Source organism: Zingiber officinale, chromosome 1A, assembly GCF_018446385.1.
Source record: "Zingiber officinale cultivar Zhangliang chromosome 1A, Zo_v1.1, whole genome shotgun sequence".
In the NCBI taxonomy this organism is placed as follows: Eukaryota; Viridiplantae; Streptophyta; class Magnoliopsida; order Zingiberales; family Zingiberaceae; genus Zingiber; species Zingiber officinale.
Window position 1 is genome coordinate 184,125,102 of NC_055987.1, and position 72,089 is coordinate 184,197,190.

At 38.0% G+C, this 72,089-nt stretch overlaps 4 protein-coding genes across 4 annotated transcripts; 3 read left to right on the forward strand and 1 right to left on the reverse strand.

Moving 5' to 3' along the window:
- Positions 1 to 7,671: 7,671 nt before the first annotated feature.
- LOC122038629 (WD repeat-containing protein 53-like) lies at positions 7,672 to 23,319 on the forward strand. The gene is made up of 11 exons (XM_042598460.1): positions 7,672 to 7,878; positions 17,195 to 17,291; positions 17,420 to 17,481; positions 18,245 to 18,301; positions 18,568 to 18,627; positions 19,353 to 19,409; positions 19,543 to 19,585; positions 20,334 to 20,411; positions 20,719 to 21,049; positions 21,114 to 21,264; positions 22,926 to 23,319. The coding sequence occupies exons 1-11, from the start codon at positions 7,771 to 7,773 to the stop codon at positions 23,013 to 23,015; spliced, it is 1,134 nt and encodes a 377-aa protein (XP_042454394.1). The 5' UTR covers positions 7,672 to 7,770; the 3' UTR covers positions 23,016 to 23,319.
- A 3,386-nt stretch (positions 23,320 to 26,705) lies between these two features.
- On the reverse strand, positions 26,706 to 28,466 carry LOC122038630 (peroxidase P7-like). Its single transcript, XM_042598461.1, has 3 exons — positions 27,726 to 28,466; positions 27,451 to 27,642; positions 26,706 to 27,382 (listed from the first exon to the last, which is right to left on the reverse strand). Exons 1-3 carry the CDS (start codon positions 27,942 to 27,944, stop codon positions 26,828 to 26,830), a joined length of 966 nt encoding a protein of 321 aa, XP_042454395.1. The 5' UTR covers positions 27,945 to 28,466; the 3' UTR covers positions 26,706 to 26,827.
- Positions 28,467 to 43,774: 15,308 nt separating this feature from the next.
- On the forward strand, positions 43,775 to 45,064 carry LOC122013234 (peroxidase P7-like). Its single transcript, XM_042569588.1, has 3 exons — positions 43,775 to 44,035; positions 44,114 to 44,305; positions 44,430 to 45,064. The coding sequence occupies exons 1-3, from the start codon at positions 43,814 to 43,816 to the stop codon at positions 44,985 to 44,987; spliced, it is 972 nt and encodes a 323-aa protein (XP_042425522.1). The 5' UTR covers positions 43,775 to 43,813; the 3' UTR covers positions 44,988 to 45,064.
- An 11,123-nt stretch (positions 45,065 to 56,187) lies between these two features.
- Positions 56,188 to 64,557, forward strand: LOC122007850. Its single transcript, XM_042563380.1, has 6 exons — positions 56,188 to 56,225; positions 57,042 to 57,332; positions 61,986 to 62,195; positions 63,189 to 63,277; positions 63,790 to 63,840; positions 64,169 to 64,557. Exons 1-6 carry the CDS (start codon positions 56,188 to 56,190, stop codon positions 64,186 to 64,188), a joined length of 699 nt encoding a protein of 232 aa, XP_042419314.1. The 3' UTR covers positions 64,189 to 64,557.
- Positions 64,558 to 72,089: the final 7,532 nt, after the last annotated feature.

Here is a 72,089-nt window from a genome sequence, read left to right on the forward strand (position 1 = left end):
TCAACATATTAATATTTCCTTTATATATTAATGTTTGACTAGAAATAGTTAAAAGTAGTATTATATATATATATATATCAATAACCTCCCACTATCAATTTGACCAATTGATATGTTGTAGACTAGAACCTACTACCTTAGGATATTATTATACTTATTCATCTGACACAGATCTGAAGTAATATAATAACCATAAACTTTGTCTTTTATTAATAAAATATGATACAAAAGTTCCCTTGTCAATCATCTCATAATTGGCTCTAAGGGCTAATACTAACATATTTAAACATCTGTTTAGTTGTTGTTAGGTAGTTTTGAATCAATAATATATTTGACTGTTGTTCATTCTTTCCCCAAAGCTTTGAGTTCTGGATGTCTATTTCCAGGTATAAAGATTGCTTTCTATATTCGTACGTGAATCAACTAAATCGATAGCTTCTGCTACATTAAACATGCAAGAAGAGGTTAGAATGGGGGCCAAGGTGGGCCTTGGCGTGACCACTCTGACGTTCAAGTTAGCACTGTGTCGATTGGAGGAAAAAATCGTGAAGAGTCGAAGTTGGAATGCTTATGTGTGCATCCCTATGGCCGTGGAAGCGGGCTCCCTTTTATACCCTCTCCAAGGAAAGAGGCATGAACCCTACGGTAATGTCATGGGGCTGCCATGTAGGCCCACGTGCACCCCAGCCGCTCCACGCCCTTCGCTTATTACGGTATCCACATTCACCATGATGGGGGGAGGGCGGCTAGTGTTGGTGCGGTTAGCACTAATGATTTAATCCAGGTTTTGATGAATGACAAATCAGGTTAAGTTAGTCTGTTGTTGTCTAACACTCTGATCGAGTGTGCAGGAGAAGTCCAGCTAGGTCGACGGACTGACCGGATAGCTGGCGAGAAGTCCAAGCGGGTCAACGGGCTGACCGGACGCTTGGCACGAAGTCCAGCTAGGTCGACGGGCTGACCGGATAGCTGGCGAGAAGTCCAAGCGGGTCGACGGGCTGACCGGACGCTTGGCACGAAGTCCAGCTAGGTCGACGGGCTGACCGGATAGCTGGCGAGAAGTCCAAGCGGGTCGACGGGCTGACCGGACGCTTGGCGAGAAGTCCAGACGGTCAAGCTGACCGGACGTCTGGCGGGTAAGTGAGGTAAGTCAACGGAGGGAGGATCTGCGAGGACGCGTTCGAAGGGAACATTAGGTGTCGATCCGCTTAGATCCATTTCGGATATCTAAGTCGAGATCGTGACTAGATTCCGGCCCGAAAGACGGAATCTAAGTCATACTTGCTTATCTATAAACCTGTGCTAATTGTTGCAGGGTAAATTTGCCTCCGGACTAACGCTTTGTCTTGCGGGGCTGATTCAAAAGGAGTCCGCGCCCGAAGGAATCCGGCGCCGGGAGGGAAATTTCATCCGATTGCGCGTCGCGGTGGAGCTCACTGGTTGGACTTGTCACGTCTCACCGGGGCACCGGAAGGCGCCCCGAGCTTTATATAAAAGAAGGGTCAGAGGGGAGCTTCAGTACAACAACGGAAAAAGAAAAGTCTTCCACTGCTCTGCGCTTCTGTGACGCCAACAAAGCTCCGACACTACGCTCCTTTCTTTTCCTTTCTTGTCGGTACTTGTTTTCATTTTTCATTAGCATTCACTGTACAGTCCTTTTGTAATTATATTCGAATTGCTAGTGATTGCCCAACGAAAGTGGTCAAGGACCACGGGCCTTCGAGTAGGAGTCGTCACAGGCTCCGAACAAAGTAAAAAACAATTGTGTTCATTTACTTTTCCGCTGCGCTTATACTCTTGTTTTTCGAATCGATATTCACCCCCACCTCTATCGAATCTAACGGTCCTACAGCTAGTAACAACCTTCCAAGGCATCCGGAGGTATCTAGAGTGGATCGAGTTGAAGGAGGTCGGGCATGTCCGAGCTGAAGGAGGTCGGACGTGACTGAACTGAAGGGGTTGAACCTGACCCAGCTAAGGAGGTCTAGGAATTTCTTGACCTACCCGTCGGGGCTCTACCGCTCCATTGGATCGGACTTGCTTTAGGCCCTCCTCGACCAAAGTCGATCTCCTTTTCTCCTTAACTTATAACTCAACTTGACTTTTGATCGGTCTTGGTCTAAGTGTGATCATCCCCTCCCTTTGACTTAAGTGACAACTTTGCACGACCGTAGACTTCACGAGCCCACGTGGATGTAGCTGATATCCACAACAACATATAGTTTTATATATTTACTCTCTAAGTAATTTTATTTATGCTTCATGATATTTAAATGAAGTGATATTGATTAAAATGTCCATAATAGTATATATTGAAAGGTAATACATTAATTCATGAATTGTATTATTTAAAATATTTCAATTAAATTGTTGGATCTTATTCTTAGATCCTATGCTTTGATTCTTTGGTGTGAATCTATAGGCCTTTTCCCATTCTTAGGTAGGCCACCATCCTAACAACCTTGACTTGGGTTAGAAACACCTCGAGGGCATAACCGAATTGGTTATCACATAGCAGATTTGCAGAATTGACTTGGGTTAGAAATCAGGTGCAAAACGTGCTCTATATCAGTTAGATGCATACTACACATATCATAACTTAGATTAGTTGTTTTGAGGTTCTTCTATGGCTTGCTTCACTTATTATTTTACGTGGGCTGTGCAGCAGATGAAGACCTCTCCAATGATTACAGATGAGAAAGTTTGCATCTATGAGGTGATTTAATTAAATAATTATAACCTTTGACCGCCATATGAAGTACAATTATTGTGCATTCTCATGTTGTTGGTTGTTTGTTTAAACCAGGGACACAGGCTCTTTAAACAAGACTGGTCGTCAGTCTGGAAATTTTTTGCTCCATGTAGAGATCCTTCTTTGCTACCACGGCAGTGTAGAATTGCTACTGGAACACAGAGGTCTTACAGAAAAAGTGAAGCCATTAAGGATAAAAGGAGATCATATGATGCAAGACAAAGAAAGTTGAAAGCTTCAATGAATGATAAGAATGCTGTAGCTTCCTCTTTCTGTTCGTGTCATATCTCAGTCAGCGCTCCAAGATCATCCTAATGGTTCTCCACATTCTCATATAAGGAAGAATGGCAGTGAAAAATGCAGCTAAGTCTCCTGAAGCTGTGAAAGGAGAAATGTAACATTACTAAGAGAAAAATCAAATCTGATGCTAAGAGATTGTTTAGAAGTTAGCCATCAGCAAGATGGATCTGCTTCAGATCAACCTTGTCATTGAAGAAAATTCTTCTCAAGCGGATCTCCAGATGCATCCATTGCTATTTCAATCTAAAGATCAGTGATCATATTACTCGTTTAACAGATGCCCTACTACTTCTAGTACTTATCGCATGGGATAGTTTTATTCTTTTTTCTGCTCTGTTATGGGATAGTTTTATTCTTATATGTTATAGATCATACTGAAGAAAAAATGATTTTGACTTGGATCCACTGCTCTTGCGTTATGAGTAATGAGCTAAAGCAATTGCCATCATAAACTCTATAACTAATTCACATCGTTTCTGAGAAATTTTAAGATCCATGTTCTTGGTGTTGAATATGAATTGACAATCTCCCTGCTGCACATTCATTTTTCTGTCCTATTATGGGATTGTTTTATTCTTATGCGTTATGGTTACCTTGCTTATTGTTGATCAATCTGAAGAAAAAATGAATTTGGCTTGGATTCACTGCTCGTGTTATGAGTAATGAGTTAAAGAAATTACCAGTATGAAGTCGTATAAGTATTCACATTTTCTGCGAATTATAATTCCCAAAAATTGGGCTTTCGTGATGTGTGTTTCTTTCTACAGGAACTTCCAGCTTCTGCTCCAGTGTGGGATAATAACCAAGACAGTTGTAACTTGAATCATTCATATCCATTAATGTCAACAAGACAAGAACCAGTTAATCAGGAGAAGAAACAGCCTAGCTTAGGATGGTCATCCCTAAAGTCATCCATTTTGATAATGAAAGCGAGACTATTTCATCAAGAAAACCTAGACAACTTTTAGTTTGTAAATAATTCTTCATTGATCTCTAGTTATGGATGTCATCTCTTTCAATTCTCGGTCTCCGAAATGGCAATCAATGGTGCAAACGACTGGTTGTCTACCTCTGGATAATGGCCGTGCAGTTTGATATTGTTCCATATTTATTGCTAATCTCTGCAAGAATTTCCCTTCTCCAGTGCTTTATGACCACCGGAAAAAAATTCTTGTAAGATTACACGGGAGGAATGCACTATCATCTTGTTTGTTCCAGGCTTGAGAAGCTCCGCCACAGCTCCAGGTGCGCACCAACAGACAAGAAGAAAAGGTGCTGCACCACATTGCTCGAGCTCGAGCCTTTTCCTTTCATCTTGATGGTGACAATTAGAGTTCTACAGAACCGGAGAAAAGTGAGGTAAATAAATCCTTGTGCTCCACTTTGAGTTGTATGTGTTTATGTAGCATTAATTGCCGACAACAATGGTGCTTGAAACTGAACTAGTTGATCCTCCTGTTGCGTAGGAGCAGGTTTCCATAAACATTTTGGGTTCCATCTAATCCTCTCCCGACACGGCCTCAAGAATCATCAGCTAGGGTCAGCGCTTTGCTCGACAGGCAGTGCTTGCACCTTAATTAATTCCTTTCCGTGCTTCGTTTTCAGAAACCAGGGAGAGCAAAGTGGCAGTCCAATTCAACGGCACCATATGCGCCCGCCCCAAATCAAATGCCCATACAGTTAGAAATCTTAAGGTAATTAGAATATGAAAGGGAAGTATTACCTTATTAAATTGTATTAATGAATTGGTACCGTACCATAAGTAGGATGATTATTAAAATTGAACAAATCAAATCAATATATGGAGTAACATCGACTTCCATATTTACAATTAACTGTATTAATTGATTTTTAAATTTATTATGCTCGAATTGTAGACCAAGAAGGCAATAATCGATGATTGACAGTTAGGTTTAATTGAATTTTATAATCGAGACTAAATTGAAATAATTATTTTTTAAAAAAATAATAAATATTTTGAACTAATCAAATTGAATTTTTAAAATATATCAGTTCTGTTAATTACTGAAAATAATAATGAAATTAATTAGAAATCTTAAGGTTATGTGTGATAAGAGAAAATGAAATGAAAGTATTATGTTATTTTAAATAAGTATTAATGAATTGATTCATTGTACATATATTGATTATTTGAGTCAACTCGCACTACTTATGTTGTTTTCGTGAGTGTAGTCTGAGTTGGTACTCATGCATGACTTGTCATCAGAGAAACATGATTCAATTTTTGACAGGTACAAATATTGCTTCAGATTATCTTGTACCCTTATATCTAGTTAGAAAAACCGGTCGGCTAAAATTGAATAAGCTCATGTGATTTGCGCCCTTTTAAAGTGTGTGGGGCGGCACTATGACGGAATAAATCCTCTTCCATAATATGTGATGTCGCTATGGAAGGACCGTTTGATGACGATTTCCTCTTTTACCACCACAGACATGTCTGCCTTTAATCCAACCTAGTTTGTCTGTCAAACGACCTGCTCGTCATGCACAATTCACTGCAACTCGGTTCGAACATGCATGCTTGCTCCCTTAGATTCGTTCCTCCTCGTAAAGGAATTTAACCTTCCTTACGATTCCACACCCATCCACTCAGGCATGCATTTGTCTATAAGTAATTAACCGCAATCAACAGTTTGACAGTGACGAATCGAGCTTTCTCATTCACGCAAAAACTCTCCAGAGCCTGTTTTAGGAACGACGTATATATAGTCTTCTAATGCGTCCAGCACAATGACGACACCCGCGCACCCAGCCGACACCACTCAGACTCATCCGGCCGGATTCATCTTTAATTAATTTTGTTCTTGGATTTACGGTATTAATATATATATAATTATCCACCATCAATTTTTTGGCCAACCCTAGATTAATATTACAAACGGCCAATCGAAAACAAGTGTAGCTAGCTGGACACATTATATATATATATATGTATATATATAATAAACTTACAACAGCGTATTGTATATATATCAAAACAAAAAAAAATTCACATTAATTAATTATCACAATCTAATTCTGGATGGAGTGGCGTAGAGAACTAATTAATGGCCCATCCCGGGGCTGGGAACAGATCCGAGCATCCGGTCGGCATGCTCTAAGCCCGGGGATGGCAGTGACGACGACGGCAAGGTACTGATCGTTTGGAGAAGAGAAACTTGTAAGCCATCATGGTCGTCCGATCGCAAGAGGGCAGTGAAGTGGAGTAACTTCCTGGCTTGTAGAGGTGGCGAGGCGATGAAGAGGAGGAGGAAAAGGAGAAGTGGCAGAGGTGTCTTGCCGTTACGTGAGGCCATGGTGGGGAGCTAGCTAGGAGGGACTCGAGGGGGCGTGGGTTTATATTTAGTTTGAAGGTGGCATGATGCCGTCACCATAACAAATTTATTGGTGCTTAACCATAGACCAACCACTAGGGATCGAACGATAATTTTATCCCAATCTGATGGATAATTTAACATCCGATCTGATATGGAGGACGATGTGAAATGAATTATTATATTTGATTATAGTAAATAGGTATTCGGGTATGTGTACATTTTTATTGAGAAAGAAAAAAATTTTAACCTGCTTTCTGTTTTTAAAAAAAACTTAGTTTCTCTTTATCCAGTTATCAACACGTATCTTATCTTCTTTTCCACGAGAAATGTTCATCCGATCGAAGGAGCGCGAGATGAGGAAGAGCAGACAAGTGCATTGAAATATTTTTTTTTCAAAAAAAGGAAAATGGTAAAGAGTAATAGAATGATGGGTAAGATATGGATACCAGAAACTTGACGAGTATGAGAATGAGTATAAAAGTTAAATACATGATGAGTATGAGAATAAATATGAAGATTGATATAATAAATGAGGATGAATAAAAAGGATATAAAATTTTATCCAAATCCTATCATTTTCTCTCCCTACAACGAACTAGCTAGGATCTAGATCTTCACATCTTGCATCAATTTAGTTTAATTTGCCTTGTTTACTTAAGATTATAATTGGATCTACTCTATTTGTATAATTTGTCCATCATGTTTACTTCATTAACCGGCCTATTTGATCTACTTGACGTTCTATAGGCCATTTAATAATTTATCAACTATAATATTATATCTAATAGAGTTATGGATAACCAAAGAGAGGAAGTTGATCACCATATGTGAGTATGTGACATGTGGAGAGGATATGGAAAAAAAAGTGCACATTTATATTTATTTTTTGATATTGACAATATATATATTTTTTTACTTTCTTCACTAGCTTAGGATAATACTAAACTCTTCTAATAGTGATATATTTATTATTACTATTTTTTTAGAAACAAATAGTTAGAGCTAAATGAGTTGCCAAATTTTTTATTTTGAATTTTAAAATATATGTTCTACAAAATATTGTTTTTATCAGTTTCAAATATCATATTCTTAATTTAAATTATTTTTTTTTTCTATCTTATAAGATCGTTTCACTTATTATTTTACCTGTTATAAGTCCAACTTGTTAATGGGCTGAAGTTCTTAATGGATCGAATCATGCTTCTAGAATTTGAGCCGGGCCCAAGTGACCGTCTGACACGGTAGAAATCGTTTCCGCGAGGGGCTCCTTCTTTTACACGATTGGGTTCTCGTGCTTAGAGCCGGAGTTACTTCAGCCACCGTAAACTCCAGGAGCTCGCGCCGGAGGCGAAAGGCGGGGGCTGCTTGAATTACGGAGCCATGGCGACGCCGCCGGTGAAGCCGAGGCGATTGAAGGGCCACAACGGCACAGTCACCTGTTGTATTGCATCTCGTTTCCGTCCAGGTGTCATCGCTTCATCCGGCGAGGTTCTCTCTCTTTCATTTAGGGCTTTCTCCTGCGATTATTTTAGCCCTTGATGAGTTAGCAATGAAGTTCCTATAAATTTTGAGAAGCTTGTGATTTAGTTAATTGGCCAAGCATTCCTTTGCATAATATCCGAAAATGTTTTTTTTTTTTTTGTAAGAATTTATGGCGTTTGTTTCAGCTTCATGCTGTGACTTTACAAATTTCAGGCGTCCAGTTTCTCATCTTTCAATTAACTGAGTAGGCTCATGTTTATTGGACGCTGGTGGGCAATAATTAAAGGGATGAGTGATGTTACTTGATAGAGGAGAAGATAAGGGCATCTCTAATGTATGATTTATGAGAGGTTTGTAAAATTTTAAAAGCTGAATACAAAACCTCGAACCGTTGTAGAGGTGAGGTTTGAGGTTTGTAGTTTAAGAGCAATAGTGAAAATTCAAACATGCTCTTTTGTCTCGAAATTGACGTAATATGCATGGAGCCATGCAATTGCATGCTATGAATTGGATCACAAAAAAACTCATTTAGAGCTCTAATCATTGGAGATGCTTCGATAAGTTTTCATATTGTTGATGTGGCATATTGGGATCATAAAAAAAATAACTCATTTGGAGCTTTAACTACTGGAGATGCCCTAACAGTTGTAACTAGCTTCTATGATGGTCATGTGCAAGTTAGATACATTCTCAGTATGAACATAATGATCTACAAGCAACAAGCGGATTGAATCAGGAAATGACAACTGAAGCAAAGACACATTCTCCTCATAGACTCAAATTGAGGGAATTTGCCTTCCCTAGGTTAAGCCACCTCGGATGAAGTGATGCCCTCACCTAAGACACATTCATATCGACCTGATTGCCTCTCATCTAGGCTGAACTCAACAACCTCACAAGTTGTTGTGTTTTAATTCAAATTATTTCATTGCTTATTGTAATGCATAGAAGTATGCATTTAGTCCCACATTGTTAAGCAAAGAAAGGTTGGAAGGCCTTATATATGGAGCCCTTCCATCCTTGCTTAGCAAAGTTAAGGGGGCCTACACGCATGCGCGGGCCGAGCCCAAATCAGGTGGTTTCGGGGGGTTCGAGCCGGAAATCCATAAACCGGGCGCGACGCACGTGACCATCGCGCGCAGGGGGGGGGTGCAAATCCCCAGCTCGTGGGCCTCGCGCTTGCAGGCGGACTGGTTTGTTTTTACCGGGCGCGGACTGGGTTTGGTCCGCGCGTGAGGAAGCAGCGCACCTGCTCGCGCGTGAAGAGGCGACGCACCTACCCTGTTCGCTGCCAAAGCAATGCTTCGGCGTGAATAAATGCAGCACCTCTGTTCATCATTCCACACATCGAAAAAATAAAGCAGTCTGCTTTCTCCTCCTTCTCTGCGCTCGCTGAGAGTTTAATTTTTCCCTGTTCTGAGGCTTGGTTCTGCGATTTGAGGTTGAGTCCGAGTGCGACGTTCATTTTGGAGTGCACCTACGGACGACGCGAGTGGTTGTCGGATCTTGGGAGAATTTTGCCGGAGAGCCTCTGTACCGTGGGCGGCAATAAATTCTCTAAAGAAAGTCGGCACGCCGGTGCTTCAACCAGAGATACACGATTTCTCAACCTTATTCTTTTCATTACAAGTTTATTGTATGCTTGCTATTTTGGTGCCAATAGATTACTGTATTTGCGTAATCAGTATTACAACAATTTTAGAGAATTTACTGTAAGCATCAGTAGACATGATAAATGATAGGGTAACGGGGTTTGATGAGGCTAGTGCTAGACCCGAAAGATTTTCGGGCAAAACTTCAGACGTTGGCAACAATGGATGAAATTTTGGCTTACTACACTAGGGTTATTCTCCGTTATAGAAACAGATCCTCCTTCACCTGATGAAGAGGAACCTGCCTATAGTGCTGCCTTATAGAGGTTTAAGCAAAGGGATTACCTCTGCCATGGGAGGATCCTGTCTGCTCTCAGACGCACTATTTGATGTATACTGCTCAACATCTTCGGCTAAAGAGCTGTGGAAATCTTTGGATAAAAAATACAACTCCGAAGATTTTGGTTTAGAAAAGTATACTGTGGCAAAATTCCTAAACTTCAAAATGGTAGAAGGCAAATCTGTGATTGAGCAGACACATGAATTCCAAGTTCAAATTCATGGTCTTGCTGAAGGAGATATGTCATTACCTGAAAAATTTCAGGTTTTATCTATCATCGAAAAATTGCCTCCGAGTTGGGAAGATTTTTGCATGACTCTTAAACATCGGAGAAGTAAAATCTCTCTAGAAGATTTGATGATTGCCTTAAATATCGAAGAAGAACATCGGAAGCAACATAAAGATGATGATAAAAGAATACCTATGGATTTTATTCCAAAGGCAAACGTAGTAGTCTCATCTGACAAGAAGAAATTCAAAAATCAGAAAATGAAGAACAAGATGAAACCCAAACCAAAGATTCAAAAGAAAAATGGAACCAAGCCGTGCTGGGCATGTGGACAAGTTGGATATTATGCCAAATTCTGCCCCAAGAAGAAAAACCAGAGCAATATGTCCAACACCAAGGCACAAGCAAATGTTGTAACTGCTAGTGACGACACCAGCGATAGGTTTGTTACCTTCAAACCCGAACTAAATTTGATCTATCAACCCAATGAATGGTTAGTTGATACAGGTGCTAATGTGCACTGTTGTGTTGATCGCTCTGTCTTCCTTACTTATCAGGTATTGAAGGCACTTCCGTGGCCATGGGGAACCATTCTGCAGCCAGGGTGTTTGGGATAGGACAAGTTAATCTGAGGTTCACCTCTGGAAAAGTCCTATCACTGCATGAGGTGCATCATGTTCCAGCGATTCGTCGGAATCTGATTAGCGGGTCAAAGTTAGTCCGTGCTGGTTATGAGTTGAACTTTAAATGTAATAAAGTTGTAATATTACATTTAGGAACTTTTATTGGAAAAGGTTACCTTAATGAAGGTTTATTTAAACTCAATGTAGAAAATGCTACCTTAAATAAATCTACTGATATTGGTTGTTCATATAACATTGAGTCTTATGATATATGGCATGACATATTAGGACATGTCAATTTTAATACCGTAAAAAGGATGATGAATCTAGACATGATTCCTAAGCATGCTATAAATGATAAGAAAAAATGTGAAGTTTGTGTGCAATATAAACAACCCCGTAAACCCTTCAAATCAGTTGATAGAAATTCTGATATTTTAGAATTGATTCATACTAACTGTTGTGAGTTTAACGGTGTAATAACGAGAGACCATAAACGGTATTTCATTACCTTCATTGATGATCATTCTCGTTATTGTTATATTTATTTGCTGAAAACTAAGGATGAAGCTTTAGATAAATTTATGGTTTTTAAATCTGAAGCTGAGAATCAAACAAATAAAACTATTAAGAGGTTAAGGTCTGATAGGGGTGGAGAGTTTACCTCGAACCTGTTTCAAAAAGTTTGTCAGGATGCAGGTATAATTCACGAGGTAACTACTCCATATAGTCCTCAATCCAACGGTATAGCAGAATGAAAAAATCGAACCCTTGAAGATATGATTAATTCCATGTTAGGCAGTTCTGAGTTACCCAACTATATGTGGGGGGAAGCTCTATACACTGCATGCCATGTGTTAAATAGAGTCCCCATGAGGTCAAGGGATAAAAGCCCATATGAGCTTTGAAAAGGCCGGAGGACAAGTTTGAAATACCTTAAAGTGTGGGGGTGCCTTGCAAAGGTACTAGTACCTGAACACAGAAGGAAAAAACTTGGTCCAAAGACCGTAGATGGTATCTTCTTGGGTTATGCTCAAAATAATATTGCATATAGGTTTCTGATTATTAAATCTGAAATTTCTGGAATAGATGCAAATACTATTATAGAACTTCGTGATGCTACATTTTTTGAGGATATATTTCCTATGAAAACGATAACACCTCAGTCTATATCTAATATTCCTACTAGAGATATGCCTGCTTCCATAGAGGCCCCATTATCTGTAGAAGGTACACCTTCCTCAAGTCACTCTAGACTAGATGAATCTAGTGAGCATACAGAACTGAGAAGAAGCAAGAGACAACGTGTGTCTACGGATCTAGGCCAGGACTTTATCACCTATAATATAGAAGGTGACCCTGTAACATATAGAGATGCTATGACTTCTCCTGAAACTAAGCACTGGAAAGAGGCCATTAAAAGTGAAATGGACTCTATTATCTCTAATGCCACTTGGGAGTTGGTAGATTTACCTCCTGGGTGTACCACTATAGGATGTAAATGGGTGTTTAAGAAAAAACTAAAACTTAATGGGTCAGTAGATAAATTCAAAGCCCGCCTAGGGATTGACTATTTTGACACTTATTCTCCTGTTACCAGAATTACTACAATCCGAGTGTTAATAGCATTGACATCCATATATCATCTTGAGGTCCATCAAATGGATGTCAAAACGACATTCCTAAATGGAGATCTTGAAGAAGAGATATATATGGATCAGCCTGAGGGACATGTAGTTTCTGGAAATGAAAATAAAGTCTATAGGTTAGTCAAATCTCTTTATGGTTTGAAGCAAGCCCTAAAGCAGTGGCACGAAAAATTTGATAGTGCTATGTTATCGTTTGACATTGAAATGAATGACTTTGATAAATGTGTGTATGCTAAAATGAAAGGTGATAATTGTATTTTCTTATGTTTATATGTAGATAATATTCTACTTTTTGGTTTTAACCTTTCTATTATTAATGAGACTAAGGCCCTCTTAAGTGGTAAGTTTGATATGAAGGATATGAGTTGTGCTGATATGATTTTAGGGCTAAAGTTGACTCGTTCAACTGATGGAATAGCAATTTCTCAGCCACTCTATATTGAGAGAGTATTAGAGAAATATAGCTATAGCCAAGTTAAATCTGTCGTCACACCCTATGATCCTTCAAAAACTCTCCACAAGAATAAGAGTGGTGTGGCAGTGTCTCAATTAAGATACTCACAAATAATAGGTAGTCTAATGTATTTAGCAAATTGTTCTAGACCTGATATTTCTTTTGCTATATCGAAATTGAGCAGGTTTACCAATTGTCCGGACAGAACGCATTGGGATGAATTAGACAGAGTACTCAGATACCTAAAAGGTACTATATCCTTGGGCTTGTGGTATGGGAGATTCCCTGCAGTCCTGGAGGGATATAGTGATGCTAGTTGGATAGCTGACACTGCTGAGTGTAAAGGCGTTACTGTTTATGTCTTTACACTTGGAGGTCTGTTAAACAGATGATTATAACCCGTTCTATATCTGAGGCAGAATTGTGTGCTTTGGATACCACAGTAACTGAAGTTGATTGGCTTAAGGGTCTTCTTTCTGAAATTCCCTTGATGATAAAGCCAATACCTTCTATTTCAGTACACTGTGATAATCAAACAACAATAGCTCAGATTAGAAGCTCCAAGTATAACCAGAAACAGAAGAGACATGTACGAATAAGATTAAAGTCTATTCGTGAGTTAGTGTCTCTTGGAGTGGTGTCATTGGACTTTGTAAGTTCAAAAGACAATATTGCTGATCCACTTGTCCTGGAGGGATATAGTGATGCTAGTTGGATAGCTGACACTGCTGAGTGTAAAGGCGTTACTGGTTATGTCTTTACACTTGGAGGTGGTGCAGTTGCTTGGAGGTCTGTTAAACAGACGATTATAACCCGTTCTACATCTGAGGCAGAATTGTGTGCTTTGGATACCACAGTAACTGAAGCTGATTGGCTTAAGGGTCTTCTTTCTGAAATTCCCTTGATGATAAAGCCAATACCTTCTATTTCAGTACACTGTGATAATCAAACAACAATAGCTCAGATTAGAAGCTCCAAGTATAACCAGAAACAGAAGAGACATGTACGAATAAGATTAAAGTCTATTCGTGAGTTAGTGTCTCTTGGAGTGGTGTCATTGGACTTTGTAAGTTCAAAAGACAATATTGCTGATCCACTTGTCCTGGAGGGATATAGTGATGCTAGTTGGATAGCTGACACTGCTGAGTGTAAAGGCGTTACTGGTTATGTCTTTACACTTGGAGGTGGTGCAGTTGCTTGGAGGTCTGTTAAACAGACGATTATAACCCGTTCTACATCTGAGGCAGAATTGTATAGTAACTGAAGCTGATTGGCTTAAGGGTCTTCTTTCTGAAATTCCCTTGATGATAAAGCCAATACCTTCTATTTCAGTACACTGTGATAATCAAACAACAATAGCTCAGATTAGAAGCTCCAAGTATAACCAGAAACAGAAGAGACATGTACGAATAAGATTAAAGTCTATTCGTGAGTTAGTGTCTCTTGGAGTGGTGTCATTGGACTTTGTAAGTTCAAAAGACAATATTGCTGATCCACTAGTCCTGGAGGGATATAGTGATGCTAGTTGGATAGCTGACACTGTTGAGTGTAAAGGCGTTACTAGTTATGTCTTTACACTTGGAGGCGGTGCAGTTGCTTGGAGGTCTGTTAAACAGACGATTATAACCCGTTCTACATCTAAAGCAGAATTGTGTGCTTTGGATACGACAGTAACTGAAGCTGATTGGCTTAAGGGTCTTCTTTCTGAAATTCCCTTGATGATAAATCCAATACCTTCTATTTCAGTACACTGTGATAATCAAACAACAATAGCTCAGATTAGAAGCTCCAAGTATAACCAGAAACAGAAGAGACATGTACGAATAAGATTAAAGTCTATTCGTGAGTTAGTGTCTCTTGGAGTGGTGTTATTGGACTTTGTAAGTTCAAAAGACAATATTGTTGATCCACTCACTAAAGGACTTGATTCTGAGAAAATCAAGAGATCCAGTAAGGGAATGGAAGGCCTATCCTGGTTTCACCTATAACGGCAACCCAACCTATCTAATTGGAGATCCCAAGAAGTAGGTTCAACGTGGTACAAACAAGTTATAAGGGTGAACCGTAAACATCAAATTGATTGAGATGTAATCTCATAGTCTCTTCCCTGGATAGATGCTTGACTGCTAGTAAGGATGAGCTTAGGAGCTCTTAATGAGTTCAAGGTCTTAATGACAGGATGCTTGCAGTACATCCTTGGAGAACTCACCTATGTAAGTGTAACTGTGTGGCCGCAGTGTGGGGGGTTTAGGCAACTCCCCTTAGCACTTATGAAACAAGATTCGGTGCCATGACCGTAATGCACCAACCCAGAAGGATTCAACCGTCGCCCGTGATGAGTTGTTACCAATTGATTTTCACATATAAAAGGTTTAAGTTCAAGACTGAGTTCACTTCAAACCTATGTGAATAAGATTGGTGTACTTAGGTGAAAATTCAAACCAGAAGGTATTTTCACTAAAAGCTCATTGCAACCAAGCCTCAGAACATATCTTTGTTTTCAACCAAAATAATTTAAATTAGTGGGGGATTGTTGTGTTTTAATTCAAATTATTTCATTGCTTATTGTAATGCATAGAAGTATGCATTTAGTCCCACATTGCTAAGCAAAGAAAGGTTGGAAGGCCTTATATATGGAGCACTTCCATCCTTGCTTAGCAAAGTTAAGGGGGCCTACACGCATACGCGGGCCGAGCCCAAATCAGGTGGTTTCGGGGGGTTCGAGCCGGAAATCCATAAATCGGGCGCGACGCACGCGATCATCGCGCGCAGGGGGGGTGCAAATCCCCAGCTCGTGAGCCTCGCGCTTGCAGGCGGACTTGTTTGTTTTTGCCAGTCTCTGGTTTGGTCTGGTTCTTGGTTCTGTCCCGAGCCGTGCACACTCTTGGGTTTGGTCAGCGCGTGAGGAAGCAGAAGCAACGCATCCGTGCGTGAGGAAGCGGAGCGGCGCACCTGCCCGCGCGTAAGGAAGCAGCGCACCTGCTCACGCGTGAAGAGGCGACGCACTTGCCCGGTTCGCTGCCAAAGCAATGCTTCGGCGTGAATAAATGCAGCACCTCTGTTCATCATTCCACACACCGAAAAACAAAGCAGTCTGCTTTCTCCTCCTTCTCTGCGCTCGCTGAGAGTTTAATTTTTCCCTGTTCTGAGGCTTGGTTCTACGATCTGAGGTAGAGTCCGAGTGCGACGTTCGTTTTGAAGTGCACCTACGGACAACACGAGTGGTTGTCGGATCTTGGGAGAATTTTTCCGGAGAGCCTCTGCACCGTGGGCGGCAATAAATTCTCTAAAGACAGTCGGCACGCCGGCGCTTCAACCAGAGACACACGATTTCTCAACCTTACTCTTTTCATTTACAAGTTTATTACATGCTTGCTATTTTGGTGCAAATAGATTACTGTATTTGCATAATCAGTATTACAACACAAGTCACCTTGACCAAACTGATGTCTAAGGGGAACTGCATAAGCCCCACAACCTTGACCAAATGCTCATTTGATTATATGCTAACATTGTGGTCCAAGCCTAATTAATAAAATTTGGCAAACTAATTTTATTTGTTATATCCCAGCCATAAAATTACTCTAGGACCAAATATCAATTTTGAATATATTCTTAAAATGGAGAAAATTGCATTCATAGTGTAGTTTAGACTCATTAAAAGGTCCTGCGACTGTTTAATTCTCGGCTAAGTAATTTGTCTTTTTGATTGCACCTTGCATGGTGAATCAAGATACAAAGCTTGTTGGCCAGTGCTGGCCAGCATGTACAATGTATGGTTGTGTACAGATGTGCAAGGTTAAAAAACAGTGTAGTAAACAACATATCTTCAAACCTTAGCTGCAGAATAACATGCGCATTAGTAGGGAGATTCATCTATAAGTGCCGTGACTAGCGATGATGGTATGCTGAGTTTTCTACGATGTCATATTGGGTTAACCTTTTTCATTGAAAAAGGGTATTTCATTTTATGTTGCTAGACCATCTTGGCCCTCTAATTGCATATGCTAAGTGCATAGACAAGTTAATTAATGCTTCGATGTATTACCATTGAGGCCAAAGAAGCGCATGTGCCCTAATTTGTACCCCTTGCTGAATATGGTAATTTCCTCATATAATAATAGGAACTATTAGATAAAAAGAAGTATGGCAAACAAAGTATCAAGTGTATTTGGGAATATTGAGTTAATCATTCTCTCAATGGTTGGTACATTCAGATTAGTAAATTAGTTCCAAGGTACCAAATTTTGCTTGTTGAGGTGCAAACACAATCTTGGTTGTGATCATACTCTTGACTCAACCATGAATGAACTTATTGTCTATTTATGTTTTTATGAACCAATTCTACCTTGCTTCTATCTGTAATATATATGTTATCAGAATCCAAATATTCCAGTGAACTTATCTTGATGTGAATTTTTCTCTTGTATAATAGGATAGTTGCATTTGCTGGTTTGATTTGCGTTGTAAAGATGCTCTCTTTACTATCGATCTTGGGATGGAATCCATCTCTTGTTTATGTTTCAAAACAGGTTAGTTGATGTCCGTTTTCGTATTGTTTTAAGTCATATACTTGGACAGAGTAACACACTAACTGAACTCATTAATGTCTTTAGCAATTGGTTCAATTTATCAAAGAAATATGTTTGCGGTGTTTTAGGAAATGAAGATATTCTCTATGCTTCTTTGGGAACAAAAGTCATGTGCTTTGACATCAAGATGGTGAGTAGTTAACTAGTTATGCATAATATGTTTGCAGATATTCTCATGTATAAGTATACTTATTTTTATGGTTTTAGCATGTATAAAAGTTGTGCTCATAAGATACATCGAGGTATTAATTAAGTTTTGACATGTTGTTAGGCCCTCGTTATCCTCATGTGTGTGTGTGTATCTATATATAGCTTTCAATTCTATCTTCATTAGTAAAAGTGTTACCTTTTATTTTCCTTGAAATATTGTTGTATTTACTATTGATTATATGATGCTTTGGTCACAAAAATTCTCAACTTAACCTTTCTCTCTTTTATCTTAAAGTCGCCTTTGGACTTGTTTTTGCATTGTGTTCTCTTGAAAGATGATTACTACACATTTATGTTTTTAACTGTCATTTAAACTCCATAAATAAAAATCAGATTTCTTATTTTATTCTGAGTGTCATTAAATTCTCTCCCTTAATATTCAGTTATTTATAGGTCAAAATCAAGGTGGTCATGTGAAATATCTCTTGCTTGTATGTTTTAGTACATAGAGAATACCATTTCAGTTTTATGAATGCCTTATTTTTCATCTTTCATTTTGTGAGCTACTGCTACTTAAATCATCCTACAATTTGCATGTGCCTGTGAACTCCTGACACTAGGTCCAGCTGCAAATTTCAATTTGCTATTATATGATTTTCTGTAGAGTAACACTAAGAACATTGGAGTTTCTAAAAGACTGTATTACGTCGAGAAGTAGTTGATACACAAAGTTAATTTTACAGGCATCTTCCTGGAAGCCACTTGAAACCTACAGCTTTAACAAAGAAGAGATAAATCAGGTACGTAATATGGAGAATAATTTTGTTAAAGGAATTTGAATTTCAATATAAAATTTCTATTTTGGGGTGGCATTCAACTTCTTGTCATCATATTAGCATTGACAATTAGCTACAGATCTTTTAACTATATAACCCGGGCCTTCTCCCTTTTGAATATTAGCTGTTTTTGTGAATTTGTTCAACATATATAACAGTTAAGTTTTAAACTATTATATTGACTAGGCTCTCAAGCCTATTGGTATATTCATTGTAATATTTCCTTGCAGATTTCTTTCAGCATGAAGTCAGATTTTCTTGCTGCTGGAGATGATAGTGGTGAGGTTAAGGTACTTAAGTGTTGTGACGGATTGCATGATATACCACCTCTGCCTTTTCCACATTATCATTGTTTTTCATTTGACTTTGTTTCCATGCATGTGTACTATGCTTTTTAACTGTGACAATTAGTTGATAATTCCAAGAAACTATAGTTTCACCTCTAATACAAGTACAATCTTTATCACAGTTCACTTCTGATGATTTTAAATTAGGTTTAATTTTTCATCTCTATTATTTCAACTAAAAGTGTCAAGGACTTTGGATTTTGTGATGACAGTAATCACATTGAGTCGAAAAGACCTTTGTTTGAAAAAATTGTTCAAATGATGTGCTACATCTGGAGACAGCATGACCGCATCATGGGACTGAAACAGTTGGAATCCTTGGTTTTGGGCATGATTGGGACGCAGATTAATGGTATGAAATGTAAAGAAATTGGAAGAGAATAGAGTGTGCCTGCTCTAACCATCTATTTTGATCTTCAATTTGATTTTTTGCTTGGGTATTTGTATTTCTTTTAAGTAGTTTCATCTATTTGTATCTTTTGAACTCTAAACTGTGGATCCCTTAATGTATATCTTGACTATCTTTTTCAAGTCACTGCCAAAGAAAGATTATGTTTACCATCTTCCAATTCCAGAAACTTAATTCTGTGATCCGATTTTACATTTGTTTACCAAAAAAACTATTCAATTAATGTTATCATGTCTTTGTTTGTTCTTTGTTTTTTCAGATCATTGACACTGTGCATCAAAGCCTCTACAAAACATTAAGATCAGTTCATACTAGTGTATCCTTTGTAAGTGCAAGACATGATTTGCATGATTATATCTCAAATTATTTTCATTTTGTGGAATTTATAAGAAGTTATTAAAGTTCTTATATGCAAATCAAAATATTTTTTGCCCTTAGCTTTTTAACAGATTTGCAGTAGCGTGCAATTTATTCCCTGGAAACCTTGGACAGGTATATGCTTAACAAAATTCAGCCCAAATGTAGAATTAATATTTCTACTCCCCTTTGCATCTCAAGATCTATTGCTTCTGAAGCCCTTGTGAATCTTACCTTGAAATGAATGTCATGGTGTCAGTGTTTAGAATCAGTCCGTTCGTTTTTTGCCAATTTCCTATCACCCTTCTTAATATTCATTCATAATATCTAGTATGTTGTGCTATCAGTTTTCTGATCTCATAATCTGTTTTCCCTGTTTCTGGAATCAGCAATATGGTATATTGTCTACCGTCTCTGTTTTTTCCCTACTTGATCCTGCTACTTTGGAAATGTTTATCTGCATCAATAACTTAAAATATTCTTCTTCTTAGTCCTTTGGGTATAACTGAATTTTTTATAAAACCATCTATTTGCTGTCTGTAACTTTGGATTTGGTTTGAAGCCTCGACATTGGTTATTTCTTCCCTTGTCACCTATGCCTGTTTTAAATCAAAGTTAGAATGTATGAATTATGATGCTTCTATTGCGCCCTCAATTTTCTCAATAGTAGACAAAAACTCTGCATTACAATTCAATCTTGTCCTTTAATCGGTCCATTATAATGATTGTTCATTTTTATTTGATATTTTAGTCCAAAATATTTGCTATAAGCCAACTCACATTAACTTCCTAGATTAGACCTAGATGATCATATAACTTACCTATGTGTTTAGAGCATAAGTTGACAAAACAATTCCCTTAAAATTTATTATTTACTTGGCAGCTATAACTGGTGGTCTTGACATGAAGCTTGCTATATGGGATTTCTCTAAAGGACGGCCATACAATGTGATTGATTATGGTAGGCCCTTCAATTTTATAGACATCATTTGTATGCATGCACAATTTTTCTCCTCATATATACTGGAATGGAAATGTTGTTACATACTGATGAGCATGTTTGGATAAGGACATGCCATTCCTTTAAAGAAACAAATTGCTATTATTGTTAAATTTGAATGACTTATGCATGAAATTTAAACATCTGTAGCATTATAACTTGTATTGTAACTGCTGGAAGGTTTTGAGTTTTAGAGAGATTTTCAGTGATTGACTAAGTTGGCTTTTCTGAAAACTAGTATGTTAAGACAATCTTCTTTCTACTGAAGGAATGACTGAACCTGATAGCAGTATTTCCACTGGGAATGCGGGGCAATGTTTCAATCCTGCTTTTGTTCATTCAATAGCAATACCAGAAGTAGATATCACGTGTGGTCCGAATAAGGTATGTGCTGTTGCAAGAGGTGATGGTGTTATTGATGTGATTGATTTGGAAGCCAGTCTAGCAACTTTGAAGTCGAAAAGCTCTTCTTTAGCTAAGAGTGCTCAGAGATCAAAAAGAGGTGAAGCACAATCGTCAAATACTCATGCAGATTATCAAAACAAGAGCACACAGCTGGATTTCAGTTCAGGAGGCCACACCGCCAGTGTATCTTGCGTGTAAGTAATTCAAGCATTAATGGAATCTCACTAGTATAACAACTAAGGATGTTGGCTGGCACAGGTCATTTTCCTTGTTTGGGGAGCGTGGAAAGTTTCTGCTTTCAGGTGGAAATGATGCATCAGTGAAATTGTGGGATTGGTCTAAATGTTTCTCTCCTGAACAATCTAGCTGCAACAATTATTTGAGTTTGAGTATTAACTTGAAGAAAAAGGTAAAAGACCTGTACATAATACTCAATTTATGCTAGTGATTGAGTACTCATGATACCATTCGTCTAGCCACTTTATTTTCCACATCATTCTCCTTCTCCTTTTTTGATGACAATCTTGATTACTTGACCACAATATCAATTTATGCAAGAAATGATATTTTTGTTGTTTTCTATAAGTAAGATTTTGTGAGTCTCTAGTAGAGAGTATTCATCTGTAAGTTGAAAAAGGATGTTATTTTTGAGTTAGAAATGATCAGAAACAAGATGGAAAACAAATCGTTTTGGCTAGATACCAAAGACTTCCCAAGCATCTCAAGTTGTCTTCCAATGTCTTCAAGTTGAAAAGAATTTTTCTGACTTAACAATGGCCGTCAAGGTAGCTAAAATCAAGTGATTTTGGTTAAAAAAAAAATTTACACTAGAAGCTTCTTGGGAATCTCAAATGGAGTATTTTGGTATTGTTGAGAAGAAAATATCTTATTTCAAGTAAAAATGATGAAAAAAATCATACAAATTGTTTTTTTGGGAGTCTCAAGTAGAGTATTCCAGTGTTTTCAAGTTGCTAAGAACTATTTTTGGGTTAAAATGTTCAAGTCTTTGCAAAATACCTTGATGGTTCTTTCCAATCTGTTTTAGCTCAAATTTACTGTGTAGCTCTCTGTCTGTCAAAGCCTCAGGTACCTTTTTTAGGTCCCAAATGATTAAATTTGTGTCAATGGAATAATTTAATTTAAAGCCAATATTATTTTGGATATGTAAAATGAGGAGGTGATTAGATTTGGTTAGAATAATGTAGGGTGCATGATTTTGAAAACTAGAAACTTAGGTGTCCTCAGGGAAATCTGCCATTATTCAGCATCATGGCAATAGCAGTAGGTCGGAACAATCATGGATTCAGAATTTCGATGAAATTCACATAGATATCTGATTTGATTCATAAGTTATTAGTCATTCTGAGTTCACAAGTCAACTTAGCCTTGATGGTTCATGTGCCACCCTTGTGAACCATGTTGTTGAAGATTAGGATTGATGTTGAACCATCAAATTCACATAGATATCTCATCTATGTTTGACAACCCTCGATGTTGAAGATTAGGACTGATGTTGATCATGCCACATGAGAGATATTCTAAGGATTGTTGTTATTGATTGCAGTATGAAAAGTTCTTCACTTATTTAAAAAATATTTTGGAAGTTTGTTACGTGGTCATGTAAAAAAAAAAAAAAACAGCCCGGTACACAATGCTCCCGCTATGTCGGGTTCGGGGAATGATCCATTGTACGCAGTCTTAACCTGTTTTTTACAAGAGGTTGCTTCGAAGATTCGAACCCGTAATCTTTTGATCATAAAACAACAACTTTTGTTACGTGGTCATGTATTGATGATTAAAGACTTTTATTGACATTTGAAACTTAAATTTTGAATCCTTTATTTGAACTTTTTTATATTGCTTTGGTTATGAGTGCATATTTGAAATTTGAAATCATTTATAATTTTAATTATTGATTATGCTTCATTTCAACTAAATATCAACTTTTTACCCTGTTCATGAGGAATACTATTAAGTTTTATTAAATTATAGCCTTTTAAGAGTCTATGATCCGAGTATTTGAACTTCGCATTAAATTGGAAGACCAAGTTTAACATCTTTTCATGGCAGATCAATTGGCTATGTACTACGCCTACCGACTCAGAAAACCTTGTTGTTTGTGATACGACCAAAGTAGTGAAGATTTATACTGTTGCATAGAAGCATGGATGCAAAGAACCAATTCTAGTTTGAGATAGTGAGCTGGAAGATTTATACTGTTGCATAGAAGAATGGATGAAAAGAGTTGATCCTAGTTTGAGATTCTGAAGCTGGTAGCATTCATCGATTACTTCAAAAAATTTCAGGTTTTCTTGACATTGGTATTTATTAACACCTCGTAGCTTTAACCATGATGCAGCAACCTTTTCATTCATTTTGTTGCTGGTTCATTTGCTAACGTTCATTTAGCTTGTTCCATTACTATTATTATTATTTTGGTTTTAATTTGGTCCTTTATGTTTAATTTCTATATCATTTTTGCCACATTTTTTTTTTCTAGATGGCGGTTTAAGAGTTGATTGATTTGTCTATGTGATATTATTTTACAGTTCAGCATGCTACAGGTCAACTTATGAATAAATTTGAGGTATATAATAACAAAGTAGAAAACTAATGTGACACTGCTATTAAGTGTCTAAGATCATATAGGGGAAACCATAGAATTTGTGCACTTTGAGAATGAAATTTTAGCAACTATATCTCCCAAGTTTAATAGATTACAAGTTCTTACTCAACCATTTAAGTCGTGAAAGAATGGATGATACTCATTTTGAACAAATATTTTCTCATCAATGGCTTAGTTAACCCTTTTTGTATTTATAAGAATTTGGCATATAGAGGCTACATGATTAGGGTAGTGTTCCACATGCTAATTATGAACTTGGTACTATGTGACTGAAAGCTTACTTGCAAGAACCAAGGCGGTGTCAATGTCAACAATGACACCTCAACCTCTTCATCAAACGGTGGTTAGACAAGGCGACAATGTTTGTACCCTCTTTTAGCTTGACTTTTCCTGATCATGGAAGAAGATTTTTGACAGTGGATCCGCAAGTTCTGTCCTCAGTAGATTTGAGAAAACTCGCCAAAGAGGAGTCTTCAAAAACTACTAATAGATTCAAGCTTCAGTCTTCTCTTGCCATGAATTAAGACGGTTGGTGCAGGGATTACGATGGTTGTCACTATCTTATAATTGTGCATTTAGCCTCGTCCATAATACTTTGATCTTGAATTTAACTTAAAAAATGTTATCTAAACCCACAGTAATATTAATAATATCATCGAAATTAAGAGTTGATGAAAAAAAAATTGCACATTTAGAAAGAAGTCAAACATCTCTTTATTTCCCACAGTAAATTCAAACTTTTGTTCTTTGCTATAATTAACTTTATTTAATGGGATAAAAATTGAGTGGAAATCAAAAAGCGTCTTTAGTTTTTAGAAGCGTCACATGCGTGTATCTTTTTCATTTGTTTATTGTTCATGAAAAGATCACTCCTTCTCATTTTTGCCACAATGAAAAGAGCACCTTACTCGATAGCTGTCTTTTCTGTTTACATTAGAGCATTCCATTTCTATATGATATTTCTAAAATTTAAAATAAATTATTTATTTTATTAAATTTAGATAATTATTTTTTTACTATACATTACTACTAGAGATGACAATAAGTCAAATTCGAATCAAATTTTATATTTTTCATCGTCATCCTCATCGGATATAGAATATCCGATAGATTTATTTATATTTATTAAAGAATAAAATATCTTCTATATTTATAATTTTTTTTATCTAATTATTATTATCCAACAAAAATGTAAACTAGTCGGTGGATGTATATATATATATATATATAGTCCCGTTTTGCGAGTCAATCTAGATATTTTCGGATTTATATGGATTTTTGTAGATTTTTTATGTTTCGGAATTTTGTTCGGATTTGTACAAATTTTCATCGATTTTTCTCGTTTCGGAGTTCCGAGGTCATAAATGGGGATTGGACAGCGACGAAATATCTCCATACGATAAATAGGTAAAATGTTAATTTTTATAATTTTGATACTTGTAGTAATATCTATGTCATAATTTAACAGATATGAGGTAAGGTGCACGTGTTCTCGTGTTGAGATGTGGTGCAGGACGTCCACGCAAGAGGACATTGGAATCCCTGGCGACAGAGTCACCAGATATGTCTACTGGGGACGAGTCTGCCGATCAGGGACAGACTCCGCATAGTACTGCGGGCACGTCGGGCTCTTAAACTCTGATTATTTCAGAGGTACCTACCCTGATTGTACCCACCGTACCCACTCCTACGATATTTACGGTACCATCGGCATACCTGACACCTACTCTAGTCATGCCCACTATGTACCCGGCACCACCACCACCAGTACCTACGGCGTACCTGAGATTATCGCCACTGGTGCCTACTGCACATCCGACACACACACCAGCAGTAGCAGTTGCTTCATATTCGGTACCACAATCTACCGTACCTCTAGTCGCCCCCACCTATATTGACCCTACAGTGCCACCAGTGGCACTTGCCCCCGTTTATGCAGCAGCACTGGGGATACCTCCCTCGGCCTTTCCAACAGTACCACCTGTAGTACAAGCTAGAGTGGTTCTGTCAGTTCCCGCAGCAGTCCCTACTCACCTGATTGATATAGTTACAGCACGAGCTTCCAGCTTTGGCAGAGTCGATGAATATTCGGGTTGGATATCGGGTATCAAGAGTTTCTTCATACCTTTTTCCATTCAGATCGGATATCAGATCTTCCACTGGATTCAGATGAAATTATCATCCCTCCACATTACATCAATTATCCTAAAATTTTTATTATTTAAAAATTTTAATTATTTTCTTTTTTTTTTTTTTTAATTTTTTTTTCTAATGTAATATCTACTTTTCATTTTCTAATCCATTTCCTTAATATCTCTCTCAAATTAGTTGATGCAAACATTATTTTTTTTATATAAAATATAAAATTTAAAGTAAATTTTGTGTTTAGAAAAATTGATGTGACGGTTCTTATAATTTATTATTAGACGCATTAAATCTTGAATCGGTTGACCAGTTGTATCAATAGGCAAGTCAACGTTGTTATAGCGGCTATGATTTCATTGCTACTGTTGTAATTATAGCGGCTATAGTTTTATAATTGTTGCAACATATATGTTGTTAAACAAGATAAATTTGAGTTGTACCCATTGTGATTTGTAGATGCTATAATAGGAATATTATTGAACAGAATAAATTTAAATTGGAGCTACTATAATATAAATATTACATGAACTAACCACTATGAAATGTAACTGCTATAGCGTATATGATTATAAAATCACATTGCATATGGCAAATTTATATGAATGATTTGAGTTTAAATTTGAAATCAGTTCAGTCAACAAATCAAAATCAATCTATCAAAAAGGCTAAATTGGTCAAATAATATGGTAAAAGATGATTCGTTCGTTTTTATGTCCGTTAATCCGTCCTTAGATCAATACAGAGAAAGTAAATTATGGATGACTACTAATTATTATTATATGTAGCTAAGATATAGGAAAAGGTATATTTAGATGTGTCGAATTTCGGCCCTAAAATTTTATATTACAATATCCCATATTTAACTATCGTCCTGTTCCAAAGAACCAAACTGGCCAAACAATACACTTAGGATAGATGTGTAATTTTACAGGGTAGTGACGTCCTTTTGCTTAAAAACATAACAAATAGGCGTCCCTTTTGTTTCCACTAAAAAGAAGCCTTCTTTTGATTATTGTCCATCAAAATTTGATTGTTATTATTGAATTTACAATTAAGTCTTCAATATTTATTAGAGGCGATTGAATATACATTTGGATATTATTTTTTCACTCTCGCAAATTATATGAACACACGTTGGTTATTTTTTGTTACAGATTTAAATATATAATTAATAGAAAAACTTCAAGAATCTATACCAATTTCAATTGACCGATCTGCAGTTCATTCGGATCTCTCCGCTGTTTCCCGTGAGCGGGCTGAGGTTGCTCATCTTGACCATGGCGGCGGCGAAGTCGGCCTCGAAGGCCGACGAGTCGGAGGCGTACAGCTGCACGAGCGAAGACTCCTGCGTGCCGTTGCTGTAAAGCACCTGGTCGGAGTGGAGGAGCCCCCGGAACTCGAGGAGGTTCTGGAAGTAGGCGTTGTCGAAGGTGCCAACGGTCTGCTCGTCGAGCGGCGCGAGGTTGCCATCGCCGCCGGAGGCAGGGCAGCTCCGCCGCCTCTGCTCAGCGAAGGAGGCGTCGATATTGGCGTCGCCGTTGACGTGGTCGCGGAAGTTGACGCAGCGGGCCTGGCCGACGGTGTGCGCGCCGGAGAGCGCGGTCATGTCGCGGGCGCTGAGGCCCTTGGCGGCGAAGGCGGAGACGAGCTGCGGGATGCTGGAGGCCGGCGAGGGGAGGTCGCTGTTGGCGCCGCTGAGGCTCGCGGTGGTGGAGTCGCGCCGGCCTAATCCCAAGGCCCACGACGGCCCGCCGAGCTGCCATGGCCACAACCATCAAAAATGAATTCGGTCCCACAGAATCAAAACCCACCGATCAATTTTACCAGAGCGACGGACTCGCGCGCCGCCAGCGCGAGGATGTCGGCGCAGGAGACGGTTTGGGGGCACTCGATCTCCACCGCCGTCTTGATCGTGTCGACGACCTCGAAGCCGCGCAGCGAGTTGGCGTTCGGCCCCGCGTTCTTCTCCCCTACGAAACTCCCATCGTCATCCAGCAGAACCGACCCATCACAACCCTGTTCGCCAGCTCAAATCAATCGTCAAACTCCCTCCGAGAAAATTCACAAGAAAAACAGAGAGATCGATTAATTAATTTTACATTAACGAAGCAGTCATGGAAGAAGAGTCGGAGCATGGAGGCTCCCAAACTCGGATCCAGAAACAGAGCCGTCCTCGTTACTAAGCTCACAGTCACCGGCAGAATCGGACATGTCTCGCTGTAGAAGGACGAGGAAAGCTGGCCTCTCCCAGAAGAAACCAGCAACGTCATGAACACGATCAAGAAGGAAATGCCGAACCGACCTGAGGCCGACGCCATGGCTTGGGCTTCGATTCGAGTGCCCTGATTCAGACGATGAGGTCAGAGGACTAGCTCGCGATCGATACTTATACTGCCTGCGTAATTAAGTCGATGGAAACGGGCAACGGCAGCACGAGGAGTAGGTGCCGATCGACTTCGCAAATGTCGATTTCATCAACTGTGGAATTCACGGCTGCTTTACTACTGAACGCTCGTCCAGTAGTGTCCGTGAACAGCAAAGAAAAACATATTTTGAATGAATTTTCCTTTTTATTGCTTCCGTTCTGATCGTGTGGCTCTGGATGTAGACGGCAACTCCATTTACCATTTCTTGGCGTTGCATGGAAAGGATCGATTTGGTGGAACAGAAGAGAGGTTCCGACGTCAACTGTCAACGGGAGCCCAGGAAGTGGCTCCGTGTAGGCCCATGCACGTAATAAATCGGCCATGTTCTGGAGATGGATGTCATTGTTCAGGCATAATCACATAGTGAGATTTTTTATTTTTTTTAAATAAAATAAAATTGCACACTCATTTAGATGTTAGATGTAAATATGTAATATTAGATTGTTCTTGGTAAGCAAAGTTATAGGTCTCGATTATTACTTAGCAACTTGGGTATGTTATTAAATATGTAATGGTTATTACATCATAAGCTAAAAAAAATAAATATTATAAAAAAATAATATTTTATACGTACAAGATACAAAATAGATAAGAGAAAAGGTAAAGTGATAAACAAAATTGGATGTTATATTATAGAGTAAAATAAGAAATGAAGTATTATTATAGATAGCTTGATGAAGTAGTAGTTAGAAAAAAAGATATGATTATAGTTCTCAAGCTGGTTGCTCAAAAGAAACTATTAATAGTTAGTAAATATTTATCTTAAATAGATTAGATAAAAAAATATTAAATCTAAGTTTTCGGATGACCTAAATAAAGTGTTGTATCGTTAAGACGCCAGAAGAGGGGTGAATAGTATTAGTCATTTTTTTCAGAAATCGAGAATATGCAGCAAAAATAAAACTAAGGAGAAAGAAGCGAGAAAGAGAAAGACAAGCACTAATACAAATAGTTTTTTACTTGGTTCGGAGCCTTCGACGACTCCTACTCCAAGACCTACACTTGTTGAGTGTTTTTATTGGACAATCTATTAATAGTTCGAAATGTTAAAAAAATGAAGTACAAGAACTATAAGGAAAAGTTATCGACAACAGAAAAAATAAGTAGAATTTGATGTCCGATTGTTGATTGAGCGTTACATTGTCATAGGAGATTTTTCAGAGCAATGTGCAAGAGCGAAAGCTGGAGCACTTGATGTCTTGAAGTTGCTAGTCGAGGTCTCCTTTTATAGCCCTGTTCGGGCACCTGGATCCCCTTCCAGGTGCTTAGACTGTGCTGACATGACAAGCTCTCGTCGAAATTTCATCATCAAAGTTTATCCATCTTCGGGCACTTAGACTATTGATGTGGGCTGGGCAATCACTGCACTCCAACATACTGCGACGATGAAGTTTCCCTTGCCTTGGCGCCTGGAGTAACTTCGGGCCCTTGGACCGTCTGGGTACCTAGCTAGGCACCCGCCAAGGGTCATTGCCTCTGCGAAACTGGTCCGGGTGCCCGAGCCAACTCCGGGCATCCAAAGTCTGGGTGCTTGGATCCCTTCTGGGTGCCCGAAGTCTGGGCACTCAGATCCCTTCCGAGCGCTCGGACCACCCTTTTTCACCTTTGCCTTTCATGCAATAAAAAAAAGTTAGTACAAGCAATCATAATATGTTTATCTTGCAAAATAAAGTTAGCACAATAAGGTAATAGTATTAATTAGATTCTGTCTTCCCGAGACCAGGATCTAGTTACAATTTCAGCTTAGGTTTTTCAAATCGACCTAAGCTGGATCGACTCCTACTGTTCCCTCAACCGGGAATGCGTCCTCACTAGATCTCTCCTCCAGTTGGTTACTTCCACTTACCAATCTTAGATTTCCTTGATGTCATGCCCCTTGACCCACACGAACTTCTTGTCATATTTCAACCGATTGTCAACCCCAACCAATCTAAATTTCAGCCAATTGTCAAACCAACTGGACTTTCTTCTGCCAGATCTCAACCAATCTAGACTTAGTGTCAGTTATCAACCTAGCTAGACTTCAACCTGATGTTTCGGTCCTCTAGATACATCAAGGTTATATCCTGCACACTTGGTAGACAAATTAGAAAAGCATAACATCTAACTTTAATTCATTTGTCATTTATCAAAACTCAGGTTTGATCATTGGTGCCAACTACATCAACAATCTCCCCTATTTTGATGCAATGACAAGCTTGATTAAAGTTAGAAAAAAAATATACAAAAATATATATAAAAAAATGTGACAAAAGTATGTTGAGTTAGTTTATTTTATTTTTCTAGCTAACCCTCCCCTCCCCTTTTACCATTCATCAAAAGCAGAAAATAAACAAATGCATAAGAATAGAATGGAAAGGAGGTAAGTAGTAAAATAATAGGCAAAATAGTAGTTCATGGAGTATGAATTTAGAAGCTATAAACATAAACTAGTAGTAAAAAAATACAACTCAAAATGTTTACTCAGAGGAGGATGACGGACGGTGAGTTGGACCCCATGATAGGAGTATCTCTAGAATCTGTTGTTGTCTAACCTGCGTCTCCCAATGGCTAGTCCTCGTCTCCTCCTGAAGATCATGTACCTCTTGTCGTAAACTAGTCACAGACGTCTCTAGACAAGTAACTCGGTTTGGAAGAGTAGGATCGACTGAGGTGGTGGTATCGATAGATACTCAAGCATCAAATTGCCTCTAGATTATCCTAAGGCTACTTCTCAGTGATAAGAGGATGCTTGGCAGGCTGAGGCTGGTTTGGCTGGTGCTGGTATGGTTGATGTTGGGCTGTCCTCCAAGACATTATACCTTGATCATCTATATGTATGGAGGCTAATGATAGATTCATAGCACCTATCATGTAGAACTCATTTAGGGGTTTCACATCTCTTGCGGTGATATCAATACCTAATGAGTGTAAGTAAGAGGTCAGAATATGACAGTAGGCATGTGGACTCGTCTGCTAGTGCAGATGCTAGCTGAGTAAATAATGGTCCAGAACATATATAGACTAATATCGATATCTAACCTATGACAGAATGCATACAAGAGAAAGGAGTGAAAAAGTTGCATCATAGTGACGTCTCTAGTGGGGAGTGGCGAGATGCACTTCACCAGGACCCTATAGAAAATGTAATGTTGAACACTAAGTGTGACTGCCCTAAATTGGGTGACTATTGGTACCCTTTACCGCTAAAAAAATACGAGTATATCGTGCCCAAAGTGATGTGGGAGTTGGGATATATCACCAAATGATAAATTCTTAGGAGGATAACAGACAAATGGAATAGCTGAGGGTCACAAACCTAGGAAGTCTCTAAGGGTGGTAGGAGATAATGTGACTTCTATAGTAGCGACGCTAGAAGTATATGTAAAATAGTCTACTTTGACTAAGTTATTGTATAATTCGACACACAAACTTGAGTTAACCGAATTGGAATAATAATCTAGTCTAGCTGATAATACTCAAATAACTTTTATACTAGGAATGCATGAACGCCAAAAGAAAGTTCTACATAAACACCGACTACGTAAGGGCACATAAGAAATGGATAAAAATCTAACCCTATGTTCTTTAGTGGGAAACCTAGGGTCATTGCTAGAAGTACTTAATGATATAATAATAAAAATGAAAAACTAAACTATTATTAAAATATTAAAATAAAAAAGTTTAAGTTTCGCGTATTACCGAGGCATTCTGAATATTCATAAAAGAAATGATGACCCTGATTGATGCTCAACAATAAGGCAACCGGACGAGAAAAAGTTTAAGATTTGGGTGGGAAAAAACTTTAAAAATTTAATTTTTCCTTATTTTGTTTTGGTTTAGTGAAAAACATAAAAAAATAAGAATATTATAAAGAAAGTAAAGGTTATACCTATTAAGAAAATCTTCGAAGAACATGTTTAAGATGGTACGAGACACGTTTAAGATGATTCGAATATGTCCTTAGATGATCAATAAATATTCTAGTTAGATAATGTAAAATCATGACAAATATCCATATCAAACAATGAACATCAAGACAAACAAAAACTTGATTAAGTCCTCACGAGTACGATGTAGTTGTAAGGCGTCAAAGTGGATTCCTAGAGCACTACAAATCAATCCTCGGCTTGGACATAAGTAAGCACTTAATTTGGAGGAAAAGAGCCGCCTACCTTCAGGACTAGTATGATCTAGACACCCGGATTAACAAAAAAACTTGATTAATAATAATAAAATAAAATAAAATAAATACTACAAAAATGAAGGAAATAGAGACGGAATTTATCCGTCGTTAAATACATATAGCGATGGAAAGCGTCCCATCGTGCAAATTTCAGTCGTTGATACTGTAGCGATGAATATTTATATTTTCGTTGCTATATATAGCGACGGGTGTTTAAATTTTCGTTGCTACTAGCCAAACGAAGGAAAAATCTTTGTTAACATATTTGCAATAGAAAATTTAAATATCTGTCGCTAATAATGATAGTTATTTAGATTATTCATCACTATTAGTGACAGAAAACTTAAACATATGTCGCTATTAGTGACAGATATTTAAATTTCTGCTACTAATAGCGATGAATATTTAAATTTTCCGTCGCTAATATCTTGTTTTATGTATCAAAACATACCATAAAAGGTATGACAACCGTGATAGTAGCGACAGATATTTGACTTTCCATCGCTAATAGTGACGGATATTTAAAAAAAATTGTTGCTAATTGTATGGTTTTACAAAATATCTATCACTATTAATGATAAAAAGTCAAACGTCCATAGCTATTAGCGAGGAAAAGTCAAACATCTGTCGCTACTATAGTTTGCTAATTCTCTTTTTATTTTTCTATTTTCCCTATTTACATATGAATCTAAATCACTCCAATCATCACAAGCGATGGTTTTCACAATAAACTCATAATACTTAATAACAAAACTCACAATAAACTCACTACATATTAACAATTACAACATAACAAACTCACAACACATAACAAATGCACAACACGTCACAAACATCATAAAATCTAGTTGAATTAAAATGAACTAGATACATAATAGTAAATCCAAACACAAGTTTGAATTTAATACAAGATAAAGTTTGTCCAATATAAAGTAATCCAATACAATACATCATAATCAAAATAAGGAACAAAATCATCTCTCCATCCTGCATGAAATTTCTTTAAGATTAGTTGTGAATAGGAAATACGATATTAAACTATAAAAGATATAGCTATTTATCTTAAACTAATAAGTAGTTTAGCTAACTAACATTCTTTAAAAATACATACCTGCATCCCTAGGATAAAAATATGCCAAATTTGAGAATGATTATGGAAATGTATAATACAATCAGATATGCACATAATTATTAAAAAAAATTATTTTTTGCAAAAATTAAAAGTTAATATAAATGATATATACCTTAAAATAATCTACTATGTAGAGAAATCATTGGGATCCTGGGACTCCAAAAAATGCGGGGCAACCATCAATGAATTCGGAGAGAATGTCGCTGCAAATGCTTTCATATGACTAACTATCTCCTCAGTTTGAGTCTGTCGCTGCCGCATCTCCCATATCTTCGTATTCCTCTCAACCATCATTTGCTCCAATGATGATAGTCAAGTCCGCAAGTCCTCATTTTCCTTCCGTAATTCTCGTACCTTACTAGATGAGGAGGAGGAAGTAGGACGACCGTTGATCCCTGGAGTCATCATTCGCTCATACATAACTTTGACCTGAGAGCCAAGCTCATAGAGAAGTGTCTTCTTCTTTCCACAGATGATATCATAATAAATGTCATTCACTACATCGGTGGAAAGAGGCTGTGACCCCTCTCCCTCTACCCCAGGCTAAGACGCCTCAACAACTCTAGTAGACATTGTTTCCTGTGTCAAAATAATAATTTTGGTAACCTCCACATAAAGTGTACAAATATATTCATGAAATTTAATATTCTTATGTTAATTGTTAAGGAATGTTGATCGACAAATTACCCATATTTCTTCTTATGAGTTTTATTAAATATCTCCCAATAAGTGGGAGATCTCTGTAATTGAGCAACCTATGTACAAAAATATAAATACATTAAAACTAATAACAAAACATATGTAAGAAATATTTATATAACTTAATTTTAAACATACCAAGTCAGAGACATGCTCAACCATCGAATGAGATCCAACAGTCTGCCTTGTGATCTGGTGCTCGGTCCAGTAGGCTATGAATTACGATTACTGTGTGTAATCATTGAATTGTCATGACAATGCTGGGCAACCCAAATCGCTCACCAAGACTGTAAAACTGCATCAGGGACCTCATCAGATGGCCTGGTGCTTCTCTGCCTCCACTTGTACAACATGTCCCTGTACAGTTTAGAGTAGTAGGTAGTCCACATTTTTTAAAACATTTCCTCCTGACCCTCCTCCCAAACATACCTCTTCTGCAATAATATATTTTGACAATTAATATCATGTTAACTACAAATATGTTTCTATTCTAAATACTTACCAAAAATTCTTCATAATAAAAATTCTTCACAATAAAAATTCTTCATATCCTAGTCTACGAGCCACCATGTAGTACCAACAGGAGACAATCGTTCTTTAAATTTTTTTGATATATATGATGCTACTTGGTGACGATCTGGGATAAAACTACATGAAAAATATTGTATTAGATATGTTTGATTATTAAATAGAAGCTAAAATACTAAAATAGTTACCAAATATATAATTACTTACCAATCACCAACAACTCGCAAAGTAATCTGGTCACCACGTGGTCTTTGTGCTGGATACATGACTATATATGCAAAATCATAGTATAAGATATACACAGTTGATATAATATTGCCAAGTAGGGAGATGAAAAAATAAAATTCATAAAATACACCATGATGTTGTTAATTATTTTTAATCACTTGATGTCATTCTGAATTATCTAAATTAACACCTTGTAAGTTATCATCGCTAGACTCCATTGGTATATCGACTTTCTCACTGCTAGACATCTTTCCATCATCTATTTCCTCGTAAGTGACATTAACATCTAAAGTAATTGTGATGTAGATTGTATTTCTGAATCAACTGAGTATATATTGACTTCTTTATTTTGAAATGCATCATGGTTTTGGCCAATTATGGTGTTCGACATTTTTATGGTTGACCGAGGTTTTATCTGACACACTGCTAACCATTCACTAGGTCTTCTTCTCTTTATTGGGTACTCAAGATAGAATACCTGACCATCTTGTACAGCAAAGATGAAAGACCCAAACTTGTTGAATCTTTTATTTGCATTAACCTTAACTAAATTGTAGAAATCATGCATTCTAGTATCTGTTCTTGGAGTTGGATCATACCATGAGCATCTGAACAATACACATCTTTTTAAAGGTAAAGCTGGATACTCAATCTCGATGATTTCCTCAAGTCTACCATAATAATCAAATTAAGTATCATTGTTGTTTATAGATCATTTTACACAAACACCAGAATTATACATATGTCTTTGTGAATTGCGTTGGGCCTCATGAAATTTGAAGCTATTAACATAATAACTTCAGTGGACTATTATATTACGAAGAGGTCCTAATGCAAGATTTTTTTGTCTTTCATCTTGCACATTTGATATTCTATGGCCGTTCGCCTATAGCAGTAGTAACTATATAAATTAGATGCATATATAATACAGTTGCATTATAAAATAAATAATTTAATCGCTAACTTACATAAATTTGAAACCAATATGCAAATTCATCCTCTAACTTGGTCTTTACCTCACTTGTACTTATTGATAGATTTTGTAGATGTAGTTGTTGTTCATAAAAGCTGTCAAAGAAGGTAATTTTAGGAAATATTAGATAGGATGTCAAATATTCTTCAATATTGTATTATATTTATACTTGAACTATTACCTTATGCATGGTTTCACCTCTTCACAGTTTAAGAGTATGTATATTCTCGTAGCATGATATTCTTGCTCATGTAATCGTCTAGTAACAGTTGCACCCGTTGTCTTACCATGAAACTTGAAAATAAAAAGCATCTCTGGGTTTGTTGGTTAAGTATCATCAGAATTTCGAGGACACTTACGATGTCTCATTTTCACATAATTGGCAAAATAATAAGAGCAAAAGGAAGTTGCTTCTTCAATCAAATATGCATTACATATTGATCCTTTAACTCTTACTTTGTTATGAACATTATTCTTTAATTTTTTCAAAAATCTTTTAAATGAGTACATTCATCTATATTGCACATGACCATCTAGTTGTGCCTAATAAGGTAAATGAACAGGTAGATGTTCTATAGAATAAAAAAAATTAGGTGGGAATATTCATTCAAGCTTATAGAGTATCATTGTAATGTCTGTCTGAAGCTAAAGCATATCTACGAACATAATAACCCTTGAAGTCAAATCTTTGAAAAAGAGACTCAACTCTATAAGTACATGCCAAACATTGTTATGAAGAAGATCATGGAATACTATTGGAATTAGTCTTTGTATAAACACATGACAATCATGACTCTTCATTTCAAACATTTTTAACCTATTCGTATCAACACAATGAGACATATTCAAGGCACATCCATTAGGAAATTTGATTGCTTTCAACCAAGTACATAATGCTTACTTACCTTCTTTGTCTATTGTATAACATGCTTTCAGAAATTCCTATTTATTTAATTCTGATGTAACTCTGGTCTATTTACTAATTGTCTTAATTCATCACGTGATTTTGTAGTATCTTTAGTTTTCCCATGAGCATTCATCACAGTATTGAAGATATTATTGAAGAAATTTTTCTCAACATGCATCACATCTAAATTATGCCGAATGAGTAAATACTTCCAATATGATAGCTCCCAAAATATGTTTTTTTTTTCCTTCAACCACACTTATTCACTCTAACAACATATTTATTTATATCATCAGAATAATCCTAATATGCTAGAAAAAATCTATAACTGCCAATTTTATCAAGAACTTCTTCACCTGATTTTGATATTAGAGGAAGTTTCGTAATTATTTCATTCCTTTTGAAAATTTTCTTATTTCTTTTGAATGGGTGATCAATTGATAAAATTTTTTGATAATTATTAATTGGGATATCTTTCCACTACAAGACAATGAAAATGCATCAGACTCACTTATGCAATGTGGACATGCTAACTTGTCAGTCGTGCTCAATCCTGATAATATTGAGTATGCTGGAAAATCACTAATCATCCATAACAAAGAAGCATGCATTATAAAGTTTGATTTACTTTCAATGTCATGAGTCTCAGACCCTACATTCTATAAATTGTTCAGCTCAACAATTAAAGTTTGTTAAAGAAATATCTATTTGCCCTTTTGGATTATGAGGATTTGAAATAAGCACAGTAAAAAACATGAATTCGTCTTTCATGCACATCCATAGAGGTAAGTTATATGATGTTAATATAACTGGCCAAGATGAATATTGTTCTCCATAACTTCTAAATGGTTGAAATCCATTTACAGAAAGTCTAAGTCTCACATTACGTGATTCCATTGCAAAGGAAGAAAATATTGTATCAAGATATTTCCACATTGGTGAGTCACAAGGATGATACATTATATTTCCTTCATGTACATGATTTTGATGCCACCTCATGTGGCTTGCTGTTGGAGCATATGCATACAAGCGTTGGAGCCTAGCAGTTAATGGGAAGTAATATATGACTACTTTCAAGGGAATATTTTTCTTCTTCTTCCCAGACATACGACTATTCTACTTATAACGAGAGTAATTACATATTCTACATTCCATAAGTTCCCTATCTTCATTTCAAAAGATCATGCAATTTTGATACAACAATGAATCTTCTCTATTGGCAAGCCAAATCTTTAATCAATTTCTTCGTATTGTAGAAGTTATCAATCATGCAGTTATCAGCCGGAAATAGCTCTGTCATCAATTGACACATTTCATCATAATTTCGTTATGATGTTCTGCCTTCATGTTTAGTAATTTTGCAATAACTGATAGTTGAGAATGACTAGAAGGAATACCTTTCCATAATTCTCTCTCACTAGCCTTCAATATATCATACATTTTCTGAACTTCAGGCGTAGTGTTTCCTCTATATTCGATTGATCATATGCATTCATTGCATCGTAAACCTTTGATTGCATTGTATTCACATGCATTGATGATTCCTTTGGAGCAATCAAGCAGGATGACAAAGCAACGGAAGATCCAATTTCTTCAAATACATACGACTCTCCATGACAATACCAGTTGTAATAATTTGGAACAACCTATACCTACATATATGAGTTTTCACTGTATCCTCATCACGGAAAGTCATATTTCTACATATGCGTTGATTACATAAACACTTTAACTCGACACCATTCAAACATTCTGGATAAGACTTAGCGAAGTTCACAAACTCTTCAATCTCAGCAAAAAATTCTTGACTGATAAATCCATTGTCTAACCTATTATACATCTAAAGTTTGTTTATATGCATTGTATCCTAATGGAAATAAAATTTTCAACATGGTTAATCCTGTCAAACTAAGAATAATTATATTTTTGAATATAGTTAATTATGCAAGTAATATCAATATGATAATTATATTCATATTCTAAATATGATAATTATATTTTCGAACGATGCAAACATAATTATATTTTTGCCGATTAGTGCCGGACGAGACCGAGCAATGTCGGACGTGGTTGAGCAGTGTTGGCCGAGCCCTAGCACTGATCAGCTGTTGATCGGCCATAGCTAATAGTGACGGATAATTAAATATTTTATCGCTACATGTTATATGTATGTGGATTTTATCTTTTGCTTATAAATATAATTGAAGTGTCGAATAATTTATTATCCGTCACAATTAGCGACAATCATACATCCGTCGCTATCCCAACAATAAAAATTAGAATTTATCACCCGATTGTTATTATATATATATCCCGTCTAGCCTGTCCCATTGTATTAGCTAGGAAGGCTGAAATATCATTGATATACTTTTGTTTTAAACAAGCAAACTGCTGTGAATGAACATCACCACAACAGACGGTTGGCCTAGAGATAAGGTCGAAGCGAGACGTTGACTATAAGGCCCCACTCTTTGGATCTGGTGGAGAGGTCAAAGTAACAACCAACTTAATCTATCGCCTTCAATTTCTCTTGTTTCTCTCACAAGAATCTATGTAGGACAAACATTCCCCAGTTTGCTAGATTGTTTGTTTCTTCACCAATTTGGTTCGTGTATATATCTTTCTGAGAGATGGCAAATCTTTTTGTTCAGTTATGTGCTGGAAGTTAATCGAAGAAAGAATATCAACAGAAAGTCAATTCTGACAATATATTCTCTGTACATTGTTTAACAAGCTGATAAGATTACGATGAGGAGAGTTGCAATACTAGCTGCAATAGAGTTAATAGATTGTCTGTTTGCTATCGCCGTCGGGAGAGGTGGAGGATGAAGTTAAGTGCATGAGCCCCCACAGGTCTCTTAATTTCTGGATGAATATAATGAAGTTGCTGACGCTCGGTTTCATACCTTGTGAATCAGGATAAGATAGTATTAATAGGAGGATTGATATATAAAAGGATATATATTAGAATATTATTGCATTAATGTCAATATTTAACAAAAACCAAAAAAAGGAATATTGCTATGTTATATCTTTTTTGGATATAAATAGTGTTTTGCCTTGTGTAGCTAGGTTAGCTCTTTAATTAGTGCATGAAATTATATTTCTAAGGCCATATATGCTTCTAAACACTCAACTTGGATAGTTAATGGTGGGAATTTGGTTATGGTACTAAGGGAGTGTTTGGTAGAGGTTCTACTGAGTACTTCTTAAATTCTAGTTATATGGAAGTATTTTTGAGTATTTGTGGATGTCAAATTCTATTTTAACTTCTATAATTTTTACTCAAAAGTTAGAAGTATGAATTTGATATTTTGTTTTATTTTTTATTTTTTTATTTATGGTCTAAAATTAAAAGTTGATATTTATGTCCTTAATAAATTTATCATTTTATATAATTGTTACCACACTTTTGACTTGAGTATTTATTTTATTATATGTATTATATTTTAGTATAAGTTTTTAAATAATATTTTATATTTTTATATAATTTGCATTTTCAGAATTTTTTATACATATTTTTGTATATTTATATAAATTTTGTCATTTTTTTATATTTTTATTTTTTTTTAAATTTTATATATTTTTTCAAATATTCATGTTATAAAAAAAAATTAATTTTGATACAATATTTAAAATATATTAATAATTATATAAATACATTATTGATGGTGTATTAAAATTATATTTAGATAATTAAAAAAGATTAATTTATATAGTTTAGGGATATTGTTATCATTTAATTAAAAATTAAAATTGGAAGTAATTATTCATCAAACACTCAAATTTTATCTTGTATTAATTTTTAACTTCTATTTCCAAACTTTTTATACTTTAACTTCTCACTAACTTCAAAATAATCTTTATAAGAATCACTTTTAAATAAGTAAAAGCTCTACTAAACATCACTTTTCAATTTGACTTACCAGAGATCAGAACAAGAGAAGTTAAGCGAAATTGAGAGGACTTGATAGCTAGATTAATAAGGAGAGTTTTCTATTTCAACGATGATTACAGATAAAGCAAATAGAGACATGTATTTATAGGTATCCTTCTCTCAAAGAAATGGCTGAGATCAATTAATGATGTACATTATATATTCAAAAAGATATTAGAGAAAATTGAGGCCATAAAGTCAATGAATTAGATTGAAGCCCTGGGACCAGAAAGTCAGGAGAACTAGGGACAAAATGATGATAATTGTTGATCTACAAAATTGAGAGGAAAAAAACAAGGAAATGCTTAATTTAATTTGTGTGTAATCTATTTTCATATATGTGGTGCATCATGCATGCGACATGCCCAAGGGGCGGGGCAAGCTAGTTGTGCACTCTTCATGCATTGAGTTGCCGACACATTGTAACCCTTTCCCTAACTCATTAATTAATCTCCAACTACTACCTGCCTCTATGATCACTTGCATAGGATATATCCAACTCATTGCCAATTCATTAAGCTTTTGTTTTTTCTTTAATTTTTCTTTGTGATGGGACACCGATCACAAGCAAAAGATTATATATATATATATATATATATATATATAATATATATATATATATATATATATATATATATATATATATATATATATATATATATATATATATATATATATATATATTCAAAGAAATTAATTTTAAAATCAACATGATCTAACAATTTTACTTTTAGCTATTTTTTAGGGGTACAATTGGATGTTAGTCTTGCTAAGTTGATATTGTGGTTAATTTTGATGAGAGTTATAAGTTTATAATCTCATGTTGGATTTGAATGGAACTCGCTGGAATCAATTATAACTCACGAGCAACCATTAGGATTGTCATGCTATATTTCATACTACTCACATATTATAGGTTGTTGATGTTAATTAATTAGCTTGTTACTAATTAGGAGAATGTGGGTTTTTTTTGTCATTAATTAGGAGGACCATGAATTGTATGACAATTTATACTAATTGGTTTTCACCTCGATTATGCTGTGTTTAGGATTTAGGGTTTAGGATTTAAGAGTATCTATTTTTATATAAAATTTAACATCCAATATTTTTCGTTGGATATGTAGGCTAATGACCATAAAAATAACTCTCATCCCCGTACCAGTGATCACTATGGTCATTAATGTAGCTTGGGTGAACCCACTCATCTCGATGTCCGTTTATAAGTATGGTTCGGTTGATTAAAACTCCATTCGATTGACTGTTCTTTTAGGTTGATTGATCTTACTATCGGTCGATTGAATCTCTTGCTTTCTTTCTTTGCCGAGATATGATCTTCATACATTTATGAGCATTTATTATTCGATCGGTCGATCATCTTGTTTGGTCGATCAAACAGAGCAATTTCCCTATTCGTCGAGATTTGGCATTAATTCTCCATTAATGCATTAATTATTCGGTAGACCAATCTCCGGGTTTAGTTGACCGATCGGTTTGGCTTCTATGTTTACTTTAGCATGGTCTTACAATTATTTTGTATCAATTTGGTTCGGTCGATTAAAATTGTTGCCCTCTTCTCTATCCTTGTAAGATTAGACACCCGTTAAGGGGCACACTAGGCCCCAACCTTTGTGATATATTTGAGAAAGCGCATCCAAGTTAAACATCTCCTTTGCAATTCTGCCCCCTATTCAGGTAAAGGCATCTTCAATCGTTCGAGCTCTAAATGAGTTTTTTTTTAATGATTTTAATATGTCACATCAACATTATAAAAACTTATTGAAACATCTCCAATTGTTAGAATTCTAAGTGAGATTTTTTATGATACAATTCATAATATATAGTTGCATGACTCCATGCCTATTACATTAATTTAAAAATAAAAGAACATATTTGAATTTTCACTATGCTCTTAAACCACAAACCTTAAACCTCACCTCTACTGCTTTTAATTTTATAAACCTCTTACTAATCTAGCATTGGAGATGCCCTAAGACATCTCCTATATATGGAACTCCGTTCGGACAAGCCGACCTCTATGAGCTCCGTCTATGGCTCTCTCCTTAATCACTTGTGCATAGCAGTTCTGATCCACAATAGGAACTCTGCCGAGCGGGTCTTCGTCAATCTCAACCTCAACCTCAACCTCTGACACTTCTGACCGGCGCAGTATAACCCTAGCGAGGCAACCTACGCCTAAGCAACACTTTGCTAACGGCCTGACAGTACCAGAGCTAGGTACCCAACTACTATCACCCCTAATCCCCTATCTCACTCCGCTCAGTCAGACTACTCAGCTCACGGCGCTTCACTCGTGCGGTTGTCTATCTGGCTCGTACAGTAGCCTGCAAGTCCCATGTGGCAGTCCACGTGGAGAGTCCTTCACAACGGCTATATAAGATCCGACCACAATAAATGAAGGTATCATCTTCTCGTGCTCAGAGGCTTCTTTTCTTTCGAGCTACTAGTTTTTCTTCATGCCCCCGGGAGCTTTCGGAGGGGTCACGCGGCCACGTCGACGGCGACGTGCTTTGACCAGCAGGAGACCGAGACCCGAGTGAACACAGACCTGCGCGCCACTGTAGCTCTGAGGAAAGGAGGGGCCCGAGCGTACGTACGGTACGGAAGTAGCACCATCAGTCACATTATTGTGCTAGTTTTTTTCGGCTACAACAATATTACTAATATATAAAAAGAATACTTTATTCTTTCTGTTTCTCTTCTTTGAATCATGACGATGAAGAAATTATGGCAGTTGACTGGCTACGGGCAACTCATGCATAAAGTCCATCCGTGACAGCATTTGAGCAAGTTAATTCGTCTTTTGCATATATAGATATATAGTTAACCTAACAGTCGTTGTTTAACTCGAGGGCAGTTCAACCTTTACGTGCGTCTACACTAATTAACATCACAAAGAAACTTGGAGCCACCTGAAACTTAACCTAATGGCGAGTTTTTCAAAAGTACGTCCACTCTCATGCATAGATATATACATCATCATTAAGACCGGCCAACTGCATGCCACTTTATGATTTCATTAACTCGACAAAAATATTTTCTATATAGCTTAAATATTGACCACCAAAGAACCTATATATATATATATACAAGAGAAGTCTGTTTAGAGAGTACTACAACATACACATCGAATTAGCTAGTGTTTCATTAATTAAGCTCGTAATTAATTAGTTCATGGCTTTCTCCTGCAGCAGAATATTGCTCGGAATGTTCCTGCTCTGCAGCAGCAGTGTGGTTGGATACGTTCATGCCCAGTTCCTGTCGCCTGACTTCTACAATAGCAGCTGCCCGGGGCTGGTGAGTATTGTGCAGGAAGAGATGAGGAGCGCGGTGGCGGCGGAGAGCCGGATGGGTGCGTCCGTTTTGCGACTCTTCTACCACGATTGCTTCGTCAGCGTACGTATACATGTATATGCATGCATGCATGTATGCGATTAATTAATGTGAATATATTCATGGTTCCTAATCGACCAGGGCTGTGACGCGTCGGTGCTTCTGGACGACACGCCGGCGTTCGCAGGCGAGAAGAACGCGATTCCCAACGCTCAGTCGCTGCGCGGCTACGAAGTGATCGACGGCATCAAGGCGAAAGTGGAAGAGGCGTGCCCCGCCATCGTCTCCTGCGCTGACATCCTCGCCCTCGCGGCGAGGGAAGGCACCGTCCTGGTAATCGATTTTGTCTCGCGCGTTTTTTTTACAAATTAAGGTTTAGAATTTGATTATTTATTTGTGCGAATTTAATTTGCATGGGAAATTAATTAGATTGTTTGGTGCATATGTATGTATGTAGCTCGGAGGACCGAGTTGGATGGTGCAGCTCGGCCGGCGTGACGCGACGACGGCGAGCCAGAGCGCGGCGAACAGAGAGCTCCCCTCGCCCTCTGCTACTCTCAATGGCCTCATCTCCCTTTTCGTCTCCAAGGGCTTCAGCGCGCAGGACATGACCGCGCTCTCCGGGGCCCACACCCTCGGCTTTGCCCGCTGCGTCAACTTCCGGCCCCGCCTCTACGGCGACGCCGACGTGGATCCGGCCTTCGCGGCCCAGCGCCGGCAGAGCTGCCCGGCCGCCAGCGGCTTCGGAGACGATAACTGGGAGCCGCTGGACGCGCAGAGTCCGGCCGGGTTCGACAGCGCGTACTACCAGAACCTGATGCTCCGGCAGGGGCTGCTGCGGTCCGACCAGGAGCTCTTCAACGGAGGCTCGCAGGACTCGGTGGTGACGATGTACAGCAACAACGCGGCGGCGTTCAGGAACGACTTCGCGGCGGCGATGGAGAAGATGGCGGGGATGAGCCCGATGACGTGGCCGAGCGGGCAGATCAGATTAGACTGTAGGAGGGTCAACTGACAATAATAATAAGTATTATTATTATTACAGTTATTGTTAAATCGCACGCCTTTGTTTATATGGCAATATATTTTTGTTTTGGTGTTTGATTTCTACTATTAATACTTTTGTCATCTTGAGTTCCAAAATGCTGTCGATGGGGAAAACGCCATTTTGATCCTCGGATTTTGTTGAATTTTTAAAAATGTTCTTAATTTTTAAGGCAAAAAAGGGAACCCAAAAAAAAAAAAAAAAAAAATCAAAACCCAAAATTTACTACATTTATTTATTCTATATAATGTGGTGGTAAAATGAGCCTACCAAATATGAGTCAAAGGTGGAGATAACAATGGACATGAAGATCAAGATTAAGACGATCAAAGGTAGGAAGTCGTTTGATCACCAAAGTTGGCCGAGCGAGCGGTAACGAGCCGACCAGGCCTAAAGGGTTCGTTCGACCAGGAAGCTAATTGCCTGGGCAGATCGCTCATCTGATCGGGACGACTATGGAGAGGACATCAGATGCTCAATTGTGACGACCCTACAAAGGCTAGTCCGACCAAACTGCATGGTCGGTCGTGCGAGGAACAACCTACCGAGTTGAGCAACCGTGGAGAAGAACATTTGAGATTGACTAGGAAGGGAATCCTGGCCGAGCGGCTCTCCCGCTCGGCCAAACAGTGAGACCCCTTACCTAGCTCATTGTATCCTTCTAGGAGTTGGTGTCGTCGACAACAGGGCATGATCAACAAACAAATCATACGATGGAAGTTTTCACTGTCATGTCAGAGATTTGCATGCCCTGTTAAGGAATGGTGTCAAAGACACTTTTCTAACATGTCTTTTCAAATGATAGTTGGGAAAACATGCGCGTATCTTGAGAAGTGTGCACGTCTGTTACTGGAGCACTATATAAGGGAGGGTCCATGCACCGACGAAGGTATGCGTTATTTGTGCTAGAGCTTCTATTGTTGCTACAGTTTCTTGTCATCTTTTCTACTATTCCGGTGACTGACTTGAGCGTCGGAGGGCCAATGTCGGGGACCTCTTCCCTGAACCAGCACTAATGTTCTTTGTGTTGTATAGTGGAGCGGAGTCTTCACATGGTCAATCGAGGAGCCACTTCCCCATCCAGTCGTCTTTACCGTTTTCAGACAGGATCATATTGTAGGATCAGAAATTCGCAAGAGGAGGGGGGGGGGGGGGGGGGGGGAATAACGATCGTCGAAAATTTGATTTAAAACTAAGTTACGCAACGAAAAATGGAAGAAAAAAGACAATGCTAACATAAGTTATTTTTACTTAGTTCGAAGCCTTCGACGACTCCTACTCCAAGGTTGCACTCGTTGAATGTTTTCGTTGAGCAATTCACTAATAGTTCGAAATTGTTATAGATTTCAAGTATAATAACTACAAAATAGTGTTACCAACAACAAAAGAAAAGGATCTTGATCGCCGGGAGCTTCACAGCATAGCAGGAGCTTTTTTGGAGTACTAAGCAGAAGAGAAAGTCGTAGTAGTTGTTGTTTAGAAGATCCTGGTCGAAGGCCTTTAAATAGATCCATTCTGAGCGCCTAGAACCCCTCCGGGCGCCTGGACCACATGGCTCGGCCAATCGACGTGCTTCATGTCAGCTTGTGGATAATTCTTCGTGTCCGGGCACCGGACTGCCTGGTGCCTGCGACCCCGTCTGGGCGAGCCTGGTCCGGGCGCCCAGACCCCTTTTCTTCAACTTCTCCTCTTGCAAGAAAAGGCTAATACAGGCAATCGAAAAATATATTTTATCCTGTAAAACAGAGTGATCCTGTCCGAGAGTCAAGGTGATGGACGTTGGGGGACGTGGCGGTCCTGTTGACTGTTGGTGGACTTCGAGTTGGAGAGACCTGCAACCACAGTAGCGTCAGTGCCGAGCCAGGGAGGGATTCCCCTGGCGATGGCCCTTTGACGCTCAAGTCAATCATCGGCGATGTGGGAGCAAAGAAAGAAACGAATCGAAAGAAGCAGAGTAACAGTAGCTACAGTAATCTTCGCATACTTCCGCTGAAGCTTGGTGCTCCTTATATAGGGCTACCGGGAGCACGCGTGCACGCTTCTTGAAGCTTTCCCTAAAAAGACCTGTCAGGAAAGTGTCTCTAACACCATACCTTAATGACCCGAGCATATTTCTGACATGACAGTGGAAGCTTCCGTCATACGATCCTCTACCCTGCCATGCCACCAACCATGCCGTCTGTCGGTGGCACGAGTTCCCACAAAGATATCGGCTGATTCTCCTTTTGTCTGTTAGTGGACCGAACGGGATGGCCGCTCGGCCATCCCTCAGCCATCCGGGTGTCTGGCCCTTGGGCCGAATGGGGTGGCCGCTCGGCCAGCATCCCACTGTCTGAGCTCCACTGTTGTGCCTAGATACATTTAAGTGACTGCTCAATTGCGCTCCCGCTTCGCCAATTCTGAGGTTCGACTTAAATCCGAGCGAGCTGGCCGCTCGGCGTGTGCCTCGCCGGCACATGGTTTTCCGAGCGTCGGAAGCTCGATACACGACCTAGTTGTAGTGACATTGAGTTGATATTGGCTTGGCTATCCTTCACCCCGGTCCAGACATTGAGTTGATACAGGGGTGTTGACCGTCCAGACTTTGACTTCCATCGTGGCAATGACCCTCTGAAGGGTGGGCCCTTATCATCGGATCACAAGGGCGTTGACCATCCAGACTTTGACTTCCATCGTGGCAACGACCCTCTGAAGGGTGGACCCTTATCACCGGATCATAGAGTTAGCACAACATAATAAAATATGAGTAGTAATTAAATCCTGTCTTCAAGAGATCAGGACCTTGTCAAGTCCTCAATTTAGGTTTCCCAAATGGACCTAAGTTGGATCGATGCCTACAGTTCCCTCAATGGGGAACGCATCCTCACTGGATCTCTCTTCCAGTTACTTACTTTCACTTACCACTTGCAGTCACTTGACTTGCCTCTGACCCACCAGGTCTTACTGCCAGTTGTCAGGTTTGATGACCCAACTGGACTTCGACCTGTTGTTAGGTCCTGCAGACCCGAGTCTCGCAGACCTATCTGGACTTCCATCAGCTATCAGGACCCGCGGACCTAGCTGGATTTCAGCCTGGTGTCAGGTCCTTCAGACAATCAACTCCTGCAAACTTGGTAGAAATGTTAGACAATAAAACACTTTAACTTCAGTTGGATTCTCAGGAACTGACGACCTGGGGTTTATCCTGTCATGCGCCTATGGCCTGTGTACCTGCATGAATCTCCCTCCATATCCGTGGGGTCGACACTAGGGGGGCCGCTAAGGTAGTGGATCTACCTTTTTTAAACCCCTTATCATTTATCAAAACATGAGTTGGATCATTAGTGCAAATTGTACCAACAATCTCCCCCTTTTTGATACAATGACAACCTGGGTTAAAGTTAGAAAAAAATAATATTTAGACAAAAAATAAACAAATGATTAATTTTGTTTTACATTTTTTGTTGTTTTTCTACAGTAACCCTTACCCTCCTCCCCCTTTGACATTCATAAAAAGAAATAGGGTAAAGGAAATGCAAACACATAAATAATGTCATACAATAATGAAAAAAAATAACTGAAGGTAATGCTTTGTATATCTCAGACTTAGGGAGAGGTTTGAAGTCAATATTTAAAACAAAATTTCTAAGGAAAATTTAAATATTTGAGTAGATTTCCAAAAAGTTTGTAAGTAAAGTTGAGAGGAAACTTCAGAAATTTCTAAGTAAAATTTGTCAAAATTTTCAAAATAATTTTAAAAAATATTTTTCTAAAAAAAAGATTGAAAATATTTTCAAAGGTAAAAAAATCTTCTAAGGAATTATTTTTAGGAGTATTTTTGAAGTAAGTAAACTGTTTTAAGTGTAAAAATTTTTAATTTAAATTTGTCAAAAATTTCCTAAGTAAGAATTTTAAAGTTATTTTATAAATTTTTTCTAACAAAAATTATAGTACTTGCAAAGTAATTTAAAAGACTTTCTAAATTTTATAAGTAATATTGAATGAAGTTTTTAAAAGATTTCAAAAGGAACCTTTCAAGACTTTGTGCTTTTCTAAAAAGCTATTTTTCCAACTTTTCAAAACATTTTAAAGCTATTTTTGCAAATAATTTCTAAAATATTTTTGTTGAATATTTTCAAGGAACCTTCCAAGAGGTTTGTACTTTTCTAAAAAGCATTTAAAAGTACTTTTAAGGACATACCAGTTTGAGATTAATTTTTAAAGTACTAAAAGAAACAAAAAAAAAAAGATTCTGGAAAAAAATAAAATTATTTTTAAATTGTTTAGACAAATTCTCTTCCTTAATCTGATATCTTTATTTGGAAAATAATCATTCAATTACTAATATCTTTAGTGCATGTCTAACCATTAATTACTAACTATCTACCAGAAGATAGTAGTGTTAACTTGGTTAGTCAGGTTAAGCAAGATTTGATCGAACTTATTGTTTATTAAGGAGGATTACTTAACTTGATCACTGTATTATGGTGTTTTCGCCCAGACTTATGTTGATGTACTAATATAAGTATCTTAAGTCCAGGCAAGAGGCCTATGCATCTCATACCATTCTATATTTTTGAATACACAACCAAGGTAGACCTAGTGTGTTTATGAGATACTCATTTTCTAGATCTATAGGATCATGCTTTCTATGAATTTGATCTAAACTAAGGCTACAATAATTTTGCAACACTAGAGAAATAGAAATTTTTAGAAAGCATAAGTAAATACTTTTCCTAGAATTTGCAAATCATTTAAAATTTTATTTTTAAAAGTCCTAGTCTATCATGCACATTCCCAATCGTCTTCCTAAATTATTGAATTCAGATTCTGGTAGTGGCTTGGTGAAAATATCAGCTAAATTTGACTTGGACTCAACATAGTTGATTCAATGTCTCCTTTGGCGATGTGATCTCTAATAAAATGATGTTTTATTTCAATATATTTAGTTCTTGAATGATGCATTGAATTTTTGGTTAAGTTGATTGAACTGACATTATCAATAAGGATTTTTACATTTTTATATTCTAAGTTAAAGTCTTTTAATGTGTACATCACCCATAATAATTGTACTACACAATTGCCCATTGCTATGTACTCGACTTCAGTAGTAGATAAAATAACACAGTGTTATTTTCTACTAAACCAGCTGACAAGTGATGATCCAAGTAATTGCCATCTACCACTTATACTTTTACGATCTAGTTTACAACCAGCATAATCGGAGTCTAAGTAGCCTATTAGTTCAAAATTAGGTGTTCTAAGATACTAAATTCCTACATTTGGTGTTCCTTTTAAATATCTAATTTTTTTTTTACATTAGTTAAGTGGGATTCCTTAGCACAGGTTTGATATCTAGCACATATGCTAACTGCAAACAAGATATCAGGTCGACTTGCAGTTAAGTATAAAAGACTACATATGCCACTCCTATAGTATTTTAGGTCCACAGGTTTTCCATTTGGATCACTATCTAAGGTTGTGTTAGTTGTCATTGGTGTTTTTTTCTTTTGTATTTTCTATTCCAAAATTTTTAAGTAATTCTTTGATATATTTTTATTGGTAAACATAGTTTCCTTCATTAGTTTATTTAATCTGTAATCCTAAAAAGTAAGTTAGTTTACCTACTAGGCTCATTTCAAATTCTTATTCCATTAGGTTATAAATTCTTGTAAAAATTTTGAGTTGGTTAAACCAAAGATTATGTCATCTACATATACTTAGGCTATAAAGATATCTTATTTGACTAACTTTACAAATAGAGTTGGATCAATTTGATCTTAGTTGAACCCTTTGGAGATTAGGTAGGAGGTCAGCTAATCATACCAAGCCCTAGGCGTTTGTTTAAGACCATATAAGACTTTCTTAATTGGTATTATCTATAAAGATATGGTTAGGATTATCTATACTTTCAAACCTAGGTGGTTAACCTACATAAACCTCTTCTTTTATTAGTCTATTTAAGAAGGCGAATTTAACATCTATTTGATAAAGCTTAAATCCTTTATAGGTTGTATAGCTCAATAGCATTCTAATTGACTCAAGTCTGGCTACTGGAGCATATGTTTAGTCATAGTCAAGTCCCTTTACTTGACTAAACCCTTTAACTACTAGCTTAGCCTTGTTTCTAATAATTTCTCCATTTTCACTTAGTTTATTTCTGAATACCGATTTTGTTTCTATTACCTTTTTATTATCAGGTAGTGGTACTAAGTCTTAGACTTCATTTCTCTCAAATTGGACCAGTTCTTCCTGCATGACTATAATCCAGTCTGGGTCACATAGGGATTCTTCTATAGTTTTGGGTTCAATTTTAGAGATTAATGATATTTTACTTATATTTTTGAAAGATGATCTAATCTGAACTTTTAGGTTTGGGTCACTTATAATTTGTTCAATTGGGTGGTCTGAGCTGACTCTTATTGTTCTTGGCTGTGATTGTTCTTATGGTTGATTTTGTTCAACTTCGTATTCGTCTATTGGATTTTCACTTGCTCCCCCTAGATCAGTGCTTGCTCTAGCAAAATCAATTGCTTGGTATTGAGGTTGAGTTAGGTTAGGTTCTTTAGTAATTTCATCGAATTTTACATTGGTTGTTTCCTCAATTCTTAAAGTGTTTTTATTGTAAACTCTATATCCTTTACTGTTTAGGGAGTACCTTACAAAGATTTCATTTTTTTACTTTCGAGGTAAATTTTTCTAAATATTCTCTTGTGTTTAATATGAAAACAGGACACCAAAATACCTTAAAGTATTTTATATTTGGTAATTTATTATAGTAAATTCAAATGGGGTTTATATTTTTATTTATTGTTGTTCTATTTTGTACATAGCAGACTGTATTAATAGCTTTTGTCCAGAAATATTTTGACAATTGGTATTCATTAAGCATTTTTCGAGTGACTTCTTGGAGTGTTCTATTTTTTCTTTCTACTATTCCATTTTGTTGCGGGGTACTTGGACATGTGAATTCTTGATGGTACCCATTTTCTAAGCAAAATTTAGTGAACCTATGATTTTTAAATTTTCCACCATTATCACTCCTAATTCTTTTGATTTTTTTAGTCTTTTTCATTTTCAGTTTGTTTACAAAAATTACTAAATATTTCAAATGTTTTATCTTTATTTTTTAAGAATTTTACCAAAGTGAATCTTGAGTAATCATCAATTATTACTAGACAATATAGATTTCCATTAATAGATTTTATTACACGTGAGTCAAATAAATTTAGGTGTAGTAATTTAAGTGTTGAATTAGTTTGAATTTGATTAGTTGGTTTGTGAGTTAATTTAGTCTATTTTCCTTGTTGACAAGCATTACAAATTGTTGATTCTAAGTTAGGTAGTTTTGGTAATCCTCTAACTAAGCCATTTAGTTTAGTGAGGTTTCTAAAGTTGGTATGGGACATTCTCCTATACCACAACCATGTTTCCTCTTTTTGTGTCAAGTGACACTTAATTGAGGAGCTGACTAGGCTGATTGTATAAATACTATTATTCGTAAGTCCTTTCAATTTTATTGTAGGATTTTCATATGTTTAATTAATCATTCAATGGATGTAAATATTACATTATATTTTGAATCACACAATTGATTAACACTAAATAGGTTAAACTTGAAATTTTTAATAAGAAGTACTTTATTAATAATAAAATTGGATTCTAATTCAATGTTGCCTATTCCAATTACCTTCAGTTTACTGTTGTTTTTAAAGGCAACTGTTTCTAGTTTTTTGTAGGTTAACTTTGTGAACATTGTTTGATCCTCGGTCATGTGTCGGGAGCAACTACTGTCCAATATCCATTTAGATTCCTAAAAATTTAGAGAAATAAATTTTTAGTCAGGTGCGAATTTTTTTATAATTATAATTTTTAGCTTAATTTTAATTTTAATTTTTATTTAAATTTAAATTTAATTTTAAAATTTTGTCCTTATTCATCTCACTCAGTCTAAGTTTTCAGACAAGAGATTCAATGGTTTTGTGAGATGAGTTAGATAGAATTTTAGAGTTTGGTTTAACTTGTGTTTGATTCAAGTTTAACTTTGGTTTCAACAAACAAGTATTTTTTGGATAAACTTCTAAGCTGTGGTGAGTCACCTAGAATTATTAGAGTAACCACGTCTTCGAGGTTTTCCAAATAGTCCTTATCTACTAAACTTAGTAACAAAACTTTGATTTAATCAGTTAGGATTGGTAAGGGGTAACTTCAGTTAGTTCCACTAAGCCAAATGTACCAGGTCGAAGCCATATCTTCCTAGACATGCATAGATATAGTTTCCCTAACCTACTATCATTTAAAATTTCTCCAATGCTATTTTTTAAGTTAAACTTTTGTCCATTTTTAATCTAATCCTAATTACCCTGCCAGATAAACTATTGTTTTGGAGGTGCCAACTAATTTGGGTCTCCCCTAAATTATTGAGTTTTTAGTTTTAGGTTTAGGTTTATGTTGATTGTTTTTGTAGTTATAATAGATTTGATGGTAATTTAGATTAGCCTCATAATTATTTGATTTAAATTTATTTGAGTTTGAATTGTTAGACTTCATTTTACATTTTAGATTTAGGCTTGATTTATTTGAGTTTATTTTATTCTTTAGTTTGGAATTTACCTTTGAAGATTTATTTTGGTTAGGTTTTGAATTAATAGGTTTGGTTGGATTTGGTTTTAGATAATAAATTTCATTTTTGGAGACATAAAACTGATTGAGTCCTATTTTCACGGTTAGGCACACTTTCGGAACCTAGGCTTTAGTTTATTTCTTATTTTGGCTTATAACTGATATAAAAGTTTTGTTAGTCGAGATGGACTTGTATTCGAGACTGGACTTATTGTACACAACTCTTTGTGATCCAAGTATCAAGTTTAGATATTTGTATCTAGTTGTGATTTTTTCTAACAAATATTTTAAATTAGTTACTTCAGCTTTAATTTAGAGTTTTCTTCTTCAAGTCTTTCAACTTAAGTTGAGTTAGTGTTTTCTATTTGTGAGTTTAATTGTTCCTTAAAATGTTGGTTTTCCTTAATTAAGGAGCGAGTTATTTTGTGTTTCAAATCTTATTAATTTTTTATTTAAGTATGCAATTATTTTAAAAAAGTTGGAGGTTAAGATAGAAGATACCTCGTTTGAGCCTTCGGATATGAGTGCAAACTCGTGGTTTTATTCGTCTTTGGACTCGTCGTCTTGCTTCGACTCGCTTTCTGATTCTGGTTCTGTTGCCATCAATGTGAGGTAGTTGTGATGCCTCCCATCTTCGTCATCCCAGGTCATCTTATCTTGCTCCTGCATTTCAGTGTTAACTAATTTATTCACAGGTCAGTTTAGTTCTGTTACCTTGTCATCGTTTGTTCCCTCGTGTAGTTTGATGAGTTTGTCCCACAACTCCTTCGCGTTTTCATGTGGGCCGACGTAGTTTAGCTCTTCCTTTGTTAATCTGCACTGGATTATGTTGAGAGCCTTGAAGTCATTTTGAGTCTTCTTCTTCATTTCTATATTCTAATTTTCCGTGTCTATTGGAATTCTGATGTTGTCAACGGATGCCTTGTATCCTTTGGTGCCGCTGAACCATTGGTCGAAGTCGGTCTTCAAGTACACCTCTATCTACTTCTAGTATGGGAAGTCATCACCATTGAAGAGGGGAGGACACATGGTGTTGTATCCCTCATTTTGGGCCATTTAAGTAACTTTTGCACACAAATAAATAAAAAAAAGGAGATCCCAAGACTAGGTCTTGGATTAGCAGTGTGGGAGATAATAAAAGTATTTAGAAATTTGATTGGTGTTGCACCAATTCAAAGTATTTTGTAACGAAAAAAACTTTACCCAAAGAGGTAATTATACCAATTTGGATTATATAAAAAAAGCTCAAAAACGGAAAGAGATGTTAAAAACAAAAAAAAATAACCCTGACTTGATTAGTGGTGATACCACTTGTTGGATCAAAAATTCGCGCGGGGGGGGGGTGAATAGTGATCGTCGAAAATTTGATTTAAAACTAAGTTACGCAGTGGAAAATGGAAGCAAAAAGACAATGTTAACACAAGTTGTTTCTACTTGGTTCGAAGCCTTCGACAACTCCTATAAAACAGTTCGAAATGATTATAAATCCCGCACTCGTCGAGTCCTTTCGTTGTCCTACAGTTCGACAACTCCTACTTGGTTCTAAATCCCGCACTCGTCGAGTCCTTTCGTTGGGCAATCCACTAATTGTTCGAAATGATTATAGATTTTAAGTAAAAGAACTACAAAACAGTGTTACCAACAACAAAAGAAAAGGATCTTGATCGTCGGTTGTCGGAGGAGCTTTACAATGCCGCAGAAGCTTTTTTAGAGCACCGAGCAGAAGAGAAAGTCATAGTAGTACTTGTTTATAAGCTCCTGGTCAAAGGCCTTTGATGCAGGAGGAGATCCAAATTGGGGGTTTTAAAGTAGTTATTCGTTAATTTTTTAATTTTATTTAATTCTGTCCTAATCTCAGGAACTAAGTTTTATTAGTTAATTTATCCTAAATCTTAGAGAATAAGTTTAGTTGGTTATTTTTCTATTTAGACATTTTTTTAGGGTTTTAAGAGCTATATAAACCTATGCTTAGATGATGTTTAGGACAAGTTATTTTGATATTGAATCAATTGGTTTCGTTTAAACCATGTTACAGCTACATCTCTTTTATTTTTCTATTCCCGCTCTTATTTTTTTCGAGAAGGTTTTTTTTTTAACCTACCTTGGGCTACTTCTTATTTCATTATTTCTCTCTTGTTTTCTTGTTAATTTCTCTGAAACATCACGCCCCATGTTGGAAATGGGGAGAGTGGGGATATGGGAATGTAGCCCATGTTCCCCACTACTCATAATGAAAAAGGTCCATTATGCCCCTGGTTTATTTCTCTATATAAAGGGGATGCGTCCAAGGATCATAAGAGTGATAATCAGGGTGCATTGGAGACGAGAGTAAGAGGAGAACATCTGAGGCGGTGGGATTTGGTTTGTGGAATTGCGGAGGGCTTTCCGATCTTATGATCGCTCTTCCGATAGCGAGTTTCGCCATTGCCGATTGCGGATCTGCGGGAGATCGCTGTAAGTTTTTATCGCATTTTAATTAATTCCTCTTTCATGCATTTAGAATTTCTACACCCCAGAATAATCTATATTCTGCTCGGCGTTAGTTGATATCAGAGCTTATTAAGATCTAATGGAGGGTCATCGTGGATGTGGTCGTGGTCGCAACAGGCAAGTTCCGAATGAGAAAGTCTAGCGCCGTTGATATGAGTTATGATAAGCCGACCTATTGGATGACGCGGGAGTTAGGGTCGAGAGAAAAAGGAGAGGTCCATAGTGGGGTGAGTATATGATTAATAGGGTAATGGCCGACCATATAAAAGGTTTTTTGTAGGTTCTATAATCCCGTGGATGCTAGATAGTCCGGTGGAACAGACATTGTTTATTGCTCACATTGAAAGGAGGGTCGAGTTAGAACTGCAGAGTGACTGGAGAACACTATTAATTTTATTTCTCCGGCAAGGAGTTTTACCCTCAGATCGAGAACAAGCGCATGTGATTGAGAAAAGGGGCAATCAATTTACAATGATCGAAGACAACTTATACAAGAGGGCTTGTCTCACCCCTAACTCAAGTGCATTGGGCCAGATGATGTGTAGTTCATCTTATAAAAAGTTCATCAGGATTCCTATGGAAGCCACCTTGGCGGTTGATCGCTCGTGCGGACAAATTTTATTAGCTAGATATTTTTGGTCTACCCTGCAAGCTAACTCAGCTGGACTAATATCCACTTGTCTATCGTGTCAAAAGTATCAGAATATCCCATATCACCCTATGAAATTGTTGAAGACTTCGATTGTTTCATGCACATTCAACCAATGGAGTATGGACATTATAGGGCCCCTCCCGATGGCGTCCGTTCATAAAAAAAATCATTTTAGTGGTCATGAATTATTTTTCTAAGTGGGTAGAGACTGAGGCATTAACAAAGATAACCGAACTGATAGTCATCAAGTTCCTCTAGCAGAGTATCGTGTGTCAATTCAGGATTCCTCATAAGCTCGTCTTTGATAATGGGAGGCAGTTCCATGGTGGAAAGATCCAGGAATGGTTCTCAAGTTATAACATTTTACAAGCTTTCACCTTTGTGGCGTATCCTCAAAGTAATGGCCAAGCAGAAATCACCAATAGAGAAATTATCAGGGGACTTAAGACTAAGCTCGATCATGTTGGAAGAAGTTGGATGGATGAGTTATCCAGTGTACTGTGGACTTATCGCACTATGCCTCAAAAAGTTACAGGTATAATCTCATTCATCTTGTCTACTGTGGAGAAGCAGTAATCCCAGTGGAAGTGGGCTTAGAGTATGATCAGAAGCAATTATACGACGAAGATAATTCCGGTCGGTGCCTCATAAAGCTCGACTTAGTAGATGAGGACAGAGATAAAACAATAGCTTGGTTGATGTCATATCATCAACAAATGAAGCAAAGCTACAACCAAAGAGTCATCCCTAGATTTTTTTTCAAGCGGGTAACCTCGTTTGGAAACAGATCAAGCCGGTCGTGGATGTCTGTAAGTTGAAACTACAATGGAGTGGGGCATACCAAGTCATACGAAAGCTCGCCTCAGGTTCCTACTATCTTCAAGACGTTGAGGGTAAAGAATTAGATCAGCCATGGAGTGCGAACTACCTATAACCCTATAAGACTTGAGGATATGCTTGTATTGCATAAATATGTATCTTGTTGAATATTTGTACTAAGTAAAAATGAAAGCAAATTTTGCCCGAAAGTTCGATATCCCAGACTCTTAAGCTGCTCGGTCGAGTTATAAATGAGCATGCTTTCACGCCTATATCTCAAACTCTCGAGTCGTTCAGCCAAGTTATAAGCGAGTTTGCTCTCGCGCCTATATTTCAAACTCTCATGCCTCTTGGCTGAGTTATAAGTGAACATGCTCTCACACTTGCCCCAGATTCTCGTGTTGTTTAGTTGAGTTATAAGTGAGCATGCTCTCACACCTACGTCCTAGACTCTCGTGCTGTTCGATCGAGTTATAAGTGAGTATGCTCTCATACCTATGTCCCAAACTCTCGTGCTGTTCGACCGAGTTATAAACGATCTTGCTCTTGTACTTATATTCTAGACTCTCGTGCTGTTCGATCGAGTTATAAGTGAGCATGCTCTCTTACCTATGTCCCAAACTCTCGTGCTGTTCGACCGAGTTATAATTGAGCTTGCTCTCGTACCTATATTTCATATTCTTATGCAGCTCAGCCGAGTTATAAGTGAGCTTACTCTCACGCCTATATCCCAGACTCTCGTGTAGTTCTATCGAATTAAAAGTGTGCCTGCTCACGCACTTATGCCCTTGGCTCTGGTGCCTTATGGTCAAACCATGATAGGGTTATATGTAGGTCATTTACCCTCTCGTCAATTAGTACCCCCACTGATTGAATGAGCATGACTCCCAATATGCATCCTCATTTCATGTGTTTTTATGAGAAAGATAAATGATGACATCAAGGGACGATGAGCAGAGTCAATAGTCATTCAGATGATTAGGCGGTAGTAGGACTCAGGTCTAGTCAGTCAGTTATGAACCTTCTTCGACTAGACTTAAATGGGAGACTTGTGATATGACATATTGTGGGTGACCCCGAAATAGTGTGAGGTCGATAGTCAAGATGATATAATAGTCAAAGTCAATGGGAAGTCCGTCAAATTCAAGATGAGGTGATAGTCAAAGTTAAAGAGGCAGTAAAGGTAGTCGGACAGACCACTAACCTTTAGGGCTTAACTCTCCACTCCTCAAAGGCAAGTCTCCTAGTATATAGTCGATTGACCCCAGACTCAGTTAGACCTTCCGAGACTTAACTCTCCACTCTTCAAGGGCAAGTCTCCCAATATTCAGCCAGTCGACACTAGAGTCGTTCAGACTAATAGGGCTTATAGCTCCCCACTTATGGGATAAGACTTCCAACATATAGTCAATCTGATTTATGGGGCTCAGTTCCCTACTTCTAAGACAAGGTTTCCAGCATACAACCGCTCGGCTCAAGAGTCGGTTAGACTTTTGGGGCTCAGCTTGCCACTTCTGAGATAAGGCTTCAAACATACAGTCGGTCGACTCAAGAGCCGGTCGGACTTATGAGGTTCAACTCTCTACTTCTAAGACAAGGGTTCCAGCATACAGTCGACCGACTCAAGAGCCGGTCCAACTTATGAGGCTCAACTCCCCACTTCTAAAACAAAACTTTCAGCATACGGCCAGTCGACCCAAGAGCCGATTAGATTTATGTGGGCTCAATTCAACTTCTTAAGGATAAGGTTCTTAGCATAAACCTGGTCGGCCAGAAAGTGGGTCAGACTTATAGGGCCCATCAATCCAATGGCATAATACTCCTCGTTGTCGTTTCATGCTACAGTTGTCAGGGAATAAAGAGAATATTCCATGTGCCAATGTACAACGAAAACTTCTATTACACCAGACACAAAAAAATACGAGTTTATTTTAGGAAAGGTATCATAGCGTCATAATGATTGGTTCTATTTTAGAAAGGTATTAATATTCGTGCACAGAGGAATCATAATACTACAAAAGAGGTGTCCATCTAAGGGGTAGGTATGCAAACACTACGTTATGCAAATATTACGCCCTGACAGCCATTGCATTCTTTTTCTACTGGAATAATCACTGACGTAAGCGTAGAAGTGCCATTGCATTCTCACCACGGAGGCTCGGTTACATTATCAAAGTCTTCATCTTCTTGCGATCAATATTGGAGCCAACTCGTTAGCATGCCTTCTTTCTCGCTTTTAGATAGAATCAGTAAACCTTCTGGTTCTGCATTTTTATTTTAGTCCCAATGATGGAGTCCGTCATTTATATAATGACTATTCTGGTCTCTAGTCCAAATTTAAGATGCTCAATTATATTTTTATAATACTATAATTAAATAAATATAATTATCTATGTAAGTTTTTTACGTTACCCCCTCAAACATATTCCTTTCCTATCCAAAGTCTAGTCCACCTCTAAGTTCTAACAGACCACTCTTTTAGCTTTAACTATGTCTTCAATCTTATCCTCTACCGATAAAAAAAAAGATATTCTTCTCTATATATTAAAATAAGATGACATGTTTTAATAAAAAGAAGAAAAAAAACTGACTTGCCATATGCCATGAAGAAACAGCCATGGTTGAAATACACTTTCTATTTTTATTTTATTTTAAATTTAGGTATATAGTTCTTACAATCTGATAAATTTAGAAGACTGGCTAATTCATTCTCATAAAAAATTTTTTCATTGGGCCAAGGATAAATCAAAAAGTATAAATAGATCTTGATAGATGACCTAACATTACAAGTAATTCAAACTCTCTAAGTATATAGTGTCCTTAATAAGATCCAAACCCTTATTGGGAGCTCGCCCCATCGTTTACCATTTTTTGATAAACCAAGAATTCAATTTTTTCGACCTAACTAATTTTAGAGATGGTTGATATGATCTCATAAAAATTTTTCACTTGTCTCCAAGACCGTCCAATGCCAAATTGCTACTTGGCTCGTAAAGACAAGCTTGTGGACTTTTTCCACCAAAGGTATTTTGGCCTATGACTGCTCAACCCAAATTTTTCTATTAAATTTATCTTCAATACATGTCCCAGCAGAGGATCGAACTATGACATTTCCTTTAACTTTCCTACACCTTAACCATTGCGTTAGGCCCGTGGGGGTACCTCATGAATTACCATTACACTGTAACTCCAGGCCCATTAAAGAGACTATAATGTCTTCTGATCCGGTGGTAAAAAAGGAGGGCTGCTCAAATGATGGTCAACGATCCTGTGACAGTCGCAGTCAAAGTCAACCTACCTGAGCGATCGGCTCGGACAGCGCCCGAGCCGGCGCTTTGACAGCTCGGCCATTATGCCGAGCTTCTGACGCTCACAAGCTAAGCAGGACTCCTTTTGTTCAGAGGACCGCGCTAGTCGTCCTCGGTTGAGCGAACGACCCACTTGGCTCAGCTGTGATGCCCGTCGAATGACCGAGTGACTGACGGGCCGAGCGTCCCTTCCGCGTGGCCAGATATTGACAAAAATAACATCTGGCTATATCTTCCTCGAGACAAGTGCCATCGACAGACGGCATGGTCGGCGGCCGGACCAGATAGAGAATCGTACGGTGGAAGCTTCCATTGTCACGTCAGGGATATGTTCGGACAATTGAGGTATGACGTCAGACGTATTTTTCTGGCACGACCATTTCTAGCACTACAAGAAAATTGGGCTTTTACAACACTTAAAAGACAACGTTTTTTTTAAAAAACATTGTCATTTTTTTTAACAACGCTTTTAGTGAAAAGCGTTATCTATTTCTTTATTTTCTTATTAATAGACAACACTTTTTTAAAAATCATTGTCTTTTAGTGATTTTTATGGGTCAACGATAACATTTTTTGAAAAGCTTTGTCTATTATCATTTTTTTAGTGTTGTCTATTGTTAAGTTCTCGTCTAAATTAAATCTAGAATGATACAAACCGTTGGATCAAGTAAGGAGTTGAAAAACCCCTAGGTTTCACTCACTCGCACCCCTCTCACAACTGCGATCATCTCTCGCCTTCTCCATCACTGCCGGCGTCCCTCATTCTCTTCCTCTACCCGATTAGGAGAGGACAAGCTCCCTCTTCCGCCTCCATCTCATGTACAGCCGACGCTAACGCACACAATAAGAGCTTCATCCCAGAATCCGTAGTCCATCTCATCTCCTCTACCATCTTCCTCGCCGTTGACGGCAAGGTCTTCTCACAGAGCTTCCAGATCTGAAAATCATCTCACGATGCCTTCATCTTTAGCCCACAGCTTCTTCCAATTGGGAGAGGCGCCACCACCGAACTCTACATCACCCTCTCCTGATTAGTAGAGGTTTCTTCGCCACCACTAGTTTCCTTCCACCTCTCCATTTCGGATTTGAAGAGTAAAGCTTCATCACTAGCCAGCAGCCCCTCTCCTCTTCGGATTTGAAGAGGAGAGTTCATCCATCCTTCAACAACCCCTTTATCTTCATATTCGAAGAGAAGGTTTCATTCTCCATCGACGAGCAGCCATCCACTTCGTCCACAGCCTTCGCCGACAGATTGGCCGTCACAGAAGCTCCATCCAGCAACCCCCTCTCCACTTCGGATTCAAAGAGGAGAGTTCTATTCCGATCCATGCCTATGACATTGGGTTATTTCTATCTACGTTGAATTGTGTTATTCTTGTTGATTGTTGAATTGTAACGTAGCTATTCTCCCATGTTTAGAATTGCATGTATTTTGCTTAATTGAATTCTCGCTCGTTATGTGTTTGATGAAATGCCTCTTTCATTAGTTAGTTTGTAAACTTGCCTCTTCTTTGGTTTGAATTCTTGTGATGATTAGTTAGTTGAATGTTTTAGTTAGATTAGATTAGTTGAATTTTGACAAATTTATTCATGTGGAAGTTTATTTCTAATATTTCCTAAATTTTTGCGACTCAAATTTATTCAACTTGTCCATTACCTTGTCTAGAAACTATGCACTTCCAGAATAAACTATGCACTTCCAGAATCTTATTGAAGCTTGTCATTGGGTCAGTCTTGAAGCTATATTATGTTATTTTGGAAAGTTTCTTGAAACATAATCCATTCAAAGAAATTTGGAACTCAGGAAGTGTGGACTTCCATTGCATTTTATCCATACCTATGCTTTCTCTTTAACATCCTCGCGTCTGCTTATGGTTTAGTCACTTTATTGCTATTCACTTTATCCATTCGAAGGATTTAACTCAAATTCTATAAGATAATTTGCTACCTGTTTTCCCTCAGTTTGCTTGGTCGATGCACATAACACAACTAGATATGTGTTCCATTCTAAAAGTTTTCTATAGTTTATGATTGGCTTCTATATCAATTTTTAATTTAACCATATAAGAACTAGTGTGTTTATGGTCAACATGGTTATCCATTAGTATAACTCATTACATGTATTAGATCCAAAGAGATTTTAAAAGTCGAGTTTGGATTCTTAGCTGTTAATTTGGGTGCTGAATATTTGACCCTAACCCAAGCAAGTTTATCCCAGGGCTTTCATTTTTCTTCCTTCGCTTTGTATTTTGGTTTTAAGGACTTCTATCAAATTGACTCATTCGCTCTATTATGTTTCAGAATTTGGCTCTCTTTGGCACACTATTGTTCTTGGAACTGGAGACCTTCGGACCTTTCTAAAGCGGCACAAGGTGGTCACTTGGACAAAAGTCAGTTGAGCAATGTGTAAAACAAATTGTGTTTGTTTAAGCATCACGATACCACCATGTTGGTGTGATTTCCCACCTGCAGCGGAGAATAGGAACAATTTTATCATTAATTATCCGAGTGTAGTTTTGTTTCTGTTGTACCTTGTTTATTAGAGTTGCCTTGAGAAACCACATTAAACTACTTGATCAGAATATGGAGGATTAAGATGCAGAATATAGAAAAATAAAAGTCCATGGCTGCATATATCAAGAAAGAGGTCTGTCATCATTTATCTCCATTCTCTTAGAAAATTGCATGGGCCTAATAACTTTTCTTTTTTGTTAAAATTTGTTTGAAAGCGTAGAGTTCTCAAATAAATCTAATAATTTTGAGTGATTGGTAAGGATGTTGGATAAGTATATGTGAGAAAAAAGAGTTCTTTAATGAATCCAAACTTACGTGTTGCTTAAGTATTTTTACCTTAAGCTTTTTGATCTTTCACCAATCTATGTTTGTTTTCTTTGATACACAGGTTTGTTCTGCCTTGGTGCAACTTATAGAAGTTCGACCATCATTCTTAGAGGTATGTAAAAAAAATTATTTGGGAAAATGTTGTGGAATTCTAAAATAGTAGCATTAACATTTCTGCTAGCACAACCATGACATGGTAGCACATAGTGAAATGTGGATGTTGATTATATAAGATATTGTACATTAAGCCATGAATTTGTTCTGCTTTTTTGGTTTATTAGTTATGTTGTGTTGTTTGTTGATTTAAAGCTAAGTAAATTGTCTTGATTCCTACTTCAGAATCTCAGAGTTTATAGAATCCACTAGAGATATTGTTGTTGTTCCATTTTTGTGGGTCATCAAGACTAACTTACACTTTGTCTTGAATCTTTCATGTGCAGTGCCTTTTCAGATATTTTGAAGGTGAATGGAGGTATTAAAAAATCCAGCTAAATAGCTCGGGTATGGATGATTGCAGGAGCAACAACTACATGCGATGTGGCACTACATCCGAACCTCATGGGTGTGACTGGGAAGTACTTCGACGAAGAACTATTAAGATGACTTTGGGATTTAAGTGAGAAGATGGTTAAAGTCAATGAGTAAAGAACATTCAAGTCAAGAGGATAAGTAGCATCTATAAAGATCCTTTAAGTTCATGCAATAAGATGTAAACGATAGAAGTAATTTTTAGTGTCTCCTAATTAAAATTTCTTTGTATGCAAGTAATTATGCTTGTTATAAAGTGTATGGATGATAATTTATATATTTATCTTGGTTGTTTATTTAATAATATGTCGTTGATTGAAGTAAATTCATTTTCATTTATCTTTTATTTATCTTTGGTATTAAAAGATAATAGTTTAAAACCTCTTGGATAATGCTTTTTTATGTGTTGTGAAACTGCTGTCTTTGCTAAAAAGGACAACGTTTTTTATGCGTTGTCTTTAAAAAAGACAACGTTTTTTATGCGTTGTCTTTAAAAAAGACAACGCTTTTTATGCATTGTTTTTGTAAAAAACAACGCTTTTAAAGAGTTGCAAAAGCGTTGTCTTTTTTACAAACGACAACGCTTTTAAAGCGTTGTCTTTGAGTAGACTTTTAACAACAGTGTTTTTAACAACGCTTTTTCAGCCACATAGACAACGCTTTTAAAGCGTTGTCTATTAGCTTTTTTCTTGTAGTGTAGGTATGCTTTGAGGAACGTGCTGTAGGACCGTTGGGCCGGCTAGAAGGGGGGGTTGAATAGCCCTGAATAAAACACAACCCTTTCTCGAACAATTAAGCTAACACTTGAAAAATAGATTAAGCAGAAAATAAAGCATAAAAACGAGGCACCGGATTTGACTTGATTACAATCGGGGAGGTTGTTAATCCAAGGAAGATGGTTGCACTAAGAACTCCTTCAGGCGGAGAAGCCTCGTTTACAGCAGTGTAGGCACAAAAAGAAAGAAGCTAATCAAAGCAGTGGAAGCACACAAGTGTTGTTACAATTTCTGAACTGATGAGAAGCTTCTGGACTAAGACTATATTTATAGCCTTGGTCGGGGCAACTGGAAGGGTTCCGGGTGCCCTGGGGGGGGATAAATTTTATCCCCCAATGTTCAGATCGAGTTTTGACTCGATCTGGTGAAAATACTGGGTCCGGGCGCCCGGAAGGGTTCCGGGCACCCCGGGCTGCTCCGGGCGCCCCGGAGCCCAAAGTCAACAGCCGTTGACTTTTTCATCCGCGACCTATTCTCTGGTTCAGTCCCGCCTCGATCCGGTTCTTCTCCTCCGGATCCGCTCACTTGGGTGATCTCTGCCATCCGGAAAAGGGCTCACCCAAACCCAACTTCCGGTCTTCTCGAGCGGGCTTCCCTCCGGCTTCTCGTCCCTCGGAATCGCCGCGTGTTTCCTTCTCGTCCGCCGGCGTACTCATCCGCAGTCTTCGTCCCTCAGACGCACCGCGTGCTGTCCTTCTCGCTAGCTGCGTCTCTTGCTCCCCGAGCAATCTTCCGCTCCGGCTTTCGTCCCTCGGAACCACCGCACGCTTCCTTCTCGTCCACTGGGGTACTCTTCCGCAACACCTCGTCCCTCGGACTGTCGTCCTTCTCGCTAGCTGCGTCTTCCGCTCGACTACCTGTGTTCCTAAGCTCCTGCACACTTAGACACAATGTTAGAAACACACAGGACCTAACTTAACTTGTTGATCACACCAAAACAACCTTGGGGTTCCAACAATCTCCCCCTTTTTGGTGTGATCAACCCAAGTTAAGCTAGGGTTAAAATTGACATTAAATAACATTAAGTAAATTAACTTAATTTTCAATTTAAGTGCAAAAAGATAGAAAAGATAAAATCAAATTAAATCTATCTACCTCCCCCTAGACTTATACTTTCTCTTCTCCCCCTTTGATCACAAAAAAAATGGGGTTCTAAGAAAAACAATCTAAGGGTTAAAGACTTAGAAAAAGTATTTTAAAAAAAATTCCTAAGTTTTTAAGAGATTTAGAAAATTTTTTCTAAATAATTTAAGCTGAGATTTCTAGTTTCAAGAAAAAGTTCTTAACTTGGGAAAAAATAATTTTTGAGAATATTTCTAAATAAAAAAAATCCAAAAAAAAATTGAATTAAAAAAAAAAAATCTTAACTTACATTTTTAACTATATATATATATATATATATTTAAATTGACTTAGGCAAAAAAAAATTTCTAATTTGAAATAAAATGTTTTGAATAACCTTTTTCAAGCACTAATTAATTCTTGTATTAATGCTTCATTAGTAAGTTAATTAAACATTTATTTCAATATTTTGGCTTCCAGGTCGTGGCGAGGCACTAGGCCTTCTTGGTTATTGGAGCAACAACCACTTCCTTAGACAAAGCCTCATAAAGAAATTCTTTGTTTAATTTTCTCACTTAAAGCGCTAATTTTAACATGACTTCGGAACCCAATATAGGTTCCAGCCTACTGGATTAACTAAAAAGTTTTTAGGAACATATTTTCTTGAAATGTTTCTAATTTATCCAGGGTGATATTTAAAGTACCAATTTAAATTATTAAATCTTCTAACATTGGTTTTAGATGAACGTGCATGGTTTCTCAAGTTATCTACTTGCATTTTCAAATCATCATTTTCAAGTTTCAATTTTTCATTTGCTAGTTTTAATTTATCTAATTCTTCTAAGGGACAAGACTTAGCTAGAATTACTTTTAAATTTTTATTTTCACTTTCTAATTTGCAGCAATCTTTTGTTAAAAGTTTAACGAACTTAAACATTTTATCGGGAGGAAGAGATCGTACCTGACTTACCTTGTCGATCTCGTTGTTCGTTTCTCCCCCTGAGCTGCTGCTTTCTTCCGACGTGTCTCCCCCTTCATCGATGCTCTCGATGCTCATTTCGGAAGAGCTTGAATCGCAGTCGTCATCTTGATGACTCGCCATCAGTGCGAGTCCGGAGAAAGCTTCGACTTCCGATTCGGACGATGTATCGTCCCACGTCGCCTTTAGGACCTTTCGCTTTTGGATAGGCTTCTTACCCTTCTCCTTGTCTTTGTTCTTCAGCTTGGGGCAGTTGTCTTTGACGTGCCCTTCTTCGTCGCAGTGGTAGCAGCGGATCGTTCTTCTCCTCTTTCCCTGCGGATGGTTAGTAGATTTGGATTTACAAAGTTTCTTGAATCTTCTTACCATCATTACCATTTCCTCGTCGTCGAGAGAGGATTCCGATTCTAGTTTGTCTCTCGAGGCTTTGAGGGCGACGTTGTTTTTAGGCTCCTTCATTCCTGCACATCTTGACTCATGCACTTCAAATGTTGAAAAGAATTCTTCTAATGAAATCTTTTCTAAATCTTTAGAAATGTAAAATGCATCTACTAATGATGCCCATTTGGTATTTCTAGGAAAGGAATTTAAAGCATACCTGAGCGAATCTCGGTTACTTACCTTTTCTCCGAGATTCGAAAGACCGATGATAATTTCTTTTATTCTCGAGTGTAGATGCGCGACTGACTCGTCTTCCCCAAGTCGCAGGCTGGTGAGCTGATTGCGAAGCAGATCTCTTCTGGCGAGCTTAGCTTCGGACGTTCCTTCGTGCAGCTCGAGGAACTTCTCCCAAAGTTCCTTTGCAGAGTTGTATTTACCGATCCTGTTGACTTCTTGAGGCGGAAGAACGCTTAGCAGATGGTATTCTGCTTTGCCGTTCGCTACGAAGTCGGCCTGCTCCTTTTTTGTCCATTTATCTATCTCCTTGTCCTCTGGAGCTTGAAAGCCAAGTTTCATTGTTAAAAATAATTCAATATCTGTTGTAAGAAATACCTGCATATGTTTTTTCCAAGTGGCGAAATCCCCTTCGAATTTCGGCGGGTGAATGCTTGGTCCGGCCATCTCGTTGCTTCGTTCGGCGGTTAGTCCTCCTGAAGCGCCTTGGCTCTGATACCACTTGTAGGACCGTTGGGCCGGCTAGAAGGGGGGGTTGAATAGCCCTGAATAAAACACAACCCTTTCTCGAACAATTAAGCTAACACTTGAAAAATAGATTAAGCAGAAAATAAAGCATAAAAACGAGGCACCGGATTTGACTTGGTTACAACTGGGGAGGTTGTTAATCCAAGGAAGATGGTTGCACTAAGAACTCCTTCAGGCGGAGAAGCCTCGTTTACAGCAGTGTAGGCACAAAAAGAAAGAAGCTAATCAAAGCAGTGGAAGCACACAAGTGTTGTTACAATTTCTGAAATGATGAAAAGCTTCTGGACCAAGGCTATATTTATAGCCTTGGTCGGGGCGCCTGGAAGGGTTCCGGGCGCCCTGGGGGGGGATAAATTTTATCCCCTAACGTTCAGATCGAGTTTTGACTCGATTTGGTGAAAATACTGGGTCCGGGCGCCCAGAAGGGTTCCGGTCGCCCCGGGCTGCTCCGGGCGCCCCGGACTGTTCCGGGCGCCCCGGAGCCCAAAGTCAACAGCCGTTGACTTTTTCGTCCGGGACCTCTTCTCTGGTTCAGTCCCGCCTCGGTCCGGTTCTTCTCCTCCGGATCCGCTCACTTGAGTGATCTCTGCCATCCGGAAAAGGGCTCACCCAAACCCAACTTCCGGTCTTCTCGAGCGGGCTTCCCTCTGGCTTCTCGTCCCTCGGAATCGCCGCGTGTTTCCTTCTCGTCCGCCGGCGTACTCATCCGCAGTCTTCGTCCCTTAGACGCACCGCGTGCCGTCCTTCTCGCTAGCTGCGTCTCTTGCTCCCCGAGCAATCTTCCGCTCCGTCTTTCGTCCCTCGGAACCACCGCACGCTTCCTTCTCGTCCACTAGGGTACTCTTCCGCAACACCTCGTCCCTCGGAATGTCGTCCTTCTCGCTAGATGCGTCTTCCGCTCGACTACCTGTGTTCCTAAGCTCCTGCACACTTAGACACAAGGTTAGAAACACACAGGACCTAACTTAACTTATTGATCACACCAAAACAACCTTGGGGTTCCAACATGTGCGTGATACGGTGCATGAATGTGGGGTCTGTGAGATGATATGGCACAGAGTCAAAGCCACAGAAGGGTCAAAAGTCACGCCAGCATGGAGGTCAGAAGTCTAGCCCCCGTGGCTAGTCAAAAATTACACCAGCCTGGAGGTCAAAAGTCTAGCCACCGTGGCAACGCCATCGTGGAGGTCAGGGATTAGAATTACAAGGAGGTCAAGATTCCGACCCACGTGGCTAAAGTCAAAGCTAAGCTTCAGTTGATGGACTGGTCAAAGGACAGTATTTACGAGTTGGGCCGGATCTGATCTCAAAGGGAATCGAAAATGGACCCGACCCACAGGGCCAAATTCAATTGAGGATCGGACCCATGAGTCAGGTATAACCAGGGATTGGGTGCGACTAGGGGGCCAGCTTATTGATTGGATGGGTATACCGAATAAGACTTCCGATGAAGCGATGCAGGTCAGGGAACCAACCCAGCGTGCAGGTCGGGACGTTCATACCATGGATAACAGTCGACAGATGCAGTCAGGGAACCGACCTAGCGTGCAGGTCGGGACGTTCATACCATGGATAACAGCCGACAGATGCAGGTCAGGGAACCGACCCAGCGTGCAGGTCGGGACGTTCATACCATGGATAACAGCGGACAGATGCAGATCTAGAATCAGACCCAGCGTGCAGGTCGGAACGTACATGCCTTGAATAGTAATAAGCGGGTGCAGATTGGGAATTAGACCCAACGTGCAGGTCAGAACGTATATGCTCTAGATAGGAATAAGCGGATGCGGGTCGGGAATTAAACCCAGCGTGCAGGTCGGAACATACAGGCCTTGGATAGCAATAAACAGATGCGGGTCGGGAATTAGACCCAGCATGCAGGTCGGAACATACATGCCTTGGATACCAATAAACAGATGCGGGTCGGGAATTAGACCCAGCGTGCAGGTCGAAACGCTCATGTCATGTATAAAAACAGACACATGTGGGTCGGCGGACAGACCCAGCGTGCAGGTCGGAACGCTCATGCCATGGATAACAGCGGACAGATGCAGGTCAGGGAACCGACCCAACGTGCAGGTCGGGACGCTCATGCCATGGATAACAGCGGACAGATGCAGGTCAGGGAACCGACCCAGCGTGCAGGTCGGGACGTGCTGGTTGCTACTCGGAAAACCTAGAGGTTCCACTGTACAAAAATTTTGTACAAAGGTCTGAACCTTTTCCTAGCTACCATGTGTTCTTTTAAATTAAATTTTGGACCGCCTGTGGAACTTAACACGTTTGATCCAAAACTTAATCTATTTGTTCTTTTAGGTTTAGACTTGGATCTCCTGCGGAACTTAACACGTTCGATCCAAATCACCTTAAGTTATTAATTCCATTAAACATTAATTTCCATAATTGGTTCCCAGTACTGACGTGGCGAGGCACATGACCTTCTTGGATATGGGAGCAACCACTACAAACTAGACAAAACCTTTTATGGAAAGGTAATATTTAATTTCCTAAAATAACTTTAGGTTAACCGAAAGGAACAATCAAATCACAAGGAAAAATAAAACAAAAGAACACAACATCGAAAAAATATATTCGAAATACTAGAATCGTAAGCCTCTTGTATTTGATATTATTTCCAAAAATAACTAGTATGATGCGGAAAGAAAAATTACTAGTTATACCTTTTAGAAAGACCTCTTGATCTTCTACCGTATTCCTCTTCTAACCTCGGACGTTGTGTGGGCAACGATCTTCCGAGATGAGAAACCACCAATGAACCTTCTTCTCCTCCTAGCTAGGTTCGGCCAACACAAGAGAGCTTCACCAAGGAAGAAGAAAAACACCAACCAAGCTCCAAGGGATGCAAGCTTTCTCTTCTTCTTCTTCTTCTTCTTCTCCAAGTAGTATCCGGCCACCACAAGAGCTCCAAGCAAGAGGGATGTTTCGGCCACCACAAAGAGGAAGAGAGGGAGAGGATGTTGGCCGGCCACACCAAGGAATAAGAGAGGGAGGAAAAATAATAGAGGTTATACTCAATGAAGGCACCCCCACCCATTCTTTTATATTCCTTAGCCTTGGTAAATTAGGAAATTTAATTACAATAAAATTTCCTTAATTTCCTTGACATGATTTAATTGAGAAAAATAAAATAAAATTTCCCAATTAAACTCTTAATGGCCGGCTGATAATTGGTATTTTTCTATATTATTTTGGCTCTTATACTTAGTATTTTATACCTTTTCGCATACTTGATGTTGTGTTTATATTATGATTTGCGAATAAGGATTCATTTTGGACTTAATTGTAAATTTTCTACAATTTATAGAATTTGATTTCATATTTTTATGTGATTTTGTAGGAAATTCTAAGAGTCATGGATTAGGGTCGATCCGGATCGAATTTGACTTGATTTGGAGGCCAAATGAGGAAGATCAAGCTGAATCAGTGTGGACCGTTGATCCAGATCAAGAGAGATCTACAGTCAGATCAAGTGATCCAGCCCTTCATCCTGAATTAAAGCGATCTGGACCGTTCATTGAGATCTTTCTCATCCAAAGAAATCAGGCTGCAATTCAAAACTCAACCCAATTCTCAAACCCATTCTAAAGCCTACATTTCTAAGCCTTATCCAAAGCCCGATTATAAAAGCCCAATTTCAATTCTTATTGGTTATTGGATCCGGATCTAATCTCTAATGGACCCAAATCTGAAACCCAAACCCATTAAGAAAAATCCCTCTTCTCCTTACTCACCCGCACGACACAGAATCTCTCTGGGGGGCGTTTTCTTCCTCTCGCGCAGCTAGGGCACAGCGGCGCCTCCTTCTCCTACATCTCCTTTCTTTCTTTTCTCCGGCCGGCGGCTTCTCCTCTT

Coding starts and splice junctions, on each gene's coding strand:
- LOC122038630 (XM_042598461.1), bottom strand. CDS start 27,944: ATGGCGTCGGCCTCAGGTCGGTTCGGCATTTCCTTCTTGATCGTGTTC. Junction 27,643..27,725: donor TCCATGACTGCTTCGTTAAT/GTAAAATTAATT, acceptor GCTGGCGAACAG/GGTTGTGATGGGTCGGTTCT. Junction 27,383..27,450: donor CGCGCGAGTCCGTCGCTCTG/GTAAAATTGATC, acceptor TGGCCATGGCAG/CTCGGCGGGCCGTCGTGGGC.
- LOC122007850 (XM_042563380.1), top strand. CDS start 56,188: ATGGAGGGTCATCGTGGATGTGGTCGTGGTCGCAACAG. Junction 56,226..57,041: donor TGTGGTCGTGGTCGCAACAG/GCAAGTTCCGAA, acceptor GTGTCAATTCAG/GATTCCTCATAAGCTCGTCT. Junction 62,196..63,188: donor TCCACTTCGGATTCAAAGAG/GAGAGTTCTATT, acceptor ATTATGTTTCAG/AATTTGGCTCTCTTTGGCAC.
- LOC122038629 (XM_042598460.1), top strand. CDS start 7,771: ATGGCGACGCCGCCGGTGAAGCCGAGGCGATTGAAGGGCCACAACGGC. Junction 7,879..17,194: donor TCATCGCTTCATCCGGCGAG/GTTCTCTCTCTT, acceptor CTTGTATAATAG/GATAGTTGCATTTGCTGGTT. Junction 20,412..20,718: donor ATACAATGTGATTGATTATG/GTAGGCCCTTCA, acceptor TTTCTACTGAAG/GAATGACTGAACCTGATAGC.
- LOC122013234 (XM_042569588.1), top strand. CDS start 43,814: ATGGCTTTCTCCTGCAGCAGAATATTGCTCGGAATGTTCCTGCTCTGC. Junction 44,036..44,113: donor ACCACGATTGCTTCGTCAGC/GTACGTATACAT, acceptor CTAATCGACCAG/GGCTGTGACGCGTCGGTGCT. Junction 44,306..44,429: donor CGAGGGAAGGCACCGTCCTG/GTAATCGATTTT, acceptor GTATGTATGTAG/CTCGGAGGACCGAGTTGGAT.